The 72,089-nt window shown below is 39.5% G+C and overlaps 1 protein-coding gene across 1 annotated transcript; it reads left to right on the top strand.

Annotated features, from left to right (window-relative positions):
- Positions 1 to 42,335: 42,335 nt before the first annotated feature.
- LOC138919057 (elongation factor G, mitochondrial-like) lies at positions 42,336 to 68,152 on the top strand. The gene is given in 11 exon segments (XM_070243067.1): positions 42,336 to 42,777; positions 43,687 to 43,839; positions 44,716 to 44,848; positions 45,539 to 45,743; positions 48,294 to 48,410; positions 50,495 to 50,645; positions 54,618 to 54,775; positions 55,129 to 55,213; positions 63,373 to 63,510; positions 65,035 to 65,136; positions 65,670 to 68,152. Coding segments are annotated over 11 exon segments (1,614 nt in total). The 5' UTR covers positions 42,336 to 42,444; the 3' UTR covers positions 65,709 to 68,152.
- The last annotated feature ends 3,937 nt before the right edge of the window (positions 68,153 to 72,089 follow it).

The following is a 72,089-nucleotide window of genomic DNA, read 5'->3' as shown; positions in this document are numbered from 1 at the left end:
AAAAGTATATAAGTTTAAATTTTAGATTGCCATGCAAAGACTTTTATTGATTAACGCTTTTTGTAAGCGATGTCTTTAGTTTTCTACACTCTTGCTAGTGTTATGTTCAACATTACTGATTTTTCTTATTCAGTAGGTGAAAAAAGAAACCTGTGCCTTAATTTTTATTTCTCCAGTGGTAAATGATGTTAAATATCTAGTTTTTAAAATCCCCATTTTATTTCTTGGTTTTGAATCATCTGTTCATATTTTTATTCATTTATATATTATATCCTTTCACTTTTATTCATTTGTGGAAAACCTTTAGTACTGACCCACTAGAAGAAAGAAAGATTAGTATTCTCTGTGCTTCACATACTGGGTCTAGGCCATTGAAACTCATTCCTTCCACATAGTGTTTTATTGTTTTTAGTAGATTTACATAAAAAGTGTTATTAATATGTGACCTTTTCATCCTTATCACGTATCTGTAAAGTAATCAGAACTTATTGACACTATCATCTCAATTTTAGAGTTGAAGAAACGGAAGCCCTAGAATGGTCAATGACTTCATGAAGACCATGACAGAAATGAAACTCCTCTTCTGGCTTCTTGTGATTTTTTTCCAACTACACTCATCGTTATTTCTATTTCACTAACAAGAGTATTATTATATTCATTATCATGCACTAGAATTTTTTTCTATTAAGTTTTCTTTATGGAGTGCATCCTAATTAATGGAAAAACAGGGCAACTCCCTGGAAATTCTTGCCAAAATCTATTAAACTAGTTTAACATTTCAATATCCCCAGCATTGGCAATAGAATTTAATAAAAAATGAACCAGATGTTTCCCAGACTGCTTCAAGCTCGCTACCAAAGTCAATGTCCATATTATTTCAGCTTTCCGAAATGGCCCTAAATAATTTGTGCTAACTATTGCCAAATTATTATCCATCTTGTAAGTTTGGGTTCTTTCCTTCCTCGTCAATGAAAACTTTCATGGGCTTCTCATCAAACTAAGGTCAAAGTTGTTCTCATCCTCTGAGTTTCCATGAATTTTACAATATTCTTTTATAAGACAATGAGCTGATTTACTTAAATATCTGTCATAATCTTTCAAATAATATTCATAAAAATATACTCACTTCCTATTAATATACAGTTTGACAACAGAATGTAATGACATAAATTCATGCAGTTAGTTGGTGTTGCCCAACAGGTATCAATAATTATTAGCAAGCTGTGAGTTGAAGAAATTCAGGGGCACTCTTTATGTGCTAAAAAATAATGATTTAAAATTTAAAAATTGAAAGAAGAAGGGAGAAACAAATGGAAACAGAACAGACTATTGAAAATGTATCATCTAGACCAGGTTAAGATTTGGAACAGTCCAAAGCCAAATCTTTCCTAGTATTTCCAGATTTTTACTGTTTTGCCATTCACACAAGGCTCAAGATTTATTTCTTATCAGGGTGACAGAGAATGGTAGATCAGGAGGAAAAATCTATGGAAAGCCAAATAGTGAACTTGTTAATCAGCAAAGAAGACAGGTACTAGTACCAATTGAGGGAAGAGAACTCTCCATTGGCAGGAGCGCAAACAGCTATGAGAATCTAGGAGGTGGAAGTGAGTTTAAAAAAAAAAAGATGTGATGGAAGTAAAATGGAGACTAAAAAGGCGAAAAGAGAAGTAAGAGGCAAACAGTCAGGGGAAACATTAAACTAACCTGGGTACGGAGGTCAAGAGATTGTCAAAGGGTGCGTACAAAGAAATGAACTTTCAGCTGGACTAGACCAGCAGCGCACGGCATAACTTGTACCCCTATGTCTTTTTTGGGGCCATCAGGAAGGATCTCGGTCCCAGAATAACCTAGGGTTTGCATGAACTCTTCTGGTATTTTTCTTTCACTCTTCCACATCATAGGTTGTGTCTTATATACTTGGCTGATTTGTAATAAGTGCATTCGGTAAATCATTTTATTTGTAAATATCTCCATATCTATGTATGTATCAGTTTCTCAAATTACACTTTTCATGTAACGGTTTTTCTAAAGATTATTTCATTTCACTTACTTATTTGAGCCAGTTTTCCAAAATTAAAACAAATGCACACATTTTCATTTCTTCCTAAATTAAATAATATTGGGTTTTGCATGAACGTTTAACATATTCACAAATAAAAGATTGCTAGTGTTTCATATTGCTATTTAGAAGGTTATTAAAATATGACAGATAAACAGAAAATATTCTGCAGATATAATCACTTAATAATTCAACGATTGCTTCAATTATGCTATCAAGTGTAGAAATATTGCCAGTTAACTTTAACAGACTGAATAATAAAGAAAATGGATTTAAAACTGTTTCAAACTATTTTTATTTAATAAAAAATCTATGCCTTGGGTTCACCCTTTTTAATCCTATTACTTTCCAATTCTTATGGTCCTTAAAAAGAGTATTGTAAGTGACTGAACAGAAACATTATATCTGATTTTGTGCTAGAAAATTGAAACAGCGTGTGATCGTGGCTAAGCAAGAGCTTTATGGCAGAAGCAAATAGTTATGTGATTACTGAAGTATAGCTGTCACTGGAAATAGAAACCTGCAAGGATCCGATCATAAAAGTAGCAATTTCAGATTCACTAGTGTTTAAAATTAAAGTTTAGTAATTCACTGTGAATACATCTTCTTAATGGCTTTAGGAAAGTTTCTTTCTTTCATTTGGCATTTTCACTTTTTTTCTTAATGTCCTGCCTTTCAAAATGAAAACGTACTTACTGAAGATCAGTAAGACAATTATTATAAAGATATGTGAATAAAACACTAAAATTTTTGAATTATGCAACAATGGTTAGTCAATTGTTATTTATTGCTGACGCACTATTTTTAATTCACCAAGGGGTGAAACTTGTTATGTTAGGTGCACCAATTTAACCAACAGTTTTTCTTTTTCCTCTTCTGGAGTATAATTAGCTGATGGATGAGCCTAATTAGATATGTCACAAAACTTAAAGTAAAAGTGTTTGGTGAAGAAAATAATGGCTATTTAAATAGTTTTACATACATATATAACACATTATACGGTCTTACGAAATGGAGATGAGAAGAGGATTTAAGAAAGTGGACACTAGCTAAAGGGAAAATTTGGGGAAAAGAAGTCTTTGGTTTTTTTATGATTTTGTTTGTTTAGCATGAAATACATTTGGACTAATGTATCGGTTGTGATGTGTGTCAAATATTACAGGACAGTAAAGAATTAGTCTGGAAAAAACTTTAGAGGAGCTGATAAAAAGGACTAGAGTTTGAGACAAATTAGTCAAAACACGAAAGGTATTGAATGAAAACAGAAGTAAAGAATTCAGACTGAGAAGATTTAAGAGAGAAGATAGACACTTTGGGACCTACAGCTATTTTGCCCGCATGATATTTTAAGTACTGGGGGAATATGGTTCCACGATGCCTTTGAAGTGAAGCACTTTTCTAGGCAACACCGGATACAAAAGCATAAGCCTCACATAGTAAGAGCATTCTAATATTACATATTTTCAAAGTTAAAGTTCCAAAATAATGTTTTTAAAAGTTAAAGATTTTATTAACAAGGATAAGAAACCTTTTGCAATTGATCCAAAGGCATTGAAATTCATGTGATTTTAGAGATAATACTGAAAATATATAAAATACATAGCATGTTTCATATATATTAAGGAAATGGGATTACAAGATAGTGATATATGTGCATGTACATTGTGACTAGTACAGATAAAAATCTACATATAAAGAACAGACAGCATAATTTATCATTATTTATTGTAAAAAATTATTGTTCAAATCTAACTGAAAAGGAATATTTTATGACTAGAAAATAGCTCATTTTGCTTGTGAGAGCACTAATTATTTTTTTTGAGAATTAGTTCAATATGAGACAAAATCAAGGGAAAAGGAAAAGACCAAAACCAAAATCTTCTTGAAAGAAAAATATTGAAAGTGTGAAAAATGATATTTAAAGATCTACAAATATAGTCCCCATATAGCTTTTCTGTAACAAGGAATTTATAACTTTACTCTTCTGCAGTGTGCGTTCCTGCCCTAACCCACTCACTCTTTCTAGACACACTGTGGGCTTACACACCCCCAGCTTCTGTTTGTTTTGTTATTGCAGCACGGAGGGCTCTTCAAACACACTTCCCCATGCGTGTAAAAATCTTCACTGCTGGCCAAGACACCTTTTCCATTGCTAAGTATCCCACTATGTCTTTCTTGATTCTTTTATTTATGATTAATTAAACCTTATTTTTTTATTTCCATAGTTCTTTCCTTATTCTTCTAACAGAGCAAATTTTAAGACATTAATATATATTTGGTTGTTTACCTGTCATTCTTCTGAATTATATGTACCAAAAAGTTTGAAGAAAAAGTAGAAAGGAAAGCAAATCATTGAAATGAGATGGAAATATCAAGAAATCAAGTATCTTTTGGTAAGTACAATTCCACTCTTAGGATTTTATCCCAGACAAATAAATTATATATCTACAAAAAGACTCATATGTGAACACTCATAGCAGCTTTATTCAGATAGCTAAAAAAAACGGAAATGATCCAAATGTCCATCTACAGTAGTATGGACAATCAAATTGTGTTATTTCCATACAAGGGAAACACCACTCAACAACAAAAGGGAGCAAACTTCTTACTCATACAAAAATTTGGATGAATATCACAGACATGACACCGAGTGAAAAAATCACAAAAGAAATGTGCATATGATATTAATCCTTTTGTGTGAAATTCTAAGACACAAATAACCTGTGGTAAAAATATTCCAAAAAAAGGTAGAGATAGATGACTAAGAATGGGTATGAGAGAACTTTCTGGAGTGATGGACATGTTCTATATATTGATAGTGTGTGGAGTGCAAAGGTGTATGTCCTCATCAGAACTTATTGAATTATACAGTTAAGATGGATTTAGTAAGAATGCATAAATATTCCTTTACAAAAAACTAAAATTATTGAATTTTATTTAGTATCTTTTTTTTCTGTAGTACAGGTTGGAAAATCTGAAAGTATTTTATGTCTATTCAGGGCATTAGATAATAAGTAAATACATACAAAATAATAGGAACCAGAAAAGAGTTACAAATATGCAAAAAGATAAGACTGGAGTGTCTTCTGTCGTCTGGAATTAGAGCTTTCGGTAGAAACTTGTTCCACACCTATGCCTACACACACACACACACACACACATGTGGTGAGAGACAATTCTCCATGTGTTTTTGCCCATTTTCTGAGAAGAAGTATTGAAAGCATTTACTTGTCCCAGATAGCTTTCCAATAATATTTTTATAGAATTCAGTCTTGGGGGATAAACATAGTGTCTCCCTGGCTCCCTCCGAGGCAGAGGGCAGATGTGCTTCCTACTCCCCTTTACTCAGGGGAGTAAAGTCTCACTCCATGGCAAAGTTGGGGCAGATTTGCTAACAATTCCCTTATAATACTGGATGTTTCCTTAGGTCACATTTCCTCAGTTGTAACACAAAACGTACTGTGTGGATAGCATCTACCTCGACCCACCTCCAAAGCATCTCTGCTGGGCTTGAGGGCAAGAGGAACCATGGGGACATGAAGCTCCTGATGTCTGAAATGCCATGACCTGGAAGTCTTGTTTCTTCTGCCTGCATCTACAAACCCATGCAGGCTAGCTTCTCACTTTGCACATAAAGTAAAATTTCAGAACTCAGTTCTTGATAATACCCAATTGTTTTCTGGATTTTTTCTGAGGAGAGGGCTTAAAATTAAGGAAATAAGATATCCCTGACCATACTTAGCATGGAAATCTTGGTCTGTGAATATCACTCAACCCTAAGAGGAAACAAGGCTTCTTTAAGAATATAGTGCTGATGCAAGTGCAGCAAAACTAAGGAGATGCTAAAGAATTATGGTGGCAAATCTTAACCAAGTGATCACACTTATCATCGACTTCAGGACAAATCAATATCACTTGCCTCCTGATATAATGCACTGAGAAAGCCATATCACTTTAGCACTATTCTAGCCTAAACTGTACAACCTGAATCTAACCATGAGAAAATATCAATGAGGAATATCTTCTGATATAAATGATCTGTGCTCTTCAGAAATATAATGGTCACAAAAGACAAAGAAACTCTGATCAATCATTCCAGTTTATAAGAGACTAAAGAGACCTCACAAATAACTGTGAAATGTGACCTTTGTAGATAGAATATTTAACCATGAGACACCAAATGGCTATGTATCAGAATTACCCATTATGCGTTGGGAAGTCACAACTTGCCAAGTCATAATGTCTAGTGAGCCAGCAGCAGATGGAAATGATAGAACTGAGATTAAGCATGCATAGGACCAGAGGGTGTGAGTAAGCTGTATGAGCTGGTCGTCAAGACCTCCACACAACTGCACCCAGGGCTTGAACCTATTGCCATCTGGGGTGTTCCATTAGACAAAGAAGAAAAGCCTGAGCTGGGTTATAGATGCATCAGCTTGGTATGTGGGAGCAAGCTGAAACAGACAGCTCCTGCATCACAGCCACATTCAGGTATGGCTCACAACGACACTGGGGAGGGAAAATCTTCCCAATGGACGGAGCCAAGAGCAGTGCACCTGGTCATCCACTTTTTGTGGAAGAAGTGACCTGGGGTGAGAATTTATACACGTTCCTGGACTGTGGCAAATGGCCTAGCCTGGTCAAGGGGCTGGAAAGTAAAAGCCTGGAACGTTGGAGGAAAGAAGGTCTGGGATAGATCACGAGTATGAACACATATGAATGGGTACAAAGTATGAAAATTTTTGTATCACATGCTAATATCCAAAAAGTATTCACCACCACGGAAGTGCTAGACAACCAAGTAGACTAGAAGTTAGCAAATGTTTTTTGTAATGGGCCAGAGAATAAATATCTTAGGCTTTGAGAACCACATATGGTCACTGTCAGATGTTCTTATTTGTTTTTTTTCTGTTGTTTGTTTATTTACAGTCCTATGAAAACGTCAAAACCATCCCCTGCTCCAGTCTTTGCAAAAACAGGCTCAGCAGTAAATTTCGCCTGCGGGCAATAATCTTCTGACTCCTGTGGTAGACAAAATGACTCAGCTGAAATTAACTAACCTTTGTCATGAGCCATCCTAGAATGAGCACCAGGGGCAGATAAGTAGAGTAGCCACGGTGGCAGAAAGGGAGGCCATGCATAGCAGTGGCAGAGAAGGCCATCTCTCACGAGATACGGAAGAATGATTTTGGAAAGATCATATAAATGAAACTTAGTGGCCTTTACATTGGGTTGCTTAGGAGAAATCCTAATGGTCAAAGTATAATATATATTCTGTGTCTTAAAAATTGAATATCATTGTCTTTAACATGCAGTAGGTGGAAATTCTAATGTATTCTTTTAAATTTTAGCAACAATCGGATGTGCCTTTTTCTGCATATTTACCATAGTCACATTTCCTGCTTACTCATTGGCTTCCTGCAGCCTTCCAGGACCTTCTCTTAGATCGCATGCATCTGATCTTGGAGCATCTCCAGTCCATCACCTAAGGTTTGTGGTTCCCAAATCTTAGTGGTCACAGATGTGCTTATATGAAACTTATTTGACCTATTCATTTCCAGGCATTTATGAGTTAAGTGCAAAGGAGCTGCATCATTAACAAGATCTCTAGTGACTCAATGGATCAGATTTTCCTCCATGTTTTAAAGACACTAATACTGAAATTTTAGTGTTTCACTGTGCCCACTGTGATAAAGAACCTGTAACAACAGATTTGTTTAGATCGGATACCATCAATAGATGTTAACAGGATGATTACTTGGTTGCTGTCACTACAAGCTATTTTTAGTAGATTACCAGACTGATTTCTTTCTTTTTTTTTTTTTTGTGAGGAAGATTAGCCCTGAGCTAACTGCTGCCAATCCTCTTCTTTTTGCTGAGGAAGACTGGCCCTGAACTAATATCCGTGCCCATCCTCCTCTACTTTATATGTGGGACGCCTACCACAGCATGGTGTGCCAAGTGGTGCTCTTCTGCAGCCGGGATCTGAACTGGCGAACCCCGGGCCGACGAAGTGGAATGTGCAAACTTAACGGCTGTACCACCGGGCCAGCCCCCAGACTGCTTACTTTAATTCTGATTTCCAGTCCTCTTGGACATGGTAATTTATCTCGTCATGAGGTTGCTTTATAGTGGTGAATGAATGAATAGTGAATTAATGAATGTAAATACTTTATTTTTAGTTTATTTATATATAGGTTATCAGTGACAGTTAATCCAATGTAATTTAGTGATATTAGAAGTCAGATATTTTTTATAGCAGCCGTGACTTAGAATTAAAAGAATAGGTTAAAAAAATGAAAATATACTGATTCTTGCATGCATGTTTATTCACATATTTTCTATTATTAACAATTTGAAAACATATATAGAAAAGCTTATATTTGGATCATTCCAGAACATTCAAGATACTGGCATCTATATGTTCTGTCTTCCTGGTTAGATATTTGAGAGTGAATGCAGTTAGAGAGAAATGCCTGAATCTCAAAGACACATTCAACTCAGGATGATCCAGCCATAGGAATATATAGCAAAAGTCATGCTTATGCTGAAGGAGTGAGTGTGTATTTATCTATGTGTATACACGTATATATGTGTATACACACGCATGCATTCACATATGCAGAGTTTGCCTAGCTATTTGCAAAACTAACTAGCTTTAAAAATCTCATGGTGTGTACAGTGTTTCAGAAGTAAATAACTCCTTGATTTGATGCTGAGTGGGACTCAGGATGAGGATGAAGGGTGGATACGTGCAGACCACAAGAACACTGCCCTGAGTCTCTCATTTGAGAGAGTCTTACATATCACAACACCGAAAACTTCTAAAAAGTCTGATGACAGACATGGCAAATGAGAATTAAGGGAGCAGGGCTCCTTAACAATGTCAGTGCCTGGGGCAAGAGTATAAAGGAGGGCTCATACCAGATGTTTCAATATGCAAAAGATATAAACTGAATTTACAAACTGCTAAATACAATATGTTCTATTCACCAATTTTGACAATTGTACCTTTATATTGACCGGAAAGTACACGTTGAATGTACAATTCTTGGACTCACTGGCATACCAAACTGAACATAATGGAACTCTAAGAGCTGTCCTCCACCCCTCAGCCCCCACTCTGGTCCATCCCACACCTTGAGAGGCCTTCCATACATGTGTGTGGGCACCCAAGCCTACACATCCATGCTCCATCCACACCCCTAAAAACAGTCATGATTTGGCCACCATATATCCCTGAGGATGTGGACTGGGATTGCATGATGCAATTCCTAGTAGCGGGACTTAGGCCTTAGATCAGAGCTTGGAGCACTTTGGGCAGGAGCCAGATGCCAGGTGTCTAGAACACGGACTAGAAGTGGCGGTGAAAGCTTGGGGTACTCGCCCCATGGAAGGTGTGTAGCTATAGCTATAACCGGGCTAGAGTGGAGTTCTCTTAAGCACAGGACTTAGGTCAGGGATCCTCTTGCTCAGGGCCACAGTGCTAATGTGTCCATAAACTTAAGCCTGTCACCTTGATGGACTTAACATTCCCCTCAGCTTGACTAGACGTCAGACAGGCTTCTTCCTGGCTAGGCCTCAGCCCCTTCTTTTCTTAGAGCATTTGCTTTAGAAAACTTGTAATTGCAAATTCTTTCTGTGCTCCTCTGAAATGTAAAAGTTCTCTCAGCCTCTTGTTTTATAACCCAAGAATGTGTTTCCTAAGGACCTGAGAGTCATCCCTTTGAAATGCAATCATCCAAGGAGATAGAGCCCCTCCCTCCCAGTCTCTGTGGGAGCCTAACTTCAATAAGTGACCATTAGCAAACACAGGTGGCATAATCACACTAATCAACCTGCCCCCTAACATGGTCAGTGCTTTTCCCTTAGCTCACCCCAGCGTTTAAAATTTCCTCTGCCTGTTGTTTCAGGGGAGTTGAGTTCCCTTATTGGAAGAGTGTTGAATATAGTTTTCTTTGCCTGTTTAACTCCATCTGGTGCAACTTTTATTTGGCACCCACCACTTGAGTGTGCAAGAGAAGGAGACAATCACAAGCATTGCACGGGGAAGCTGAAGAGGAGGGATGGCTTTCACTTACAATAGACCACTCAAGTCACCCAAAGGAGACGGCTAGACCAGCCAGTTGTCCTACCTTCCTGTGCTCCCTCCCTCCTCTCACCTCGGTTGTTTGAAACTAGCAGAAGAGTAGAAGTAGCTGAGGGGAATCCGCCGCCCCTCCTATAAGGGAAGCCTGACCAGGTCACCCTCCTCATTCGGAAGAGTCCAGTCACTGCCCAGGTGTCTTGTGCCCCAGGGCTCAGCTTCCACCCTCAAGGTCTCTGTCCCCTCCGTCTCTGCTGCCTCTTAGGCTCTCAGGCTGCTGAAGGAAGTTCTGCTCTTTGGGCTCTCATCTGAGAAGGTGGTGCCCGAGTGTGGGGAGGAAGAAGAAGAGGAGGAAGCCCTGAGTAGAAAAAAAGGCTAGCAGTGGGCGTAACTCCATATATAACATGTAAATATTATGATGTGCGATATGGGCTTCAGACCCTGCAAATTGAGGGCCAGGCCAATACATTCCAGTTATGCTTGAAATAATAGGACCCAGATTAAATCATCTGTACTACTTATGTTTGTATCTGAAAGAAAGAACCATGGCTGACAACTTTCAAAAACAGTTAAGTCCTCGTCTACTAAATGCTGTTGCTGATTTCAAGAGAAAGTAGTTTGTCTCATGAACAATTATGACAACTTCTCACTCACCTTGATCCAAATTCCTTCATACATCATAACAACTACTCAACACATTTTGTTTGGATCCCAAGAAAAGTCTGCAATCTGCTTGATCCATCAGTGCTCCAACATGATCTGGAACTTCAGCCTAGAACTCATGAATATTTTTTTAAATCTCCCAGTGGTATTTAAGTAATTTTGAGCAGTTACAGATCATTCTGTTTTGAAATAATATTGGTATCTGTGTATGTAAAGTAGTTTGTCAATTAAATACTTTTATCGGCTCTTGCTATCGAGTCAACACTTCACCAAAAACTTTACTGAGGACCCACTCTCTAGCAGGAATATTCTATATACAGGCACCATGCTACATGCTGAGTTCAAAGCAGCGAGAAGCACGTAAATTTTTGTGAGAAATCTACCACCTAGGAGCACATGTCCTAAAAATGCAACACTGTATCCCTGAGCCACACTCTATCTTCTGATAAGTAGACTTAAACTATTAAATTCTATGTGGAACCTCAAAACTCACATATATGAAATATTTTTTTCTTTCCTGGGGAGTGCAATTTTATAAATGCAAACATATCAGTGAGAACGATCTTCTACTTTATAGCAAACACACAAAGAATCAAGACTCTGAGAAATTGACCTGTTACATTCCCAAAGCCCATGAGAAAATGTCTTTCTCCCCATAGACATTAATAATAAAATATCTTTAGAGACACATAATCAATGCTATTCCAGGAAAGAAAATAAAATCACCTCATGTAAAACCAAGTATAGTTTTACTGTGGTTTTGAGTTTTGGACAAGTTGACATTCGACCAGTGTGTGGGTAAATTAAACCGAATATTAACAGAATAATAACTTTCAAAATCTTGTTAAATGCAATATTGATCATTGTAGGGGCTTTGAGAAGGATTAATTTGAAAGATATAAAGGAGAGCATTTTTGACCCACTTATATTTATACATGAGCGTATTGTATTAAGATAATTGTCAACAATTAAGTTAAAGAAAGTTTTCACAGCAAACGTTTACGTATCAAGACTGTTGCCAAAATCATCATAAGGAAAAAAAAAGTCTTAGAAAAGAATGTTATAAAGGATTTCAGAAAATACCTTGAATAATGGTCTTTTAATGTTTTTGAAGTACATACCAAGTGTTAATTTCAGAACTGTCAGTCTTAATTGCTTAATTAATAAAGCATTTTAAGTGCCCTCAGGAGAAAGAGTTTGTAAACATTATAGATTTTCACAAGGGTGACACTTTATTATAGTCTAATTACTTTGGAGATGCTTATAGCTCCCATGAAACTGAGCCTCAGTGCAGTTGGGCAGGACCAGAAACTCTTTTATCACGATTCTTTTTGTCAACACAGAGATGAAATAAACGAGATCTAAGTGAGATCGGGCAGCTCCCAGAGACTTTTCCCAGGTGGCTCGGCTTTCCCGTGGCACAGAATCTTTGCATTTCCAATTACAGTAGCATCTTCCAACCCCTCCCCCACCACTGCCTTCCAATTAAAACAACATGTTTTAGAAATGGGAAGTTTCAAGGTTAAGACTTTATTTCTAACACAACATCTCTTACAAAGTACTTACATTTTTCACTGAAAATTTATTGCAAACACCTGGGAGCAGAGACTGGGAATTTTTTTAGGAAAAAGGGATGTCTGTTGTCCCAGAAATAATATTATGTGAATGCCTGACCCTGTAAGTATACTTGCTTTAATCTGCTCTTGTTTTTGAAGGGGATCAGATGAAAGGCCTAACTCTCCTTATCTGACCTGTGGTACTCAGCTCTGTTGAGGAGGAGAAGTCTACCCTGCATCCTCCTGCTTCTCACCATCCTATTGGTTTCCTTCCTGCTGTTCCTGAACAAAGCCCTTTGCCAGTATCTTCCTCAAGTACCAGAGCCTGGGGATACAGTGCTTCCTCTCACAGTGCTCTGGAGCAGGGAGCAGACAATGCTAATGGCACTCTCAGATATGATGCTGGCTTAGGACAGAACTGATAGAACAGAATCCCCTGGGAGGATCACAGGGCATCAGGTCTTAGAATAAGTCTTGTGAATAAAAAGTAAATAAAATAAATTTTATCCAGCATCATAAGTTGCTAAAAAACTTCAAATGATATTTAATTTTAAATGAGCAATTATCTTGATGTTATTCAAATTATTCAGAATGTTCTTCAATACCAAAATAACTTTAAGAAAAGTTAGTGTAATCAACTTTGGCAATATCTACAAGTGTCACTTTCTGTTGGTAGACTATTATACATATTTTTGCTAAAGTATAGGTAGTTTGGTTTAACCTATAAATAAGTGACTACTGACATTTACTTTGACAATTTTGATGAATGATTTTATGCATTTTGTATTTGAAATTATGCAAATAAATTTCTTATAGAATGTGCAAAAGCGAAAAATCTGTGTAAGGCAAGTGAACAAACTTGTGTAATAAATGTGCATTTAAAATATACAGAAAAATTATACTTTGATGCGTTTGTTGAGAAATGAATTTCTTTAACTAACATTGTGTATTTTAGAATGGCTAAGTCAGGAAAGAGTTGTCTAATCCTTGTTACTCTATGAGGAAATAACCTCTGAACATCCCCAGGATGAATTTAGTTAACAACATCAAACGAGCAAGAGGCAACTAGTGACAATCAGGAAGTCATGGGTGAAATGTTGATGAAGGCAAATCTGTAGTGAAGATATATGTTGATTGGAAGAATACACAGCAAAGGTATAAGTAACATGCATGGGAAGCAGAAAAAATAGGAATCTTCACGGAGAAACAACATTAAATGTAATAAATCATAAATTGATTATTTAATGTCAAGAAAGGCATTGCTAAATATTTCACATATATTATTTCATTAAATTCTCACATCAAACTTATGATTAAAATAAAGTAAAGAAAGTACCAGGGAGGTTTAAGTAAAATATCTGGGTTCCCAGAATAGTTTTGAAGCTAGGATTCACTCTAGATGTATTTCACTACCCAGTAATGTGCTCATATCTGTGATATTCTACTCCTTCCATCTGCACCATCTCCTGTTGTAGGAATTAATTCCCTAATATTGTATATTCCATGTGTCTTGAAAGAGCAAGCCAGAATAACTATACTCCCAGCTATTTATCTATATGTTTTCTACAGTTTGGGAAAATGAATTTGTACTAACAACTTAAATGCAACTCAACATATTTTTTCCTATTTTTTTCTGCCAAAAAATGTGGTTTAATCCAATCCTGCCTACTCATCACATGAATTCCAGCCACTGAAAGTGGCCAGAGGGATCAACACAAGACCACGCTGAGTGGCCACCCTTTGAACTTGTTGTCTCAAACTCAAGTTGATGCTGCCTGGCCATTATGGCATTTTCCTAGTCCATTCCTGTCCTACTCTCTAATGGAATTTTATACTTCCCCCTTTCATTTTTTGACTTCTTCAAACTTCCATCATCTCTTTTTTCATCCTGTTGCTCAGATATTTTGGCTTCTTATTCCACAGCATAAAAAAATAGGAGTTAGAAGGGAGTTTTCTCAAAGACTTGCTACCTCATCTAATAATTTACTTCTATATACATTCATACTTAAGTTCTCATTTGTTTCTATGGATGAATTGTCTCAGTTTCTATCTAAAGCAACTTTTCAGTTTCTGCCCAAGATGCTATGTTCTTGTTTTGATATTTCTATCCCCCAAATTTTCCTCTCTCTCCTGCATCATGAATTTTCTCCTTGCTTCCTGGACCAAATGATCAGCATACAGACGTGCTTTGATCTCCTTTCTTATAAAGCCTACCTCCAACGCTACCCCATTATTCCATTCCCTACTCATCCCTTCTTGAAAGATCAAGTGTTTGTCCCTCTTGTTCCAGAGAAACTGATCTCCACTTTGCTATGTCTATTGGTCGGTTCTCCATCCACATCTAACTTGATTTAGCAGCACTTGGGATAGTAGTTCAATCCCTCCTTCTTGAAGCTCTTTTCTTAACCTACAAAATAGTACACTCTCCTGGCTTACCTGCTAATTCACTGGGACTTCTCTTTCTCATTTGTTGGTTTCTCAACACTGATGTGTTCTAGGATCAGTCCTCAGACCTCTACATTTTCCTTGTTCTACATTATGGCTGGAGGAAGGTCAAATATAAAATAAAAGCAAAATTATTCATGATCAATAGTGGAAATATATAGACTTTAAAAACCCTTAGTATCAGTGGAAAGAAAAACAAACTAACTAAGAACCGTAGTGAATCATTAATCGATTATCAACTATATTATTTTAAAGGGCTTTAATGATTTTTCTGGCATTAAAAGTTAGAGGTAAACACTTAAAATTGATATTGCTTCTTTAACATATCTAATTGGAGACTACTTTGTGGTTTCTGAGATTCTATCTAAACATATCCATGGTGTACAATCCAGAGACTATAAAAACATTTACATAAATATCTACATCAATATATATTTATATTACTTCAAAGTCCATATAATTTTTATGCTAAAATTGAGTTAAATGAAATAGTTTGAAAAACATATTTGAGGAGTGTTTAAGTATGATTTCAACACCTCACCTAGCATAGAGTAAGTTAAATGAAAACATTTGTTAATGTAATAAAACACCCTCAATGTAATTTCCATTGTATTTTAGCTATGATGTGGGTTGGCTTGTATTTGAGTTTATCTTATTAGGCATTACATATAAGTAAAGGTGAGATAATTTAAAAAATATTTGGAAAAAGTAAACTTGATTTTCCCTAGAAGTATCTCTCAAAAGTATTACATACTTATTAAAGAGGACAATTATGAAGGCTAAAGAACGTGACAGATAGCCTCAGATTGAATGCCATGTGGAAAACAGATTGTACGCAGACTTTTCAATAATATATGTAAATAACATAGGCATCATATATCGATTAAGAAAAGCTAACATTGAGTTAGCTTTATAATGCACTTACGTTAATGTTGCTTACTTGACTTCAATTTTATTAAATTTCCACTGATGTCTTTCACATGGGTTTCTAATAAGTCATTTCTCCCCCATACTCAATCTATATGACTAGGGTTTTGTAAATTAAATTCATAAACTTTATCCCATTAAGATTAAACTTTGTTCTTATTACTTTACTCTCTTAAAGAACCTTAAACATAAATCTACTAATCTAATAACTTCTCTTTACTCTATCATAATCACATATTTGATAATCTTACCTTTTATACTATCATCTGTAATAATAGTAAAGCAATTTAATAGGAAAATGTAAAAGAAAGGCCACCAGGGAATATCACAAGCGAAGTTTATTCAGATTAGAGTTGTAATCAGATCTGTTCAAAGACTAGAATCTGGTTAATTATACAATCTTCCAGGGTGGGGTTCTCCTTTCTATATGTAAGCTACTCTATAATTAATAACCCTGTCTAAAATGGAATACAGATTAGTGTGGCATAACTTGTTTTTTAATGACCTAATAGTGGCATATCTATAGTTTTTTTAGGTACTCATATACTATTTGTATATTTACTCAGTTATTTATTCACTCAACAAAATATATTTACCACCTAGTATGTGTGAAACTCTGCTCAGGTACAGATAAGCTTCTACTATCATGTACCTTATCTTCTAAAGTGCAGGTGGTAGATAGAAATATTTTCATCCTAGAATTCACACTCATAATTGTTTTTATAAGGAAGCTTAATGTTCATTTGGTCAAATTCATTGGTTTACAGGCCCTTTTTTCTGGCACTTTATGTAATAAACACTTCCATTTTGTACATTAGTCTCAACTCTTGACTATCTGTATTAATTTCCCATTTCTCCAACCAAGAAAGCCATGAACTTTTTTCATAAAAATAAGATACACTATGATAAGTCCCTAGGTCTTTAATAAAAAATATTTATATATTGTAGTCTTTTTGTTTTGTGATCTTTTGGTGAGGAAGATTGTTGCTGAGCTAACATCTGTGCCAATTTCCTCTATTTTGTATGTGGGATGCTGCCACAGCACCGCTTAATGAGCTGTGTGTAGGGCTGTACCCAGGATCCGAATCTGTGAACCCCAGGCCACTGAAGTGGAGCTCTCAAACTTAATCATTGTGTCATTGGGCTGGCCCTTATATGTTGTAGTGGTTTTTTGTGAAGAAGATTAGCACTGAACTAACATCTGCTGCCAATCCTCCTCCCTTTGCTGAGGAAGATTGGCCCTGAGCTAACATCCATGCCCATCTTCTTCTACTTTAGGTGTGGGATGCTGCCACAGCATGGCTTGATAAGAGGTGCATAGGTCTGCACCTGGGATCTCAACCAGTGAACCCTGGGCTGCTGAAGCATAATGTGTGAACTTATCCACTGTGCCACGGACCGACCCCTATATAATGTAGTTTTTAATGAATTATTGTTCATTGTGACATACTGAAACATACACTAGCGATGACTGATGAAAGAATAGATAAGGAATAAAGCATGAGCATCCTCTCTCTCTGCCTTTCATACGGTTTTTGGAGTGTAAAATTTGCATTAAGGGAGAAAAATAACAACTTCATGTCTTTCTCTATATTCCATATAGATTTTTGAGGATCAGTGGGCTGTTTAACAAAATGTAGCTGGTCGACTGATGTTTATTACAATTATTTTTATTATGGTTTTTGTTGAACACGAAAGGCTTCAATACTCACTCTGTTCATTAGACTGATCACCTGTATGACCTCCTTCACAACCATCAACTAAGGATAGGAGTTTTAGACAGATATGGGACTCATCTCTTTAGCTGAACATACTCCAAAAGTGAAGGCTGGGACCACCTGCATTCCTAAAGAGATTTCCCAGTGCACTGAAGTTTAACTGCAGTCGCTGGATGCCTCTAAATGGGGTTGTCCCTGACTGAGGACTAGAGAATGATCTTTAAAATAGTTCTACTAAAATTATCCCCAAACTCCAGGGGTACAGTTTCTAAAGGAATTGGATTGTATTTCAATCCAAAAGAAATTATTTTCCTTCATTTTTTGAGACCACCTGCTACTGTAGCTCGGTTTGTTTATTTGCCTTTATTTTTTTCCTTCCGAAAAGAAGATCCCATTCATTGACATTGTAGGGGAGCAAGTACATATTTAACACTTAATTGTGCTGTTTTGTTAATTTTTTTGATGATGCTTGCTTGGTTTTGCTTATTGTTGCAAAGTAATTCGGTGAAGCACACCCTCTACTGAAATTAATACATAGCATAACGTGAAACTCTGGAGGCTGCCAGTGAGCGTGTGAACTCAGATGTAAGTCGTGGAGAAGCTGGAAAAGAGGCAGCAGCTGGTGTGATAGAACAGAGCAATGACACGGCTGTCAGAAAAGCCAAACCTTGCGGGAAGAGCCAAGGGTGAACGGGAGAGAACTATCCAGAATATTTGCTGTAAGAAAGAAAAGAATATGCAATTTCATGAGAAGAAGGGTTATAAAAGAATGAAATAGGCTATATTATGAGGAGTATGGCATTGCTAAAGAATGGAAATATCTATTGTCTAAAGTTTTATAGCAGGCATAATCGGTGAGAGCTTTTCTGCTGTCATGAAATTAGAAGCACCTGCTGTTATGGGTAATAACAACTCCTGACCCTAGTATGTCAAATAGATTTTCCAGGCACTGAAAATTACTGTTGTCATGGAGAAGTGCAACAGTCCAGGAATGAAAAGAACTTCTTTGTAGGATTAAGAACAGTTTGAATCATTGTGTTTTGGTGCGTTACCTTTGCCAGAGACAGTTGCTTATGTCTGGATGATAAAGTTTGCTTAGCAATCTAACAATTTTTACTATATGGGAAAAAATCTTCTTGTCAATAATCTCAGCTTGGGTCATTGTTTTTCACTGAGCCATTGTTTTCTATGTTTCAAGCTAGGATGAGCTTCTATCAATCACGTAAACTGGTGTATCCACTGTTATTATGACACTAAACAAATGTAGAATTAGGTAGTTTATCAAGTGAAATTGCTTTGATGAGTTAGATATAAATAGTATTTTTTAAAAAACCCAAAATGATACTGAAGTTAAAGAGATAACATTTAGATAGATAGGATAAAATAGTTAAATTATATATGTTTAAATTTAGCAGAATCCTCCATTAACGTTGATATTGATTGTTCCTTCTTGCAAAATATATTTCCTATAACACAATCAAATGAAAATTCAAGTAGAAGGATATTTAACAAGAATTTATTTCTTTATTATTATAAGGAATATAGTAAGAAATTTGAAAGGCTACAAACAGCAGTAGTGAATAAACAGTTATCCAGGTAAGTAATTTACTCCTAGTTCATCTATTCGTTCATCTAAATGTATTGACCGCCTAGCACATGTCACTGACAGATAAGGCATTGGCCAAATCTGACAGAAATCTCTGCCCTCGGAGATCTTACATAACATTGTCATTACATATTAATTACTTTTTAATTAGTTATTACATTACATTACATTACATCCTATTACATTTACTATCAATAGTGCGACTTCTTTAGTAGATATCTATTTGGCTTTAGATCATAAGATCTATGAAAATTACTGTTAGAACTTTTCCATCACACTAAAATATTCTACATCTTGATTGTGGTGGTGATTATATGCGTGTATATACTCGTCAAAAGGCATCAAAATGTACAATTAAAACTTACAATTAAACTGGACAATTCAAACCATAAAATTAAATTTATTGTATGTAAATTACATTTCAATAAAGTAGAATTTAAATGCTTGATGAAATACTTTTATTTGCATACTATAGTAATTACCTGCATGAGCATACTTAAATTTCAAAACTCTGTATGTTTTTGGTATGGAAATACAAAGAGACATGGAGAGAAAGACTGTGAAAAGGAGGTGTGGTTTGATAAATTTTGGGAACTCTAGCTTGAGGATTAGTATATTTCTTATATTTTAGAAATATCATTTTTGTTTAAAATGAGGCTATTCCTTCTCTGTATGCCCTTCAGATCTCCAGGGTGACATTATTGATGTCACTAACAGATGGCATAGAGAAGACCTCCTATGATCTTTGGAAGATTTATATAAAAATAAAATTCTATTGTCTTGCTGTAGTAACATTTACCTCTCTGAGGGAGCTTTCACTTTTAGGAATATTTTATAAAGTCAAATTTTTTTGCCAAGAAATGAAGAAAAATGAAAATTAGTTTTTCTTCTGCTTATCTGACACTCATTAAGTTCTCGGTTACACTATTTAAAAGAATCAAAAAAGCACATATCTTCCCTGTGATTAATGACAGAATTGGTTCAAAAGAGAATTTACAGCTGAAGCTTCTGAGAGTAGCCATCAACGTCTGTCCCACAAGTGCTAAGTGGTTGTGAATAAGGGAGCACGAGGGAAGAAGAGACTTGTTGACCTGCCTCCTTTGACTGACTCAAACAGATGATATTGGCCCGAAACACAATTATCAGCATTAACCTGAGATGGGACTGGTTGAAATGTCACCCTGCTGACAAATAAAATAAGAAAGAAAATACGTTTCTGCTATTTGTTTAAGATTGTTTTAAATAGTAAAATGAAGCCTTTATGTCACAATTACATAAAAGTGAAGGCTGTACTATATGTGTCATGATAGAAAATAGAGAGGAACATCAATATGAGTCAATTAAAACAAACTTGCCAAAATAGGAATAATTATGATTTCTAATAAGATCAATCGCTTATCAGGGCTCCATTTCTATAGACTTGCTGCTTTCCCTTTTTGGATCCCTTTATTCCTACCTTTCCCTCCTTCTTCCTTAGCCTGTGAACATGGACTTAGACTCAGAATTTGGCTCCTATCTTGTCTCATTCAGGAAGACTTCCTCGCTTCAGTCTCTGGCTCTGGGCCAGAGCCTCCTCTTGTCCTGTGTGCTCATGACACACTGTGCATGCTTCTGGCCCAGATAGTTACCATGTAGTATTGGAGTTGCCTATTTACTGATTTATGTCCATCGCTAGCAGAGAGCTCCTTCATAAAGGAATTGTCCCAAAAGGAACTTCTAGAAAGCCTTCCCTCTTACTCCCTGTAATAACATCTTCTTTCGGCCATTTTTACGCACATTCTCATGTGCTATTTATGAATTTCCTTTCACTCATTTACATGGTAGACTGCTCTCCATGACTCTGGAGGCCTGCCCATCTTGTTTGCTCTCTTGCTGGTGCTTCACATCGTGCCTGGACCATAGTACCCGCTCAAATATTACTGAATGATGAACAAGTGAATAAATACATCAGGACATTTTGATCATCATATGTCCAGTAGACACCATCTTATCTAATACATAATATATTTGTTAATGGAAGACGTGAAATATTAGAAAGTGGAAAAAGTGGACACGATTGTTAATGTGAAATTCACCAATTTTGATATGAAAATCAGTGGACCGCCTAACAATACAGGCAGAGAATGTCTTGTATTTAAATTCTGGATTGTATTCTATACTTTTCTCTAACTTTTATTCACCAATTTGCATCTCAATGCCTGATTTTTCCATTACAAAATAAACCCAGTTTAACAGATGACTTCTGCCAAAATCATACAGAACTACAATTATGTAAAATATTAGCATACTTTAGAAAATATTTATTCCAATTTTATTACATTAAAAATGAGCCAATTAGGCTCACCGATGTGATAGGCTTTTTCCAAAGTTAAAACTTAGTTAACAGCGAACCAAAGCAATAGCGTGTATTTTAAAAATATTGCTATTAAGAAATTTTATACACACATGCAATTGTAAGCATAAATATATTTCACATGTTGTGTGTCCTGATTTATGAAGAAGGGCGTATTTCCTTAGTCTGCGGACACGCTAATAGAATTTATGAGGAAGACAAGAGCGGATAGATCGGAGCAAAACTTAGTTAGTGGCTTAGATTTGCATGATACATTTAACAGTTCTCACGTACACCCCCAGATGGTTGGTTACAAAAGACAGAAAAGGAAGGGAAAAGGTGGGGAAGGAAGTGAGAATAAGAGAAAATGAAGGGCACAAAGGAGAGAGGATAAAAAAAGAACGGGCTTTAGAAAATGTGACGAAGATAGAAAATTGATAATATGAGAACAGGAGAACAGTCCCTACAAGACAATATTAAATCAACTGGCAAAGTTCTGGCCCCTTGTCTACATTCAGTATATTTAACTTCCCTGCCCTGTGTTCCAGAGATTATTTCTGCCTGAGCTCAGTAAAGCTACAGCGATAGCTCCAACTAATATTTACAGAGTATATCCTAGTTGGCAAATACATTTTTTTAGAATCTCCCAGCAGTGGATTTCATGTCCTCTTAGAGAGAAACCAAATGACTTAACCAAAATATCATAGATAAGTAAATAGTTGCTATTTTTTTGTTATTTAAGTATATTTGAGATTGGTATTTCTGCACAAACATCTCTGATAGTTTCCCAAATTTTTTAAAGAAATTAAATTAATTTTTTAGAAATTAAATGTATGAATATAAACCCTTTGAAATTGTTTACAATCCTATTTACTCTTTCTAGATTAATCTATATGATGTTGGTTGAGAATCATAAGAAATCATTAATGTAACATGGTCTTTATGGTAAAGCATCTTCTGTTTATATACTTTTACATAAATGCAATATTGTTTTACATTTTCATTGAATCAAACATATTTGCATGGTAAATTTGATATATGGTATGAGATTTTCCCCGCTTTTTCAGGTCTCCTAGCCTAAATTAGTTATACTGATAACTTAATGGGAACCAAAGAAACAATATATTCTAAGTACCTGATAAAGAACACATAAATAAGATTGTAGAAGTCCTTTTAAAATGTGCAAGAATGAATATGCATGTGCATACTTTTAAAATGCTGTATAGTTTTGTACTTTTTAGATAATTTTAATTTTATATAATATTTTATTTAATAATTACTTTTACGGGCATCATTTCTAATGGCTTCTTAATTCTTTCACAAGAATGCATCATAAGTCAGATAATGATTTTTATGTTGCAAGACTAAAAATAGAAAAGAAGATATGCACCAAATCGTAACAGTAGCTTTCAGTGAGTTATGGGATTTTGTTGGTTTGCTCATTTCATTTTATGCTTTTCTGTGTTTAAACCACTAAAAGACATAGTCAAAATAATTTTAAATATACTTCATTGATATTTTCATGTGAAACCAATTTAGATTAAAATATGGCTGAGTTTTAGAAGAGAAGCAGAAGAAGTCAAGGCCCATCTTTGAGATTAATGTAGCTGAATTTTAATAGGGAAACTTTTTTTTAAAGTATGTGACACAAAGCTCTTGAATGAGCATGACTGACTCTGTGGATGGGTGAAACCGAGCATAGAATAAATCTTCTCAAACAAAACACCAGCACGCCAGAGGATTACTTCCATGCTCTATTTCCTTCAGTTTCTTGCTCTGGTCTATCACTGTAATGCAGATACAGTCAGTAGTTAGTCCCAAGTGAATTGGATAAAACGTGTCTAACTGAAAAAAAGTATGTTAAATTTGAGTAATTTCTGGCTTATTTTTAACATTAAATGCTCAAAATTTCACAATTCAAATATACTGGAGGAGGATGAAAAATATATTTAAATATGCTAATCACTTACATGGTTTAATCGATTAAAATGTTTAAACTGACCAAACATTTTATATGGCTGGAAGAAATCCACAATGTTTGACTAACAATAAACATATAGTATCACCTTTATATATATCTATGGCGTATAACTACATGCACATAGAATTGGCATCTTGAGGAATGGATCATTTTAGGAAAAAATTATGCGGGATGAAACGGTCAAGATGCTAAAAACGTGATAGTAAATGCTTTACTTCCTCTTCGTTTTCTAGCTGTTCTCTTCAAAAATTATCAAAAAGAAAACTTACATTCATTTTATTTTATTGTGTAAATGCTCATCCTTTATAAAATACCATCTCATTTTCTCCAGTGACAACTCTGCATTTCCCCCTCAATTATGACGTTTTCTGCCATATTCAATGACAGCCAGACCGATCTCCCAAATGGAGAGTTGTCTCCACATTATTTGAAGAGCACAGTGATATTGATCTGTCCAGACGCTTGAATCCAATTCTACCTATTAGTAGGTTTTTACCTTGACAAATTACAATTTTAGGTACAGAGTCTTTCAGAGAATAACTACCCATATATGCAAATTTATAAGCCACTGATCTATTACAGACATTACAGTGCACTTCATATAATCCACACTTATTATTTCAGAGATGCAGTCTCAGAGCACGAATGCCCTTATTTGCTGAAATGCAAAGCAATAGCCTCATGGGTCCCCCTAACATTGTTAAAACATTTAAAAATTCTTTGTGACCAGTAACCATGGAGACTGTTACCTCCACAGAAACGATGCTCTCAAATTAGATGTGAAAAGAGGTCAAGTAGAGGATATAATTTCCTTCTTGTTCTAGCTTTCTAGATTGCAGACACAAAAACAAGACAAATTATCTCCTGACAGTGAACGATAATATTAATTGAACGGAAGCAAAATTTTGTTGCCCTAAAAGGTGGACCTTCAATTAAAATTTTGGGGAAAACTTCTACAACGTTTGTATATTCCAGCTGAACTGCTGTGCATTTCAGTTGGGTGTGATTCATGTTGTTAATCCTCATGCACTTGGAAGTCAAGAAAATATGAGGCCAATTCTGTGTTAAATAGATACATGAAGATAGAAAATAATATTTACCAAAAATCAAAGCTTAAAGTGCTGTAATTAAAATGATCTCAAATTCTTTGCCCCAGAATATCTACTTATCTAATGATTGAAATATTTTCTAATTCTAGAATACCGTTTAACACTATGATTTTTAACTTAAGATATAAATATTAATAAGTAGTTTTGAGTCATTGAACATAACCTAATTTTAAAATTCCTCTTAAAATATTATAAAGGTTCTCTCCTGAAATCTAGCTATGAATACTGAATTCAAATAAACTACAAAAGGATCAAATCATCCCAGATCCCAGTATAAGCAGATATTGGTTAAAAATGCCAGATCTGTGCAAGATTAAATCTTAAAACCATATGCTTTATTAACAACAAATGTGACATTTAACAACTGTGCCTTAATTAGCTTCAAAACACACACTAATTCCCCTTTCAAACCACCATATCCATTAACATCCAGATGAACTAGCGCCCAAGGTCTCTTCTATTTTCCAAATAGTTGTTTTGAAATGCTGATGACCCTCCTTGCTCTAAACATCTTCATTCTTCCCTCCCCCAAACATGGTAGAATTTAACTTTATTCTTCTTTAGACTTCCGGTGACCAGGGTTGAATTTGTTTGGAATACCAAGACAGAAGAATATCCAATTTGTATCATGAAAGACTTCTTAGGAATTCATTCACTCAAGAAAATATTGAGCTGTAATAATTTTTTAAAATACAGAGTCTAATAGGCAAAATACTAAAATGGCAATAGCCATAGCTTTAGAAGATATGTGTACGTGTGTGTGCTAAAAGAGTCAATATTAAAATGATATGTGATCGTATACAGCCAAATCACTAAAATACAATATACTTCTAGAACAATATCATTACAACAATCTAGCTGCTTTTAATAAAGTAGTACTTGATCCAAACATATAAAAACGCAACATGCACAGACACGCACACATAGTCAAAAAGGTGAGTCAAAAAGAAGCAACAAATATGTTACAGGAAGATGAATCAATTAGATCCCAGAATAGGGAAGTGAACTAAAGTGTGGCTTAGATTCAAGGTGAATTTTCTATTGAAAGTGAGGGAAAGTTTAATATGAAACACTCAAGAAGTGAACATTTATAAGAATGCCAGATAGAATTTCATTTATTCCTCAAACTAAATTTTCAGATCAATTTACTGCTTTATAAAATAAAATTGTACCTATGTCTATAAATGTATATGCAGTGTTCCTCGTAAGTGGAAATACAATTTCAAGTGGGATGCAGATTCTATCCGAAGAGTTCTTAAGATTAATTTAATTTCAAATAATAATAAACAGCAAGAGAAAACAGATGACCTAGGTTTAAGTGATAGCTCTGAAACTAACCCATTATATAACCACATATAAGAGAGTCACTAAATCTACCCGAATTTCAATTTCTTCAACTATAATATGGGGTTAACTATAATGATTGTAATGTTTCAAGTGTTGTGGAAGAATCAAAAGATCTAATGTTTATATGATTTATTAATCTATCATAGTCTGAATAAACAATGTTTATTTTAACATCTTGTATGCAGTATAAAGTGTATTTGAGTGTACACAGAATAAAGTGTATTTGGGTGCTGAGCAACAAGACATTAATTCCAGTAGAAGTGGTACATGAAAATTGCAATGCTCTTCCACAAATAAAAGTTAAAAATGAGACAAAATTCTCAAAAACAGCCATTTCAGGGTATTGGAAATTGACCACTAGCAGACAACAAATGGAGAAGAATTCACTCTTGAAAACCTTCTAGATTTGGTAATTCATGCAGCAATCTGTGCCTTCTTACTTGGAGCTACTGTTATCCACATGGCCACTCTGCAGCTCTGTTGGTGAGAACTGTAGCTTCACGAACCTGGTGCAGGCCGTGAGAAATAGTAGCTTCAATTCTGGAGATGGTGATGTTGATTCAGGGCAAGGGGTGAGACAAAAAATAGGGTTTTGAATAATAAAAATTGGGAATGGACATGACAAAATAATAATTTACTAGACTAAGTTTTCAATCTTGTTTTATGGCAAATGGTAGATCATTATCAGAAAAAACCCTGAAATTGAAAGGCTAATGGAAGGCTTGATATAAGGTCGCCACACATCACTGGATGGCAATGAAACTATGCAGATTCCCCGAGACTAAAGAGAGTCCAAAACAGATGTGGAAGGTGGAAAAAACTTGAGAACTGATTGCAAACTTTAATTTATTCCCCAACCCACACACTGATCAATCAGCAGAGGTTGGGAGCCTTACACAGTTGGAGTATTTGAGCACAACTTCTACTGAAATCATTGGTTGGCCATTAAGCTATGTCTACACAAGAAAAGCCCTAAAAAACTAGGCTAGAAGATAAGTAGAAACAAAATAGAAGAAGAAGATAAATTGGGCAGAGATATCAATATAATAGCTACACTTAGTGAAGGATGAAGATTGAACAGTGTAATTCTGGGTTACTAAAACAAACAAACAACCAATAAAAAAACTTAGGAAAACAAAATATAATCACATTTGCTATGATACATTATCTAAAATATCCAATATTCAACCTAAATTACCTAGACATGCATAGAAAGAAGAAATTGTGACCCATGCTAAAAAAAAAGGATATTAGAAATTAACCCTTAATGGGTCCAGATTTCAAAGAGAAAAACTTCAAACACACTATTATAAGTATGTTAAAAGACTAGTAGATAATGTATTCAAAGAATTAAAGAGGAATATGATGACAAAAATTCAATCAATCAAAAATATCAACTGAAAAATAGAAATGATAAAAAAGAACTAAATGAATATTATAGAAGTGAAAAGGACAAAACAGAAATAAAAGACTCATTGACAAGTTAAACAGTATATTTGAAGTAAGAGAAGTATTAGTTTACTTAAAGATAGATGAATACTAATTACTCAACCCAGATAAAGAGAGAAAAATACACTGAATATAAAAATTAAAGCCCCAATGAGATACTACCACACATGTATAAGAATCATCAAACAAAAAAATACTTACTGGCAACATCAAGTACCGGTGAGGATGTGGAACAATCAGATCTCAAACTCACTGGTAGGAATACACAAAGGTACAGCTATTCCAGAAAATTGTCTGGCATTTTCTTAAAAAGTTAAACAGGGGCCAGCCCAGTGGCTTAGCAGTTAAGGTCAGCAGGTTCTGCTCCAGCAGCCTTGGTTCAGTTCCTATACCACTCATCGGCGGCCATGCTGTGGTGGTGACCCACATACAAAATACAGGAAGACTGGCACAGATGTTAGCTCAGGGTGAATCTTCCTCAAGCAAAAAGAGAACGATTGGCAACAGACGTTAGCTCAGGGCGAATATTCCTCAGAAAAAAAAAAGTTAAACATACTTCCCATACAACCTAATTGTATTCTAGCATACATATAGAGAAATGAAAATCAATGTTCACAAAAACCTATATACACAAAAACAGTTTTACTTGCAAGAGCCAATAACTAAAAGCAACAGGAATGTCTTTTGATGAGAATGTGGATGAACAAACTCATGTATTCGTATAATGGAATACTGCTCAGCAATAAAAACGAGTGAACTACTACTACCTGTAACAATGTACACAGGTCTTAACAGCATTATGCTGAGTGAAAAAGGACAATCTCCAAAGATCACATACTGAGTGATTCCATTAACACTCTCAAAACAAGAGAATTATGGTAGTTAGCACTGGGTGCAGGAAATAACTCCACAGTGGTAACTTGGGCCGGGGTCTTGGTGGTAAAGGAAGCTCTATATTCTGACCGTTGTGATGGTCACACAGGCGTGTGTGCATGATAAAATTTCATCGAAGTATATTTAAAAAAAGGAAAGCAAGAGTGAATGTAAAACTGTTGAAATCTGTATGAGATCTACTTTATTTAATTATATTGTGTCAACGTAAATGTCTTTGTTTGGACAATGTTAGCAAAATTATATAAGATGTTCACATTGGAGGAAGTTGGATGGATAGTATGTAGAAACTCTCTGTACTGCTTTTGCAACTTTTGTTACTCTAAAATCTTTATTAAAATAAAAAGCTAAAAAAAACCCCTTAGATTTCAGCTTGAACATTTAAAGAGGTTGGAATTTATTACTTATGTCTGTTAAAATTTTTTTTTAATACACAAACCAAAAATCAGTGCCTTTTCCTGATCCCATCAAAGAACTCAGATTGCAGAGCAAATTGCCACCCAGAAATCTAGAGAGACAAATGCATCCAGAGAGATACAGCTGAGATCTACTTACCTGGAACAGAAACTTCTGGAGTCATTAACCAAGTAATTTTGAAATATTGCTGGAGATTCAGTGCTTAGCATAAGAGTAAGACAATCCTGGAGCCATATTTTTAGAAAAGCCCACATATATTTGTGGTTTTAACCTCCAGGAACGCCACTGCATCCTCAGAGGGAAGTTGCAAGAAGGATCCCTTCATGGCTCTGACAGTGGAAGGGAAAGAGAAATTATTGTGAAATATGCCCAGAGCCTTCTCCATAAAAAGACCAAGTCTTCAGCAGAAAAAACTTTGCTATAGACTTCTCCAAGTTGGGAGAAGGGCATTGTCTCATTTTAGATCCACCTAGTCTTCCTGTTTCACCCAATGGGGAAAAATATTTCACAAGAGTCATGGCTTCAAGGAGATATATTTGCATCACCGAAGACAAGGAAGGGAGTAGGAGACCAGGGACAAAAAAGCTACACCACTTGAGAAATGCTTGTGAACGTCACAAACTTGAGACACAGGCCACCAAAATACCAAGATTTAATAGGAGGATTATAGAATGTCTTCTTCCCCGCACCGTACTAGCACACCAACTAGCCTACGGTATAGTAACAGTGAGTTAGAGTTAAAACCCACAAATACAGGAAGCTTAGAGAACACCGAGCATGAAAAACAGCAAAGAAATTAAGTAATTCAATATATTTATTGCAACCACTTTAGTTTAACATTTTCACAGTTTTGAAGTGAACTGTCCAAAAGGCAGTCACGAAAATTTTCATATTTTTCTAGAGGCAAATCATAGCACATAGTACAATTCATCTTTTAACTTACAGATGTCTACGAAATTACTTGGATCTCATACAAGTGGATCCAAGAGAATTTGAGGAGGAGAGCTGGCCAACTCCGCAGAGTTCGGAACATGAGTTATACATTCATTTTTCTACGACAGAAAGTCAGCATAGATATACTGTTCTCACATTTAAAAGAATAAACAGATTTATTGAGAGGACTAAACAATAGCAGGAATGTGCTGTTATTGTGGCAAGTTTAGCATTGGTCATAGATGAAAAACAACCATAATAACTGTTCATTAATCACCTACTGTATCTTGGACCCAGCAGGTTCTCCACTGCGTGGACTTATCGGTGCCTATTAGAGGTCACTTTCTACAGTCCCTGGGCCAGGCTATCCCAAGGTTAAGGCTTTATTACCCCATAGTAATGGTTGAGACCAGGCAACTACATTTATCAAAAATTTGTTCATAACTTATGAAGGAAAGTGGATCTATAAGTAGGAGAAAGTTAAGGCCTCACATAGAAGAGATTATTCTCATAGATCAGGAGACCAAAGTCCTCCACAAGGATCCCTAAATGCATGGACCTTTCCTCGGCCTCTACTCTTTCATGACATTGCAAGATGTGTTTACCTCCCCAAAGAAAGAGTTCGTTGAGCACAACTCCTTTACCTCACTACCGTGTCTCCAACTTCCCTGATAAAGAAATAACCAAAGACAGAAACCCCGAATACCTGTCACCCTAGTACATGTTTTCCATTCCAAGAGCTATTTCCTCCCTTAACAAATAACAGTGGAGATACACAATATCCCCTAGATAAATGCCACCCATAGCATATCACACTAACAATAACTTGCTGTTATCATGCAAGCCCATTGTAGTAAAGTTGAATAATGTCCTCCAAATATTCATGTCCACCTGGAACCTGTTAATGTGACTTCATTTGGAAATAGAGTCTTGTAAATGTAATCAAATCAAAATGAAGTCATACTGGATTAGGGTGGTCCTTAAATACAGTAACTGGTGTTCTTATAAGCATAAGGAGATTCAGACACAGAGACATGGAGGGAAGAAGGTCTTATGAAGACAGAGGCAGAGCTTGGAGTGATGCAGCCATAAGGCAAGGAGCACTAGGGATTGGTGGCAACCACTTGATGCTAAAAGAGGCAAGTAAGGATTATTCCCAGGACCGGTCCAGCGGCACAGCAGTTAAGTTCGCACGTTCCGCTTTGGCAGCCTGGGGTTCGCCGGTTCAGATCCTGGGTGCAGACGTGGCACCAGTTGGCACGCCATGCTGTGGTAGGCGTCCCATGTATAAAGTAGAGGAAGACGAACATGTATGTCAGCTCAGGGCCAGTCTTCCTCAGCAAAAAGGGGAGGGTTGGCATCAGTTAGTTCAGGGCTAATCTTCCTCAAAAAAAAAAAAAAAGGATTATTCCCTAACACCTTCTGAGCATGGCCCCACCAAAACACTGATTTTGGACTTAACCTATAGAACTGTGAGAAAATAAATTTTTGTTGTCTTAGGCCATTCAGTTTATGGAAATTTGTTACGGTAGCCCTAGAAAACTAATACATCCATCTACAATTGATACTGTAATATAAATATCATGCAATTGTAATATAATATAACAGAATATACATAACATAAGATAATGTATTTACAAAAATCTGGCATATTGAAAACTGAGATCAACAGTACAGTTTACATTGAGTATACCAAGTTCTTTTTGCTTATCTCATAGTTTTAGGTGACAATCATGTCAACACATCCTCTTAGTTATCTTCAGAATCAGTCCCTATTTCTCCTTTGTTCAACGATTTGAACACACATCCACACACACGTGCATATACACACATGCACACACATATAAAAATACCATCTCCCTAGAAGAAAAAATATTCAGTCTTTGGACCATCTAAATCAAAACACAGAAAAAAATAATTGTTATCAATTAAATATAACTTAAGAAAATACTGCTTTGTACACCACAAAGATAATTAATATTTTTACATAGCATAATCGAGCTCCTTAGAGCCACAGGTTCTCAAACTTTTCTTCTCTATGTGTAAGTTTCTGTCTACATTTAGTAAAATTACAAAAATTATCTCTTTGTTCTTAAGCAAATCTCCATTTGTCTGCAAGAGTAAGACCCTAACTTTTAAGAAAAGAAGATATCATAGTGATTTGAAACTTCCCTTTCTTCTCTTTTTTTCTGCATTCTACGTTCCAGTTCCAAATCAAAGATAACCTTGTGGACCTCGTCACATTTCTACTTTCATATTATTATCACACCCTTACTTTAACTATTAAAAAGTGAGGTTCAAAGTCACAAGTTAGGGAGATTCCCATAAGTGACACTTCCAGAATGGCAGAGTAAGGAGCTCAGTGGATTATCTCCCCAGCAAAACAACTCTTTGGTAAACAATACCTAAAATGCAATTGTTTAATGCCGCTAGAAAATTGTTCTAAGGCTACAATAACTGAAGAAACATTCAATCAAAGAAATCTATTAAATTTGGATATGAAGAGCAAGAGTCTGACATTGAGCATCACAGTCTTTCTTACCATTCTGTTATGGAAGCTCTATCCCACTCACTCTACTCTGGGAAGTGGCAGCCAAGAAGGTGGTGGCTACCTCTCCTCAAAGCTCCCAGTTTGTGCTACAGTTTTACGCCTAGAGGGACAGTCCCAGTGTTTTTCATTCACCTCCACAACTAGCCCATGTTGCAGAAGCCATCTTCCAAGTAAGTACAGCAGAGAGGATTGGGGCCCCTTTACCTTCCCAAGGTCCCACTTGTAGGACATAAGCTCTCCTATAGGCACAGCAGGCTAAGATGGACAGCCTGATAAGCCAGCCCCAGCCCCAGCTTGCTCATAGAGTGAAGTTTCCATGCATGAGGAGGCAGCTTAGAAGACTAGAGACTGCTCCCTGGTAGCAATTTATAGAATAGGCGTGTTATTCTAGGAGAAGAAGATTCCCACCCCAGGCCGTGTTGCAATGGGGCAGGGGTTCTGCCCAGAAGAAAGGCAGGACATTCCAAACAAGGTTGTATTTTGAGGCATTGGGGGTTAGGGCTTCAACATATGAATTTTTAAGTTTACATAATTCAACCCATAACAGGAAGCATCAAGAACTAAGATGCGGTAAGGTTGGGTGTGCCTTTCAGACTATTGATGCAAAAGCAATACAGAAACATCTTGAATGAGGTGCAGGGGAAGTGGTTTGTGTAAATACCACAGAGAGGTGACCAAAGCAAGGGTTGACATCATTGATTCATAAGGATGGATCACATATAATATATTCAGATAGTGAGAAATTGAATGTTTTTTATCCTTATATTATCTTTAAACATCTATTTATTTAACTTTGCTTTTAAAAATATATTCTCCAGTTTGGATTTATCAAGTATACCTATGTGTATTATTACATAAAACATGGCAAATATTTTGAGATAAAAACTACCTAAAATTACTTGGTTATGGTGACATTTGACGTGATCATTAAAAGTGAATTTTACTTACTGAAGAAAGAATTGTGTCTAATCATTTTCCTGGGGTTGGACATAGAAAAGAGCAATATAATTTTTGTAATATTCATACAATATATGTTTTCAGACAAGGAAAATAAAAATATGTGGAACAAATCATATTTTAGAAAGAAGCAAGTTAAGAGCATGGTTCATTTTAGAGAAATTGACCTTTGTTTTACCAGCAAAGGCAGTGTCAGTTCAGATTAAATGTGGGATGCATAAGCTATCGCAGTTATCCCAGATACTGTTTCCTTCTAAGTCATAAAACCTCACACACAACCGTTTTTAAAGGGATCTATGTTGGTTCTTACACCTTGAACTACCAAAAACATTCACTTTCCTTTAAATAAATAGTCAGTTTTGAAACAAACAGAGCAAAATCTCACACCTTGAGAAAAGCTGCTAAAACTTCCAAAGTGATACTAAGAGTAACTAAAAGAAGTGCTTTCTGTGTATACAAAACAAAGGCTGCACTCACTATCTGAACTGATACCTTGATGTTTTCCAATCTTTATTGTAATCCATTAATTTTGATATTAACTGAATCTATATTGAATGCATTTGGGGCAAAGTTTTCCTTTGAAAAGATAAATGAACATGTTGTTTGAAACTTAAGTGTATGATAAATATATGTCATAGAAAGTCCAGAATTCCGGGGGCCGGCCCAGTGGCATAGTGGTTAAGTTTGTACACTCCGCTTTGGTGACCCAGGGTTCACAGATTTGGATCGTGGGCGCAGACCTAGCACAGCTCATCAAACCATGCTGTGGCGGCATCCCACATAGAATAGAGGAAAATTGGCACAGATGTTAGCTCAGTGACATTCCTCCTCACAAAAAAGAAAAAGTCCAGAATTTCAGTGTTTGTAAATGAATAAACACTAATTTGTTATTATCAGAACTTCTCCTACAGATATGTTAAAGTTGTTGGTATAAACTTCTGTGGCTTTTTAATTTAACATAATTGCAAACATAGAGAGAAGGCTTAGGAATAACTCAATGACTGCTCATATGCCTTTTACTGAAATTCATCAACTGTTTATATTTGTTCCATTTCCTTCATCATTCTCTGTTTTGATATATTTACATATGTTAACACCTATATCACATGAATATCAAGACTTATATGAATAGATGGAGACAGACATACGTTTAACTTTTCTGAAATGTTTGAAAATAATTTAAGAAATCATGATCATTGTGTCGATGTTCTTTGGTATATATTTCCTAAAACCAATGATATTTTAGAAAATAAACTCTATTTTCAAAATTTAAAAAATTAGGAAATAAAATTTTGATGCACTAATATTACCTAATCAACAGTCTATATCCAAAGGTGTTAAATTGTTATAATAGGCAAAATAATTTTATTATTTTGAGTAGCTTAGACTACTCAACTCCATAGAAACCCGTGTTCTAAATAACACAGTTTTTGAAAGTGGACTTTTAAGGGATTGGGCCTAAGCAGACAAGTGTTTCGAAAATTCTGAATGATAGACTTCTTAGAGTTGGGGGCACAGCTGTCAAGGCATTTGGATGTCCCGGGATCAATGTCACCTCACTAGTGACCAAAATAGACAAATGAAATACTAAAATACTATAGTTCTGCTTTAGGTTAGATTTCTCATAAGGCACCCTTGAGACAAGAACCAATGTGCAACTAATTTATTACAGAAGTACTCACAGAAGTACCCAGTGAGGGAGGGGGAAGCAAGCCAGAGAAGGGTAAGAATAATTCCCAGCCCCAGCCTGACTTCATAGTGAACTGTGTAGCATAAATTACATCCCAGAGTTCTTCCAACTTCTAGAAAGGGAGTTGGGATTTCAGATTCCTTTCCCAGTAAGTCGTTTATAACTGAGTGGGTGTAAACTCTCAGGCACTTCCAGCTCTCTCCCGCTGAGGGAGAAGGGGTTCCAGGACCCACGGAAGAACTTATGAAGACGATGGTAGACACCACCCATTAGAAGTAAAGCCCCCAGGGTCTGCAGGAGCGATCTGAAGGGGTCTGGATGGGCAACGGCAGTGTCTGCTGCAATGTCCCCGTGAGACATAGAAAGGGAGACTAAATACAAACCCTGCCTGGATGTCACTAAAAGTAACATTTTGTACCTGAATACTGGGAAATAACTAGACTTTGAGGTAGAAGATTGGTAGTTTAATTACTATTTTTGAACTGAAGAGTAGGAATTAAATATGTTTTTGCAATGTTGGATGTATTGTATGAATTTTTACATTGTGTCATTCAATCATTTAAATATATGTCACTTCTGTTACATCTAAGTCCAAACACTTTTTGGCTAAAATAGTAATAGAATTGTTTTTGCACATTTCTATTCATGTTTTCCATGGATACGATGTTGAAAAAAATTAATTGTACGTCTCTCTAAACTATGGATAATAAGTGATTAGTAGTTTGAACATAAAGGAGGGTTGTTCAGGGAAACTCCGGGCCAAATGTTCCAGGATCAGTCACGTGGAAGGTCTGAAATTCTCACTCTGGGGCGTGTGTGTGTGTCTGTGTGTGTGTGTGAGTGCAATACAACCTTGAAAGGGGTAGAGCCTGTCACATCTAGGATGTAGGTATAAGCCATTGCTTGGGTGAAGAGAAAGAAGACTTTGTTTAGATGGTAACTGGATAACGCTGCAGGTAGAGATATATCTTGTAAGATGCTTCAGTAGCAACTGAGCTAAGACTTAACCTTAGTATCTGGTTCACCAGGTACTGATTAATTTAGCCCCCACAGAGGGTTCAAATATGTGTGACCCATGAGACGGAGCAGTCAATATGTTCTTATTGACAATTTGCAAACTGAATGCTCAGATGAGAACTAATCTTACAAACACTTAACTCTTGAAACCATTCTAATTGATTATAAATATCTGATATGAAGCTTTAAGTGCATGGTGATGATATGATGTTTAAGTCACAATGCCCCTTGGATGAGTTGTTTCAGCACTGTCACTGTGTTCTAGGACATTTTTGTTTTTGGAACTATTCCATCAAAATAAATAGGAACAGAAAAACCAGCAGCTGAGCTAAACACTCATTTCCAGTGAGGGGACTTGCCTTCCAGGGAACAGAAGTCTAATAGATAAGCAATCCAGACTGCTGAGTGTAATTATATAACAATGAACGATCAGTGATAAGTACTATGAAGAAAAATAAAGATAGGAATAAAGTTGCAGGGCTTCTGCAGATAGGGTGATCATAGAAAGCCTCTCGGAGGTGGTAAACATTTAATAAGAGACCAAAATAAAGTGAAATGAGTGATCTGACTATTTGGGGACCAGACAGACAGACCAGCAAGTGCAAAGATTCTGAAACAGAAGAATGCTTGCTTTGTTTGAGGACCAGAAAGGAGACTAGTATGATTAGAGCAGAGAACAGAGTTAGAGGAATATACAGGAGATCACAGAGATAGAGAATTGGTTTATGTGAAACTTACAGGGAGTGGTAAGGATTTTCTATTTCAATCTGAATGAGATAGAAACTAGCGGAGCAGAGACATGATCTGATATATGTTTTACAAGATCATAATGGCAGTGGTGTGGAGAGCAGAGAGCAGATGAAATCGAGGGCTGGTTTTATTAGATCAGCTGATTGTTTTTTGCAATGCCTTCAATATTCACTGGGATGTCAGCCTTGGGAAACTTCATAGAGCTCTTTGAAATTCAGATACACCATTTGAGAATTGGCCAAAATACGTATTTTATTGCTTTCCTCTGAGGTTAAATGACAAGGCAGGTTAAGATAACCTTCCAAACTGTGAAGCATCAAATCAGTGCTAGTTGCAGATAAATGTATGAAATTCAAGAGAGAGACCTCTGATTTTCACTGGGAACTCTATGGGGCTCAATATAGTTACTTGCATTGAATCTCTTCACATTTATTAATATTTTCTCACTTAATATAACATCACTTTGAACTGAGACATATGACACATATATTTAACAAAATGAGTCTCTTATTCAGCAACTCTCCTTTTGCTTGTTAGCAATTTATAAATTCGAGTACCTGAATGTTTGGATTGCCAATAACACAATAAGTTTAATTCTGGGAATGTTGACACATGAATTTACCAAGTTACTAATTTAATTTTTTTCAAAATGAAAAGTTTTTCAAAATTTTTTATAGTATCTCAGTTTATTTTAACTGTGTTTTAAATGAAAAGTTAGGCTACGTTTCACATTTCTACTTCAAAATTATTGCCAGTGACAGTTGCTGAAGGAATGTCTAATATTTGTGCAAATACTGCCTTTTTTACACCATAAATACTAATTCAATGTCTCCCAAATAATAAATCAAACCCATACATGTAATTATAAGCATGTTATGAAAGCAAACGATAAAAATGTGTCATAGTGTTCAGATGATAGCTGCCGCTGTGAGGAGTCCTTGCCTGATGTCTGCAGAGAGAGTGACAGCCTGACCAGGGGAGTACTGTTTAGTAAAGTGAGTCATGTCACCTACAGAGACAGGGTGCATTTGCCAAAGAATGTAGGAGGGTTTTCACCACTTCCTTCATTTTTCAATCAGTTTGAGAGCTATACTAAAAGCAGTAAAAAGTTCGTTGTCCTCTGACACAAAATCAGACAAAGGGAGATTGGCAGCAGATGTTGGTGCATCTTTCCCCGCAAAAAAAACCAACAAGAAACAAGAAAATGTTTCTATCAAGGAGAAAAAGAACAGAAAATCTGCTATCACTCTCTCATGCTACTGTCATCCTTTTGTAACTTTGGAAGTAGAACTATGTGATTGTGCTCATACTCTTCTAATTTTCTGTATCATCTCCTGTTAATTTTATTAGTGTTTCATGCCTTTAATTTGCCACTAAAATAAGATGTGTATGTGTCGATTCATTTTTATAATGGAAAGTAATTGAGCATGTATTACTTAAAGATGTTTTTATAAAAGTTAGTTTGAAGTTTATGAGAATATAAAATCATGCATATTTTAGCATACTAAATACTATAACATATTGGGAAGCTGTCATAAGGCATACATTTTAAATAACACTTTTGCATAAATTCACTTGATAGAGCAAATCTCAATAGACACTGTGATGATTCTCCTTTTCCCTAAATCATTAGGCTGATGGTATCTTGAATCATTATATTCAAATATGAAAACACACTTTAATAAATAATTGTACTTAGAACAATATAACATCTATACATCATATAGCAGAGAATTCATAGAAACTTCTTTCCTCCCAGTTTGTTTACCATAGAAATCAAATAAAAAGTGAATTAAGCATGTATTTCTTCTTATGCCACAGTGCTCCCTAGGTGCCACTTATAAAATAGGTGACATATAGAGATTCAATGTCAATTCTTTATGTCTACATGATGCTGAAAGTGACTTCAGAATTTATTTTTACCGTAATGCTAAAGTCAACCAATATAAAAAAGAAAGCTCTCTGTAGCTTGTAGTTCACATACTTTTTCTTTATGGATGACTGTTGTTGTTTCTGGAACCCTGGGTCTTTTGGGAATGCAAGGATATTAACAATTTGGTGAATGTGACCTTGATAATAAGGCCAAGTTGCATACTTGGGCTCCTTGCCACTTTAGTGATTTTCCCGGTACCTGGCAGTATCAGAGGTTTTCATTACTGTACCTTCATGGCTCCATTATCCTTTACTGTCACAGGGCAGTTGCAGGAGCACCTTGGAATCAGATGGTGCCCTGCATGTCACAAAGTGATGGTGTTAGAGGTGGGGCCTTTGGGATGCGATTAGGTCAGCAAGGTGAAGCCCTCATAAATAGGATTAGTGCCTTTATAAAAGAGACCCCAGAGGACTCCCTTGCCCTTTCTGCCATGTGGAGACACAGTGAGAAGTTGGCTGCCTATGAACCAGGGAGCGGGCCCTCATCAGACACCGAATCTTCCCGGCACCTTGATCTTCAACTTCCCAGCCTCCAGAACTATGTGAAATAAATTTCCACTGTTTATAAGCTAGCTGATCTGTGGTATTTTTGTTGCAGCAGCCTGAATGGACTAAGACAGTGGTCTTAGGCTGACGGAGCTAGGACAATTTGGAGTCTGCTGAGGTTTGACCTACACCCTCGCTGCAGTGAATTAGGACCTTCCGTTTGGCAGTAATGTACATATCTGAGGCCTCTTGAGGCCCCCTGTCCCTGATTACATGGATTTTGCAGTGCATCCGCATTCTGATGATCTCTTTGACCCCGATGTCATGCTTATTGTCTCCTGGGGTTTGGGGAATCTGATCAGACTTCGGAGTCCTCTGGTGAATTTGGCTTTAAGTCCCATCTCCTATCTTGTGCCTGCCCGCCCACCATCTTCTATTGTCGGTGAAAACTTTCCTCAGTCTTTGTGTATGAGAAGTCGGCTTGGGGAGAGACCTTCTGTCCACCCACGTTGCCTTCTAACCCCACGTTTCTCAGGTTAGCAGTCAGGCGGTCTAACGTTAGGGTTAAAGCCCGAGGCAGACATGGAGTGGTTTGCGTTTGATAGAGCATCAGGCGGCTTTCCATGGGGCTGTCAGCGGACGGACTTGTGCTACCTGCTGGCGCAGCTGCAGCCCGGAATCGTAGTGGCCGCTCTGGGGAACTTTGAAATGAACAGGACTTTCACTGGAGAGGCGCCTTAGAAGAACACACCAACAGAAAAACAGCAGACAAACCCTCAAGAGGAGAGCCTCTGTGTCCTTCGTCTAAAAGAGACCACTTTGTTTAGGTAGACCACTCACCTTTCATGTCATTCTTAAGGGCTTTTTCACTGTGTGGCTAACATTTCAACTTTCTCTTCTCCGTGAAGAGGAAGGCAATCAGCCTTTTCCAGGGGTACTTTCACGGTAGTAGTATCAAACTCAGTAACCGAGGAGGCCCATCAGACAGGGGCTTTAATGCCTTAGCAGCCTCTGTAGGCAAACCAAAGCCTAGGCCTGTAGCGCCCCGGGGCTGAGAGCTGCGACCGCAAACCCTCGGGCCCCAGCCACCCACCAGGCTTCCCAAAGAAGGCGCCCGCGGAAGCGCAGCCCGCCGAGTGATCGCTTTGCTTGGCCTCTGCCTCTTCTCTACAAAGTCTTCCCCTGGCTCCCGCTGGTGGGCTGTTCCTGACCACTTCCCATTTGGTGCTGCCAGATTTCAACCCATTTTTGCTCAAAGTCAAAAATTTTAATATGCCTCAATTTATCTTTTAATGGTATAAAGCTGGCTCTAGCTCACCTTTTTTCCTATTTCTCTTTTTCCTCTCACTTGAAAATTTTTAAAGATGAATTCAGAAAAAAATAATTTTGTCATATGTGCAATCTAGGACTATCTGGTGCAAATGAATATCCAAAATGGCTAAGAGAAAAAAGCCAATAAACTATTTGTGCTGCTTTTGCATAAAATGTGGACGAGCGAATTTAAATAATAGCCTTTGCTATTATGGTTATAAGCAGAAAGGTTTTAAGATAAAAGAGGAGCTTTTAAATATGATTTAATGATTATGAATATAAGGTTTATAAAGTATTTTTAAAAAAGGTTTATGAAATATTTCCGGTAAGTGGATGAATTGGAGCAAACGAATGAATATTTCTTTAAATCAACTATATGTCTTCTCCAGGTTTTATTATTTAAAATTAATGCTAATAAAATATTCTAGCTTATATAAAACTAAGGTTGAACTTCTCATGATTTAAATTTTCTAACTTTCCTATATTCATCTTATAGGTCAAATAAGTTATCACTGACTCACCAATTATGTAAGGTTACAAAATATAAAATGGTGTTTAAATAAAGCTGTAATACAGATATCCTTTAAAGGGGTTTTGACATTATGAAATTGTAATTCTATTAATTATAAGGACCAAATGTGTTAGCTAAAATTGTAATTATTCAAATCCTCAGGTAACTTCTCAAGACCTTAGAAAACGTGCAATTAGCCCTTAGATACTTGCATAATTTATAAGTGAATAATGGTACAAAGCTTTGGTCACTAAGGATAGTTTCAATGTATCTTTATTCTTATACATTTATAAAGTGACTGGATTAAAAGAATATGCAAATGTTTTGGATGATACCATATATGTGTATTTTGCCATTGTAAAACTTAACAGAGGTACCATATAATGTGTACACATAAGAATTTAGCTAGAGACTTCTTGGTTTTTTGTCTTTTAGTTTCCTCTGTGGAGAAAATAGTTGATCCCTTTGGTTAAAAGTGATTAATAAAAATAAGATATAATTTGTATAATAATTACGGAAAAATATGAAAATATACACACATAGAAGATAATGAGTATGAATTTTTCCTCAAGGAAACTGTTAAAGTGGTAATTTCAGTGTAATAGATGTACTGTTTTATATGTACTATTAAATAATTATATCTTAAAATTTTATTACCATTTACATAATTATGTGTTTATATATTTTAAACAAATACATATAAAGGCTTCTAAGACAATCTTCGAAAGTCTATAAATGAAAAAGTTTATTTAATGGTATATTCAGTGTTAACGGATTTACTCATCAAAGAAGCTTAATCTTTTTTTGTAAATTAATATATGGATGATATACAAAAAGTAAATTCGAAATTCATTACTGAGTCTCTGGTTTTACTTGTCCCTTGTAATTTACTCTGATTTCTATTTATTCGATCTCGTTCGTTCCACAAATATCATTGAGCACCTAGCCCACGCAGGGCGACACAGCGATCCACAGCCCAGTCACTGTTCTCACGGCATTGACCTCACTGGGAAAGGAGACAGCGCTCAGGTGTGTGAGACGTCTGGTCTGAGAAGCGCTCTGCAGAGCGAAGCCGCACGAGAAGAGCGACGGGGAGGAGCTCGCGGGCGCGGAAGAGCCGGGCCTGGAGCACCCCGTTGAGCGGCCGCCTGCACGGAGGGAAAGCGCGGGCAGGAGCGGCCGGGCGGGGCAGGGGGCAGGGGGCCGGGGGCCGGGGGCCGGGGCGGGAGAGGCGGGCTGGCGCGCGGCCCCGACCCCCGGCGAGGGGTTAAGGCACGCGCTGCCAGGAGACGGCGCGCTCACAGCGACTGAGTGCGGCACCGGCTGCGGTTTATGAGATGAAGACGACTGCAGAAGACGGTGCTGGGAGGGAGATCAGACGCTTCGTTTCGGACATAGTAAGTTCGCGATGCCTCCAAGTGGAATCGTCAAGGAGGCTGTCTTCCATATGAACTGGCCCTAAAACGCCTAACACCGAAGAACGACGGAACGTTCGAGATGAGAAAAAGCACTTGTAATTGATAGTTCAGTCATCATTTTTCCACATTCTTTTCAGGTCGTGTCCTGTAGATAAGTATTTTTTCATATCTGTGATGGTAGCATAGATGACAACTGCTCTTTTTGTCACTTAAATTCTGTTAAAAAACGTTTCTCCAGGTTGCTACAGTTGGCACCACATCCCAAAAGGCTGCAGCGCTCTGGGAGCGTGCAAGGCTGGATGAGCTCGGTGAAGCGACTGCAGCTCCTCTTCCTCGTCGGCAGAGGGCGCCCGGGCAGCGGAGGGCGCTGCTCGGCCCTGAGATCCGGGAGCTCCTCCCTCTTTCCCTTCGTCCCTCCGCGCTCGCGTCCTTCGCCCCGGAAGTGCTCTTCAGGCGCTGCTGGCCGGCGTGACTTTGAAGGTCTCGCGCCGCGGTGCCGGTTGCTGAGCATCCCGGAGCCGCGGGTCCTGCGCGCCCGTTCTGCGCCGGCCATGAGGCTGCTGGGGACGGCCGCGGCCCTGGGGCGCGGGCTCCCGCGGGTCCCCGCCGCGCTGGGCTGGCAGGGGAGGCAGGTAGAGTGCCCGGGGAGCGGGGCCGAGCCCGGACTGTCCCCTGGCCGCGTGGCCCTCGGAGCGGCCCGGGCCCCTCTCCCTGTCCGTGCCGGCCGCGGGGCGCGCCCGGGGGGCTGGCGTCGGGTGGCGGTGGCCCGCTGTGCCCGGGCCTGGCGCGCGCGGCTCGCAGGCTTCCCTGGGTTTACTCTGGAGGCGCCCGGCGCCAGGGTTCCCATTAGTTTTACCCGCCGCTTCCAAGTTGTGCTTCCCTCTGCCCACAAGTGACCGCAGTGCACTTGGATGTGCAGCCCTGTAGGCAGTGGTTTACATTGTGTCTTAATTCCATAAAATGCAGGATTCTGCCCTGTCCCCCCCGCCCCGCCCCGAGTAAAATAAAGTTTAAAAAAAAGGCGTTAACTTTGTGTAGAAGGAATTGGAAACCTTTTGTGGGCTGCGTTAGAGCTGTCGGTACCACCGCGTGAAGCACGGAAGTCCTCGGACGGCCTTGCCAGCTGTGAACGAGACTAAGGGGGAAGGGGAAACAGCAGAACTTAAGATGAAAACTCTAGTTCCTGGTAAAGTAGTTGTTAGGATCTATCTTTCTGATTTTATTATCCCCAGTGTATACTTTCAAACCTATAACATTTGATAAAAGTAGTTGTCCCCTTTTAATTAATTACATAATTAATGCGAGCATCTTTTTCTGATTGGTTGATTATGTATTTGTTTTCAGGCTGTGTCTTCTCTGCTCTCCCCTGCAGCCTTCCCTTTGGTTGCGGGAGTTGCGGTGGAGACGTGCCCTCTTTAGCCTTTCCAAGCTGTGTCGTATGGTGTTTTGTGTCCGTTGAGTTTCTCTGGAGGAACGATGTCCACTGAACCCATGCTCTCTCTTAGAAAAGGTGCACTGAATTGATCGCTCTTACTTTTCAGGTTAATTGGAAGGTCTGCCGATGGTGTTCGTCAGGGGTGATTCCCAACGAGAAAATACGAAATATTGGAATCTCAGCTCACACTGATTCTGGGAAAACCACATTGACAGCACGGGTGCTTTAGTACACCGGCAGGATTGCAAAGATGCATGAGGTGTGTGGTTGTGGTGGGCTCCAGAGTAGTTAGAGCTTGGTTTTACTTGTTTTGTAGTTAATGGTTTGATAAACTTCACAAAACTTGAAAGGTTAAAAGAATGGTAACCGTGGATCTCTAGTCAGTCATATCACACAGAGGATTGCTCAAGTTGGCCTGAAATGTTGCTCTCAGGAATCCGTCTAGTCCATCACTGTGGGTATCCTGAGTAGATTGTCTTTTAAGAATGTTGTCAATATGATGTACCCTTCAACAGCCATTAAAATAGTATATACATAATTTTTAATGTTATTTAGAGATGTTTATAATGTTAAGTGGAAAAAATGGTTTTAAATAATATATAGTATGAGCTTGAGTTAAATACATATAGCAGAAAAAAATTTTTTTAAATCTTGAAACTCTCTTGAAGAAATTATTATATCATTGAGTGACTTAACTTTCCATTTAAAAATATTTCTTCAGATAAAAGATCGTCTTGTTAAATCATACGCTTTAAAAGCTGAATCCTTCCCACCTGGGCCTCAGACTCTACATGCAGCAGAGCAGGGCAGAACCCGTTCTCTGAACATCTGCTCCTGGACTAACACGAGGCCGGAGGGCAGGAGCGGGGCAGAGGGAGCAACAGTGGCTCTCAGACCAGGTGATTGCTCTGTGGGAGCCCTTGCTGGGAGCAGCAGTGAAAAGAGGGTTAGACAGTTCACAGAGGGTAAAACCTATTACCAGTTTTCTATTTCAAGAGATGATCTGGTTTGGTGATTAGGCTTCTTTGGAAATTGCCCAGTTAACCATCTGTGTTCTAGTTCCACCTCAGTAAAGACTTCTTTCCTTCTTGGAATATAGGGACAGAGAAATCTGAATCACTGTGCTTGTGTTTAGGTGAAAGGTAAAGATGGCGTTGGTGCTGTCATGGATTCCATGGAACTAGAGAGACAAAGAGGAATCACTGTTCAGTCAGCGGCCACCTATACCGTGTGGAAGGATGTCAACATCAACATTATAGATACTCCTGGTAAGCTGAGTTCTTGGTTTTGTTGCAGCTTATTTTGGCAAAAGCCCATTTAGTTCTTTTCTATTCTATGACCCAGCTCATTGTTGAGTATCAAATAATACTCTAAAGTGTGACTGTGAATTTCCTGTTAGAGAAATCTGACTTGGGACCTAGAGCATTTCGTCCTTATGTAGTTTCCTTGAAAAATAGTGCAAATAATTTGTGAGTGGGAAGGTTCTCACGTTTTATGTGTTGTAGCTGATCCAAAGGTGCCCATGTCCTGGTATCTTTTTGAAGTGATTTGGGGCTCTGGACCTTATGCTGGGTGAATGGTATGAGTGATTTAAGAAATCCACATTCTAGGGGCCGGCCCCGTGGCCAAGTGGTTAAGTTCGCATGCTCCCCTTCAGCAGCCTGGGATTTTGCCGGTTTGAATCCTGGGCGTGGACATGGCACCGCTCATAGGGCCATGCCGAGGCGGCATCCCACATGCCACAACTAGAAGGACCCACAACTAGAATATATATACAACTATGTACTGGGGGGCGTTGGGGAGAAAGAGGAAAAATAGAATCTTTAAAAAAGAAAAAAGAAATCCACATTCTAATTAGAAGACTTATGTCGTGAAAGATAAAAAACTTTTAATTTTGCGTGTTATAAAAAAATCAGACTGCTCTTTAAGACTCTCCCACACTTCTTTGTCTCATTTAGGGCACGTGGACTTCACAATAGAAGTTGAAAGGGCCCTGAGAGTGTTGGATGGTGCAGTCCTTGTTCTCTGTGCTGTCGGAGGGGTGCAGTGCCAGACCATGACTGTTAATCGTCAGATGAAGCGCTACAATGTTCCATTCCTAACTTTCATTAACAAACTGGACCGCGTGGGCTCCAACCCAGCCAGGGCCCTACAGCAAATGAGGTACCGAGCCTGAGAAAGGACAGGGGTTGTGACCATCTGGATAACAAACCTTACCTCCAGAACTACGATTGACTCAGCGTCACTGGAAAAAGAAATTTATTTATGTGAGTGACTTATCTTAGTAAGTGGAACACTGAGGTCAGTAGTTTGATTTGTGTTGTGATCTCATCAACTGCCTTCTCTGTAAAATGGTGAAAATATGACTTAAATTGTAGGGTTGTTGAAGGTGAATTCAGAAGACAATCTGGCAATTACTGTTTTGCTATAGTTAGAAAAGTCATAATCTAGAGTAGATTTTAAAAGTTTGTTAGAGCTGTTGACATGATTCCGACTCCTAGTGACACAGCAGAGTGGTGTCTTTCTGCGCCGTCCTCTCACCTTATGGCGCTACGTCAGAAGTATTCCGCTGCTATTCACAGGGTTTTCATGGCCACTTTTTCTGGAACTGGGTGACCAGGCTCTTCTTCGCAGTCTGTCTAGTCTGGAAGCTCCACTGAAACCTGCCCACCATGGGTGACCCTGCTGGTGTTTGAATTCCTGGTGGCAGAGCTTTCAGCATCACGGCGACATGCAGCCACCACAGTATGACAACCGACAGAGGGCTGGTGTGGTTCCCTAATGGGGAAACGAACTCAGGCGGCATGGTGAGAGCGCCAGATCTTACCACTGACCACCAGGCCTGGCTAGATCCTAAAAGTACTTGCATTTACTGAGACAAACCTAAAAGATCATCTTCAACTAATTTTAATTAATGCCCTTAGGTAGTCTGCTCTCTTCCCTTGCTCTCATGTGGTAACATATTTGCTGAGACACAGTAGCACTTCTTTCTGTGCCAGATGTTAGCCAGTGGTATTTGTGGCATTTTACATTTTGCACAATACTGTGTGTGTCACATAGCCTTGAGAAGAGTCCACGTTTCGCTCTTCACCCTTTGTAACTGTGTAAATGGAGCTGTAGCGTTCCCACTCAGCTTTCCCATGGCAGAGCTGATTGATGGGTGTAGGCAGTCGGGTTCGTGGTAGTGGAGAGACTGAGTGATGTGTCCAGTGCCAGGAGGGATGGTGCTGAGGACCTTTGTATCGCTGTGTGCACTCAGATGGAAGTGAGCTATTTGGGAACATGAGAATGAAATTTTTCTTTATTGGATGTTTGTCATATTTTCTTGGTAAAATAGAACGTTTTCACTTTTTTGCCTTTATTACTTATATTTTACTTGTGCTTGGCAGTAGTGGACTCTTCCCAAGTCTTTTTCTGAATTCCAGGAAAATTTTCTGTTAGCGTTTATTTTTCTACTTTGGTTCTTTAGTCTACTCTCTTTTTTTTTTTTTTTTCTGAGGAAGATTATTCCTGAGCTCACATCTGCCGCCAGTCCTCCTCATTTTGCACAGGAAGACTGGCCCTGAGCTAACTCCCGTGCCCATCTTTCTCTACTTTGTGTGTGGGACACCTACCACAGCATGGCGTGCCAAGTGGTGCCATGGGTTCCGAACCGGTGAACCCCAGGCCGCCGAAGCGGAATGTGTGTGCTTAACTGCTGCACCCTGGGCTGACCCCTACTCTCTTTAATCTGTTTTCCCATTTTGTAACTCTCATTAAACAGATTTTGAAACTCCTGAATCTCGCCTTCTTAACTTTTCTGCCATACTTTCTGTCTCCTTCTCATTTTGCACTGGGTTACAAGAGAATTCTTGAGGTCAGTCTTCCAGCTTACTACTCTGATATTCATCTGCATCCCTTCTCTTGTTTAGCCTGTAGTTTTCTTTTTAATTTCAGCAATTATATAGTTAATTTCCATAAACTTTCTCTTTTACTGCAACATCTTTGTTAATAGAGGTAATTACTTCTCATCTTTACACTTTATTTTCTTATAGTAACTCTCTCTTTGGACGTTAGTTCTATTTCTTGAACTCATGCCTCTTTTTCAAGCTATTGGTTTCCTTCGAATATTTGGTGATTGTTAGTTATCTATCCATAGTTACAAATGGGGGCCTAAAGTCTAGACTGGATGTTGGTAGCTGGAGCCCATTCCTTCTTGAGGGAGAAGCCCTGCTGGTGAGTGTGGCTTCTGTTCAGTGGTTGGCCTGAGTCGGGATACGGGCTGGTGACGAGTGTCTGCCTTTAGCACCTACTCTGAGAGTCTTCCCCTAAGAACTTCCTCTTCAGATGGCAGTACTCGGCTTCACGAGAGTCGGCTGATCCGAGAATGAGGCGTGGGCACAGTTATCCCACCATCTTCAGATTTCCTGGCTGACTACCCATTGACCTGTTCCTCCCCCTTCGGTTTCTGATCCAGGCTATTCTGGGGATCTGATGGCAAAACACTTACTTTAGAGTTCTTTTTGTTGCCTAAATAGGGTTGTGGCTTCCTGAGCACGAAGAGTTTGGTTGTCAGTCTGTCCCTGACTGCCGTATGTCTTCCAGTCTGACCTGCTGGTGACACCCCTCACTGTCCCACCTCATCTGCCATAGATTTCTTTTTATATTTATTTTGTCATTTCAGAGACATTTGGGGTGAAGAAAGAGGTAAACGTATGTATTTTTATTTTTCAGGTCTAAGCTAAGTCATAATGCAGCGTTTGTGCAGATGCCCATTGGTTTGGAGAGCGATTTTAAAGGGATTATAGATCTTATTGAGGAGCGAGCCATCTATTTTGATGGAGACTTTGGGTAAGTATTAAAAATATATTAAAATCTTACATTTTAAAAAGTATGAAAGAGAAGGAAAAGAATGAGTTCTTTAAACGCAGAGTAAACATCTTTTTGAAATGAGGCTGGGAGAATATCCTTTAAGCTGATTCTGTTCCAATGCCTTTAATCCTGGTTTCTTCCTATTTTGCTTAGTATTCATTCCAAGGGAGCATAGGTTAAGTTTTCGCTAATGGATTTCTATCACATTGTGCCCTGCCTGGTGTGGTGGAAGGAGGCCTTCAGCTTGGGCTAGGAATGCAATCTCTCTTTTTCAACTGATTTATTTATTCGTTCATTCATTCTGCAAACTTTTTTGGAGCAGCTGCTATGTCTTGGGTCTTGTGACAAAAACTATGAAGAAAATAGGGATCATAAATATTTTCTCTGCCTATTTCATGAGATTACAAAGATAAAAAGATTAATATGTAAAGGCGGTTAAAAATTGCACAGGTGTGGTTTGGGCAATATAAGAAGCAAATTGGTAACTTTTTGACATGGAATTTGGTCCATCAGTCCACTTTTGAGTGGCCTTTGCATACAAAGCACTATAATTGCCCAGTGGTTATCAAACCACAGCATTCAGAAAAATCCCCTGGAGAGCTTGTTAACGCACATGTTCCTGGATCTTCCTTCGGAGATTCTGATTCAGTACATCTAGGGTGGGGCCTGGAATCTGCGTTTCTGGAAAGCCCCCAGGTGATGCTGATGTTGCAAGTCTGCAGACCGCACTTTGAGTGGCACTAATCTAGACAGTGTGGGGAGTGGTAAATGACCCTTTGTTCTGAGGAGTGGCCCCAAGGGCCTGGCACTTTCTCCAAAGGTACTTCTTGAGGGATTTCCTTCCTCTGCTATGGAACTGGGATTGCTGGTCCTGCAGGTGGGTGATAGGGCCTATGATCAATTAGCTGTAGAGTTTATCTCATCTTGTAGTCAGGGAAAAGATGGAGGCTGTCCAGCGGATGAGGCATTTCTCTCACTTTTCGTGTGACAGCAACAAAGTTTGTCTGTCCTTCCTTAGAATGTAAGGCCCAAGAGGACACGGATTTTTGTCAGGCTTATTCCTTCATGTCCCTAGCCCCAGAACAACCTGGTACGTAACAGGGACTCAAAACATGTTGGTAGGTAAAGGATTAAATCCACTTCCCCAGAATTACCAGGGCACACGTTTCTGTCTTCTAAAGTGAAGGCTTGTCAACTTTGTTGTGCATCAGAACCCCAGGTGGAACCTCTTAATATACCTACCCCTGCTCAGCGCTGGCCCGCCGGGCATGTGTATATTCTGATGTGAAACGCTAAGGGTCAGGGAGCTTGCGGGAAGGAAGGAATTAAGCTCTAAAAGCTGTGAAGAGCATTCTTTAGGATAATAATTATTTTCTGATCCTTTGCAATTGGCTTCTTTTACTTTTTTTGATTTAGAAATGTGTTTTCTGAAAAGCTTATTATTTTTTGACATTAAGTTCCATTTTTAAAGAAATACTTTGAAAACTGTCAGACTATTGTTTCTAAGTGTCAGGTGTATCCATTTCTTGGTTGTGTATGTTTTATTTGTGACTCTTAGCTATTCGGCCCCTAGAGGAATGAAGCATTGGGATTAAAGTTGAAGAGTCTGCGTATTTAGTAACCTTTTTTTTTTTTTTTTACTGCAAAATGGGTTAGTCTGTGTTAAAAATTATGTGATTGGTTTGTTATTAATGGAAAGCAATGGAGTCGGGTCTCTGAATCTGCTTGTTAGAGACCATGATGTTCTGATTCATTTGGGCAATAAATTTTCAGGTGCTCACATGGGCTTTGGGGTCAGACTGGTTTCGAATCCTGCCGCTTCCATTCACTAGCAGGACACCCTTGAGCGGTTTGCTCTGGCTGTGTCAGTGAAGTATTTTGCCCACTGTTTTGTCTGAACTTTAAAGCCGTATGTTAATCTTATTTGCCATTATACTGCAAATATATCAGAGCTCTTTCTCATCTGAAAAAATATTTTAGCCACTGGTTTATCTTTTTCATGGGTGCTTTATGTGTTTAATCGAATATCCTCAAAGTACCAAAATAAACGTTTCTTTTCTTAGTCAAGTTGTTCGATACGGAGAAATTCCGGCAGAATTCAGAGCAGCAGCAGCTGACCGCAGGCAGGAGCTGATTGAGTGTGTTGCTAATTCAGACGAGCGGCTTGGTGAGATGTTCCTGGAAGAAAAAATCCCCTCTGTTTCTGATTTAAAGGCAGGTGCTGTCGAACTGGGCCTTAAGTTGACAAAGCACGAGGTGGGGGGTCTGGTTTGCAGCGAGGAGATGTGATGCTTTCTGATGGGCTTATTCATGGAATGTGAGTAAACTTATTTAACATGATTGCTTTCTTCAAAAAGTACTCGAGGGCTAGCCGTGTGGCCTAGTGGTTAAGTTCATTGTGCTCTGCTTTGGCTTCCCGGGTTTGGATCCCAGGGCAGACCTACACCACTTGTCAGCCATGCAAGTGTGTAAAGTGGAGGAAGACTGGCTCAGGGCCAGTCTTCTCAAGCAGAAAAAAGAGGAGGGTTGGCAACAGATGTTAGCTCAGGGCGAATCTTCCTCAGGAAAAAAATAATACTTGAGATGGTCTCGTACTCGTTTTTTTTAAGTAATGAGTTATGTAATATTTTTAAATGGAAAAGGAGTCATAGTTTGTTCTAGAAAAAAAGATACTTAAATAGCTAACCTCTTGGGTATGTCCTTATTAGAAAGAAAGAAGATATGTAGAGAAATGTTACAGCAATAAGAGAGGTTAAGAGACAAGGCTGCTAAGTGTTTGCTGACTGCATGTTGGTACTTACACTGTTGTACTGTTTGGAAGGCTGTATAGAGTCTTTCACTTCATTGCTCAACTCTTTACAAATAAAGAGAAGATCCCTGCCTAAGACTGGTAGCCATTTTTTGATTATATGTTTCTGCATAGAAGATAACAAATGACCAATAAGCACATGAAAAGATTCTTAAGATTGTGAACCATGAGGGAAAGCAAATCAAAACCACAATGAGATACTGCTTCATCCATTAGGATGGCTATTATTTCAAAAAAACAAAAAAGCAGATAATAGGTGTTGGCAAGGATGTGGGGAAATTGGAACCCTTGTGCATTGCTGATGGGAATGTAAAATGATATAACTGCTGTAGAAAACAGTATGGCAGTTCCTCAAAAAACTAAACAGAACTACTGTATGATCCAGCAATTGCACTTGTGTATACCCAGAAGAGCTGAAAACAGGGACTCAAACGTACTTGTCCACCAGTTTTGATAGCAGCACTATCCACAGTAGCCAGGAGGGGGAAATGACCCAAATGTCCGCCAATGGATTAATGGATAAGCAAAATTGGTATACACATACAATGAAATATTATTGAGCCTTTAAAAAGGAATAAGATTGTGATACATACTATGTGAATGAACCTTGAAGACATTATGCTAAGTGAAATAAGCTAGACACAAAAGAACAAATATTTGATTCCACGTATATGAGGTACACAGAACAGTCAAATTCCTAGAGACAGAAAGTAGAATAGTGCTAATCAGGGGCTGGGGAGGGGCCGAAGGGGGAGTTTACTGGGGACAGAGTTCCAATTTGGGATAATGAAAAAGGTGTGGAAATGGATAGTGGTAATGGTAAGATAGCAATGTGAATGTACATAATGCCACTGAACCGTAAACTTAAAAATGGTTAAAATGGTAAATTTTATTTTATGGACATTTTATCATTATAAAAAAATGACTGATATTCATTTTGTCTAACCACTTCATGCACTTAGCAGAAATCACGTAAGTAATTATTGTGTGTAAAACATTGCACTCATGGAGTTTCCAGGTCAGATGCCCAAGGAAAGAACTGTTGAAGCTGAGGATGCTTACTAATATATCTCATAACTTAGTCCTTTACCGCTCACAAAGCTCACCACCTCAGTTCTCTGATGAGTAGGGAACACAGTGTAGGAAGGGATAGGTCTGGCCATAAATAAAGTCAAGTATTGTGTCCTGGGAACCACAATAGAGTTAGGTTTTTATCTATTGAACAGAATGTGGAAGATCCCCACGACCACGCCCAGGTTTGTTGACTAGGAGGACTCGCAGGACTCAGGACATAGTCACACTCAAGGCTGTGATTTCTTACAGAGAGAGGACATACAGCAGAATCAGCACAGGGAATAGGCACGTGAAGTGAAGTCCAGAAGAAACCGTGTGTAAGCTTCCACGAGTTCTCTCGCAGTGTAGTCACGTAGGCGTGCTTGACTCCTCCAGCAGCAAGTTGTGCCTGCGCCTGTGAAATATCTACCAGGGAAGCTTCTCAGAAACTCGGTGCCTAAGGTTTTATTGGGGGCTGGTCACATGACACCCTCTACCTGGCATGCACCAATTCCTGGACTCCCAGAGGGAAAGCAGGTGTTTAGCATATACCACATTGTACAAACAGTCTTGGCCCGGTGAACCAGTCTTAGCACTTCTGGGAATGCTGGGCACCCTCCTGAAATCCTGGTTCCCAGACACCAGCCAGGGGCCAACCTTGCAAGCAGGCCATTCTAAGGATAGCACTTCCAGTCCTGCTGTGTTTAGTTTTCTGCACAGGATGCGTGGGTAACTTTAGTTTCTGTATTGTTGGATATATTATTATTAGAGACAGTGGAAGTCAACAAAGTGTTTCTTAAGAAAACAAGGGAAAATTTTGGAAAAGTACAGCTTTTGTTAGGCTGGTATAGGAATAGTTTTTCTATTTATCTACCACTCTCATTTGTTTCTCTATCCAATGGATGTAAAGTAAGCATGGTAAGATTCTTATATGCCCCTACTTGCGTATAAGAGAGGGGTGGAAGGTCAAGGATGTGACCATGTGGCCTGGGTAGCCTCGGTGGTTAGTGACCTAGCCATTTTTGGTTCCTAGCAATGGCAAAATCAAGTTGCTAAGGTAGTTTCAAATAGTAATTGTTTTTTTGCCGTGCATGTTTTCCCCTGTTCTGCTCTGTTTTATCATGCTAGCTGTTATCTTACTTTTCATTTTCGTGATGTTTAAAAATTTTGGTTATAAATATTTTTCTTTAAGCTTTTTGAGGGTAGTTTTTTTTTTTTCATGAGGACTGACAAATAACTGTATGCTGGCTCCGTATTTCTGCAGAGGTAGGTTGTGGCCACAGCACTGCCCTTGGCCTCTTTCAGCTGCAAGAGCTGACGCTCCACTGCTGATGCTTGGAGACCTCCTGGGCCATTCGGGCACCTGGGGATGCAGCCTGAGGCCCACTGATAGGGCTTGCACTAAAGCCTGGCTCTCGTTATTGTAGAGCCTCTTACTCTCATTGCCCTTTATGATGAGTGATCCGTACCGCTGGACTTCCTGTATGTATGTTCTTTTAAAAAATAAATAAATAAACAATCAAGTGTTTTCTAAGGTATGCCTTTTTTTGGTAAGGAAGGTTGGCCCTGAGCTAACGTCTGTTGCCAATCTTTCTCTTTTTTTTCCTCCCCAAAACCCCAGTACATAGTAGTATATTCTAGTTGTAAGTCCTTCTAATTCTTCTATGTGGGATGCCACCACAGCATGGCTTGATGAGTGGTGTGTAGGTCCCTGCTGGGGATCCAAACTGGTGAACCCTGGGCTGCCAAAGTGGAGGGTGCGAACTTAACCACTGCCCCTCCAGGCCGGCCCCAAGTGTTTTTAATAGATGATACTTTCATATGGTTTAAAATTTTTTAAAGTATACAAAGATATACAGTAAAAAATCTCCCACCTGTCTCCCCTCTGCTCAGTTCTCTGCCCCTCCCTAAAGCAGGTTACTGGTAAATGGTTTCTGTTGTATCTTTCCAGAGATTTTTTTTTGCATATGTATAACTTTTCCCTCTGTTTTGTGCAATTGTTAGCATACTGTTCACACTCTTCTGTGTATGTGTCTATTTTCTATGTGTATGTATCTTTTTTTGCCAAATTGAAAATTAGTGACATTCCAAGAATGTTGAAAGCCGTTGTACAGTACGTAGCTTCCAAGCCCTGAAAAAGGAACTGATTTTGTTTCTTTTTCTTTGTATTTTGACCTTAAGTTATAGAGAACCTGATGCTAGTCTCCGCTAGAGCCAGTACTCCAGAGAGTATCAATGCATTTCATTCATTTGTTGGTTTATAATTGATCTGAAACAAAAAATGTAATTTTTAAGATTAATCATTAAATTTTTTTCTGTTGCAGCTTGCAATCCGAAGAGCTACTCTAAATAGGTCCTTTACTCCTGTCTTTTTGGGAAGTGCCTTGAAGAACAAAGGCGTCCAGCCTCTCTTAGATGCTGTTTTAGAGTATCTACCGAATCCATCTGAAGTCCCGAATTATGCTCCTCTTCATCAGGAGGAGTAAGTCTTGCAAACTGACTCCTAGTTTCTGCAGAAATACGTTAACACTTACGCAATATGAAAGCAATGGTTCCTTTAAGAAACAGACTTTTTTAAGCACGCATTGATTATTTTTCTTTCCTGTCTCTCCCAGATAATTTCTGTATTTTTTAGTCTGCTCTGGTCCTGTCACCATGTTGTAACTAAGCCCAAGGAAGTTATTCTTACTGATCTCTTTCAAAGAAATTTCATTTATGTGAGGTCAGAAACGTTTAACACACGTGCATTTTCTTAGCTAATACTCTGATGAAATAAATTGATATAAAAAGTATTAAATATTGCATCTCATAGATTTATGTTTCTTTTATTTTAAGTGATTCAAAAGAAAAAACCAAAATCTTAATGAACTCCAAAAGAGACAGTTCTCACCCATTCGTAGGCCTGGCTTTTAAACTGGAGGTAAGTTGCTTTCTAATGTATTTAACTGCTGTAGGTAGAGATTTTCTTTTCTTTTAGGTTTTTATTCCTATTATAAATTGACTCATAAAAGATTGGGTTACAGGGTTCTCTGCTATAAAGTTACTCTTTTTTCCCCCTTTTGATACTGACTCTTTAGAAGGAAGTTACTATGCACAGCCACAGTTAAGGGGTGGGGCATCAGCTCCCCCTCCTGGAAGGAGCAGCATCTACATTAACTTACTGGGGATTCTTCTATATGGGAGAGTTGTCTCTTCACCCCCGTTTATGTGTTTATTCAGTCATTAATTTATATCAGTATGGATTCATGGATATTTATTTGTAGTTTGAGTTGTAATCCAGTAGTATGTCACTTATTCTGTTGCCCAGCTTTGGCCAGTGGAGCTCTTTCCGTTGGCTCCTGTGTCTCTTTGACGTTCTTCAATGTTTTGCTTTTTTGAATACTTCCTTACTTTGTGGCATTACATGGCCCAAGCCCTAGAATCAGCCATTTCTCTAGGAGCCCTGATTCCTTTTAATCAAGAATAGTATTAGGAACCAAGATTTGAGCATGGAGTGTGCTTTTTGTTGGGATATTGTTGCTTCTGGTCCTAATATTTTAAGTGGGGAAAAATGATGGATAAGTTAGAAGTGTGAAGAGTGGTTATTTCTGGGATGGAATTTTATTTGGGGACTTTTTCCTAGTTTTTATTTTTAAATTTTTACAATCTACTTCTTATTACTTCTAAAATGAGAAAATAATTTTAAATTCAAAAGTAGAAATAACTGTGCAGTGACAATTTTATGCATAAAGCTTTTAAAAGTAGGTATTTAGGAATGCTTTCTTAGCATCCCAGAATAGTGATTATTCAGTTTAAAGTATGGAATGTTTTAATATTTAATGGTTTGTATTGCCAGATTGCTTTCATACTCTCAGAATTAATGTACTAGGTTATTTCAATGAGTCTTGTTCAAATTGAGTATTATTTATTAAAAATCAGTACTGATTTCATACATGAAAATGGCATTTTAATATTTCATCTTGCCTTAATTCCTAATGATAGAGAATATTTTTTCATATACTGTTTATGCAGTTGCATTTCCTTTTTTGTAATTGTTTCTTTATTTCTTTTGTCTTTCCTTTTTTAAAATTAGAGTCAAAGTGTTTTACTTATTGGTATGAGCTTTCCCTAATAAAGTTCTCTTTTAAAACAATTAGCGGTTTAAAATTTATATAATCAAATATATGTCTTTATCTTGAGTCATTCTCTCATTTTTAACTGCAGAAGCCCTGCTCTTTGAATATATTTTGTAAATATTTCTTTAGTTTCCTCTGCTTTGTTTATTGGTTGTTAAACCGGCTGGAATTTGTTTTGCTGTGTGCTGTGAGGTAGGGTCTAAGTGGATCTCCTCTGCCTCCAAAGAGAAGACCCATTGTCTCGTTACCAGGTTTTGAACAACGTTACACTTTTCCATTGATTGTCATGTTTTTTTAATCATTATTGACAAATGAATTAAACATTTTAGATTTTTTTTTTTTTAAAGATTTTATTTTTTCCTTTTTCTCCCCAAAGCCCCCCGGTACATAGTTGTATATTCTTCGTTGTGGGTCCTTGTAGTTGTGGTATGTGGGACGCTGCCTCAACGTGGTTTGATGAGCAGTGTCATGTCCGCGCCCAGGATTCGAACCAACGAAACACTGGGCCGCCTGCAGCGGAGCGCGCGAACTTAACCACTCGGCCACGGGGCCAGCCCCAAACATTTTAGATTTTTAACTATGCTCTATGGACTGTTCGGTCTAATTGGTGCTAGTTCCATACTTTTTAAGTTTTGGAGTATTTAATTTTTTTAAATATTAGTCAGGGTTAGTTTCTTCTCATTGCCATAGTTTTTAAAGTTTCTATTTTTAACCATTTTTCTAAGTAGATTTTAAATCACTTATCAAATGTTTATATATTCCTCTTGGGATTTTGGTTGCTATTGTGTTAAACCCATAAATTAATGTGGGAAAAATTGGTAACTTTTAAATATATATCTAATTGATTAGTGTTACTGTTCAGGAGGAATTGATTCTTGAGTACTCATTTTATATTCAGTCACTTCACAGAACTCTTACTTAGATAGCTTTCCAGGTGATTATCAAAGGGTTTTTTAGATGTATAGTACAATCTTACCATTTCTAATGATGTTTTTGTTGTCTTTCCAATAATTATACCTTATTTTTGTGTCTTATTTTATTAAACTGAACTTATGAAATAATATTAGAAGGCAAAAGCATACTTCCTAATTATATAAATAATTAAAATTTTCTTTTAATAACTTTTATTTTGGAGGAAACAGAAGTAGTATCTTGGATTGTGATACCAAAAAGAATAACAACAACCATTTAACTTATCTTATTCAAAGCTAGTATTAAGGTAGTTTATGACAAACCAAAACATGTATATAAGATGTACTACTAAGATTGATAGGAAATATTTGGAGGTAGTGTGAAGTTCTCCTAAGTTTGATTACTTTTATTATTATTTATTTGATTGAGGTCGCTTTGGTTTATAACATTGTATAAATTTCAGGTACACATCATTATATTTTAATTTCTATGTAGAGTGCATTGAGTTCACCACCAAAAGTGTAGTTTCTCTCTGTCGCCATACACGTGTGCCCCTTTACCCCTTTTGCCCCCCCAGCCCTCTACCACCTGCTGCTCTGGTAACCACCACTCTGTTCTCCTTATCTGTGTGTTTATCTTCCACATAGGAGTGAAGTCATATGGTAATTGTCTTTCTCTGTGTGACTTATTTTGCTTAGCATAATACTCTCAAGATCCATCAGTGTTGTCACAAATGGCACTATTTCATCTTTTTTTATGGCTGAGTAGTATTCCATTGTGTATATATACATATACCACATCTTCTTTATCTGTTTATCCATTGATGGGCACTTAGGGTGCTTCCAAATCTTGGCTATTGTGAGTAATGCTACAGTGAACATAGAGGTGCATATATCTTTTCAAATTAGTGTTTTCATGTTCTTTAGATAAATACCCAGAAGTGGAATAGCTAGATCATATGGTATTTTCTATTTATAATTTTCTGAGTAATCTCCATACTGTTTTCCGTAGTGGCTGCACCAATTTACATTCCCACCAGCAGTGTATGAGGATTCCTTTTCCTATACATCCTCTTCAACACTTATTTCTTGTCTTTTTAATAAAAGCCATTCTTACAGGTGTGAGGTGATATCTCATTGTAGTTTTGATTACCTTTCCCTAATAGTTAATGATGTTGAACATCTTTTCATGTGCCTGTTGGCCATCTGTTTATCTTCTTTGGAAAAATGTCTGTTCTTATCCTCTGCCCACATTTTGATTGGGTTGTTCATTTTTTTGATGTTGAGTTAAATGTTTTTGATGTATTTTGGATATTAACCCTTTATCAGATATATGATTTGCAAATATTTTCTCCCAGTTGGTGAGTTGTCTTCATTTTCTTGATGGTTTCCTTGCCATGCAGAAGCTTTTTGGTTTGAAGGACTCCCATTCATTTATTTTTTCTTTTGTTTCCCTTGCCTGAGTAGACATGATATTCAAAAAGATGCTGCTAAGACTTATGTCAAAGTGTACTACCTATGTTTCCTTCCAGGAGTTTTATGGTTTCAGGCCTTACATTTAAGTCTTTAATCCATTTTGAGTTAATTTTTGTGTATGGTGTAAGATAATGGTCTATTTTCATTCTTTTTCACGTGGCTGTCCAGTTTTCCCAACACCATCTGTTGAAGTGACTTCCCTTTCTGCATTGTATGTTCTTGGCTCCTTTGTCAGAGATCCGTTGTCCATAGATGTGTGAATTTATTTCTGGGCTCTCAATTGTGTTCCATTGATCTGTGTGTCTGCTTTTCTGCCAGTACCATGCTGTTTTGATTACTATAGCTTTGTAGTATATTTTGAAATCAGGGAGTGTGATACCTCCAGCTTTGTTCTTTTTATCAGGATTCCTTTGGCTGTTTGGGGTCTTTTGTTGTTCCACATATATTTTAGGATTCTTTGTTTTATTTCAGTGAAAAATGTCCTTGGGATTTTGATAAGGATTGCATTGAATCTGTAGATTGCTTTAGGTGATATAGACATTTCAACTATGTTAATTCTTCCAATCCGTGAGCACGGAATAGCTTTCCATTTCTGTATGTCTTTTTCAGTTTCTTTCAATAACGTCTTATGTTTTCAGTGTATAGGTCTTTCACCTCCTTGGTTAAATTTATTCCTAGGTATTTTCTTCTTTTTGTTTCAATTGTAAATGGAATTGTATTCTTAATTTCTCTTTCTGCTAGTTCATTGTTCGTGTATAGAAATGAGACTGATTTTTAAATGTTGATTTTGTACACTGCAAGTTTACTGTACTTGTTAATTATTTCTAATAGTTTTTTGGTGAATTCGTTAAGGTTTTCTATATATAGAATCATGTTATCTGCAAATAGTGGCAGTTTTACTTCTCCCTTTCCAATTTGGATCCCTCTTCTTTTTCTTGCTTAATTGCTCTGGCTAGCACTTCTAAGAGTATGTTGAGTAAGAGTGATGAAAATGGGCATCCTTTTTGGGTTCCTGTTCTTCGAGGGATGGCTTTCAGTTTTTCGCCATTGAGTATGGGTTGGCTGTGGGTTTATCATAAATGGATGTTGAATCTCGTCAAGTGCTTTTTCTGTATCTATTGAGATGATCATGTGATTTTTATTCCTCTTTTTGTTATTGTGGTGAATCACATTGATTGATTTGTGGATGCTGAGCCATCCATGTGCCTGGAATAAATCCCACTTGATCGTGGTGTATGAGCCTTTTAATGTATTGTTGTATTTGATTTGCTAATATTTTGTTGAGAATTTTTGCATCTATGTTCATCAGTAATATTGGCCTGTAATTTCCTTTTTTGTGTTGCCCTTGTCTGGTTTTGGTTTCAGGGTAATATTGGCCTTGTAAAATGAGTTAGGAAGCATCCCGTCCTCTTCATCTTTTTGGAAGTCTTTGAGAAGGATAGGTCTTAAGTCTTCTTTGAATGTTTAGTTGAATTCACCAGAGAAGCCCTGTGGTCCTGAAGTTTTGTTTTGTGGGAGGTTCTTCATTACTTCTTCAATCTCTTTATTTGTGATTGGTCTATTCAGATTCTCTATTTCTCCTTGATTCAGCTTTGGGAAGTTGTAAGAGTCTTAAGAATTTATCCATTTCTTATATGTTATCCAGTTTGTTAGTGTATATCATGTATAATGTATATCATGTATATCATGGTGCATAGCTTTTGATGGTATTCTTATAATCCTTTGTATTTCTTTGGTATCTGCTGTAATTTCTCCTCTTTCATTTAAATATATATTTAAATAAAATATTTAAAACTGATTTTATTTATTTGTGCCTTCTCTCTCTTTGTAATTTTTTTGTTGGGGAAATTGGCCCTGAGCTAACATCTGTGCCAATCTTCCTCTATTTTGTATGTTAGTTGCCACCACAGCATGGCTTCATGAGCAGTGTGTAGGTCTGTGCCCAGGTTCCAAACCTGCGAACCATGGGCCCCTAAAGCATAGCTCGTAAACTTAACCACTACACCACCAGGCCAGCCCATGAGCCTTCTCTCTTTTTTTCTTAGTCTGGCTAAGGGTTTGTCAATTTTGTTTATCTTTTCAAAGAATCAGCTCTCAGTGTCATTGATCCTTTCTATTGTCTTTTTAGTCTCTATTTCATTTATTTCCACTCTGATTTTTATTATTTCCCTCCTTCAACTGACTTTGGGTTTTGTTTGTTCTTCTTTTTCTAGTTCTTTTAGGTATAGTGTTAGATTGTTTATTTGAGATTTTTCTTGTTGCTTGAGGTAGGCCTGTATTGCTATTTAGTTCCCTCCTGGTACCACTTTTCTGCATCCCATAAGCTTTGCTATGTTGTGTTTTCATTTTCTTTTGTTTCCAGGTATTTTTTGACTTCTCCTTTTATTTGTTCATTGATCCAATAGTTGTTCAGTACATGTTTAGTCTACACATATTTGTGACTTTTTCAGCTTTCTTATTGTAGTTCATTTCTAGTTTCATAGCATTGTGATCAGAAAAGATGCCTGATATGATGTCAGGTGTCTTAAATTTATTGAGGCTTGTTTTGCTTCCCAATGTATGGTCCGTCTTTGAGAATGTTCTTTGTGCCCTTGAGAAGAATGTATATTCTGCTGCTTTGAGATGGAATGTTCTGTATACATCCATGAAGTCCATCTGGCCTAGCATTTTGTTTAAGGCTAGTGTTCCTTGTTGACCTTCTGTCTGGATGATCTGTCCATTGTGTAAGTGGGGTGTTGAAGTCCCCTACTATTATTGTCTTGCTGTCAGGACAGGGTATTCTTGGCTGACAGTTTTTATCTTTCAATATTTTGAATATATCATTCCACTCTGTCCTGGCCTGTAGAGTTTCTGCTGAGAAATCTGCTGATAGCCTGATGTGGGTTCCTTCGTATGCTATTTTCTCTGGCTGCTCTTAATATTCCTCCTTTGTTGTTGACTTTTGGCAGTTTTAATGTAAAGTGCCTTGAAGAAGGTCTTTTTGCATTGAGATAAGTAGGGGTTCTATTAGCTTTATGGACTTGTATATCCAGTTCGTTCCTCAGTTTTGGGAAGTTCTCAGCTGTTATTTCTTTGAATAAGCTCTCTGCTCCTTTCTCCCACTCTTCCCCTTCTGGGATACCCATTGTCCTTATGTTGCTTTTCCTGAGTTGGATATTTCTCCATTTTCTTCATTTTTAAAAAATCTTAGTTCTTTCTCCTCTTCCACCTGAATCATTTCTAGATCTGTCTTCAAGCTTGCGAATCCCTTCTTCCATATGGTCTGCTCTATTTCCAATGCTTTCTAGTTTTTTTCATCTCATTAATTGTGTTCTTTATCTCCAGAATTTCTGGGGGGTTTTTAGTTTCAGTCTCTTTGGTGGAGTGCTCCTTCTGTTGATTTTATTCCTGAGCTCATTGAACTGTGTTTCTGAGTTTTCTTGTAACTCAGTGAGTTTCTTCATGACAGCTATTTTGAACTCTGTCAGTTAGATCACAATCTTCCGTGACTTCCAGTTTGGTCTCTGGAGGGTTGTTGTTTTCCTTCTGTTCTGTGTGTTGCTGTGCTTCCTCATGGTGGGTGATGAGTTCATCCCCTGCCAGCGCATTCATGGTGGTACCCACCTTTCTTATTTGGGCACGGCTTTGGTTACTTTGATTCTGAGGTGCTTCTGGTTGCATTTCAGAGCCTGCACTTTCCACCCTCCACTGCCTCTGCCAGAGGCATCGTCAGTGCCCTCTTGTGCTGCTTGTGCCTGCGAGGTTGCTGCTTATGATGTCCCCACAGTCGTGGGTGTTGCCACTGGGGTCACCAGGCTGCAAGCACCTCTGCTGGGTCTCGTGTTCCTCCACTAGCTCTCTGTGGGCTCTCCACAGGCTCGGGTGCTGCTGCCCCGTGCACCACCTGTGCTGCTGCTCCCAGGTTATCTGGGGATGCTGGCAGTACTACTACCAGAGGCACTCAGTTCACAGGTGTTACTGCCAGTGACTGAGGTCTGGGGTCTCGTGTGCAGCCCCTGCTGCTGGTAGGGCTGGTGTCAGGAGTGCTGCCACTAGAGGATGGGTGACAGGTACTGCTGTGACTCCTGGAGCCTCAGGTTGCAGGTGCCACCCGCCACTGCAGGGGAAAGGAGAGGGGTTAAGTCACAAGTGCCACTGCTGGGAGAGGGGCAGGGGCTGAGCCAAAACTGCTGTTGCTGCTCGTGCAGCCTCTGGTCTCCAGTGCCACTGTGCTTTTTGAAACTTCAGGTCAGGACACCACCACAAGGGGTATCTGCATTTTAGATGCACCCTTGCTGCTGGGAGGGCTGGTGTTGGAGTTGCCAATACTAGAGGAGGACACCGGGGCTGCTTCCCTAGTTCCACTGCCTCCCAGAGGTCCAGTCCACCCACCTTCAGGTGTTTATATGTCTGGATCTCTCAGGGTTTCTGGTGTGCTGTGCACCTTTTGTTTGTCATTCGATCTCCTACTGGCTGTAACTTAGAGGGGAGACACAATGGGAACAGCTCACTCTGCCATGATACTGACATCACTCCTAATTTTGATTTTTTTGTTTCTTTTTCATTTCTTTCTACCCTTACCCAATCTTGACTTCTAGGCAGGTCGTTTTGGACAGTTAACTTATGTTCGCAATTATCAAGGAGAGTTGAAGAAGGGTGACACCATCTATAACACCAGGACAGGAAAGAAAGTGCGAGTGCAGAGGCTCGTTCGCATGCATGCCGACATGATGGAGGCAAGTACAGTCATTGCTGTGAGGTCCAAAATTTCTCTGATGTCCGTGAAATACATCTACCTTCTTGGTATCCTGAACCCCATGGGGAAATCACTTCTATTGAACATGTTTTCCTGGCTTCTTTCTTTTTAATTAGCTGTGCTACAGGTCTGATGGAGCACTTTGGTAAAGGTTAAATCAGCAGATGATAAGAACACATTCCACACCACTATTTGTGAGTTAGCTGTATTTCCTCAATGGCCGAGGTTAAGGAGAAGGGACAGTTTGGTCCCTGAGACTCAGAACACAAGATTCAGCCCTTAAGAGCTATCATTACAAAGAGTATAATAGGTTTTTAGGACAGTGGAACTGTGGTTCTCAAAGGTAAGTGAGAGTAATAAATTCACACATAATTTCCCACATTGTTTAGTGGATTTACTTTCTGAAATATGGTGGATGTGAAAGTTCTTTTTAACCCTAGAGTTTTGTATTCGTAGAACCAGCCCCTTGACAGGTCCCATTGGTGCTGGAATCTCTCTGAAGATTGAAAGCCTTTTGAGATCTGGTCTGGAAGATGAACTTCGGCTTAGGGCTTGAATGCTTGAATTGGCTCTGAGTCTGTCCTGGCCTTCTCTTGTCCACGGGGTTAGGCCTTGGCAGGAGTACCAAGTGTGTGTGATTGTCTTCTACTCTCAGCCTTTCCCAGTTCAGCTCTGTATTCCTGGAGAAATTTAGTTGTCTAAGCAAAATCTTGACGTTCAGAAATTTTTGGTGGCCATAACTTTTGTGTCTCCTGGGGCATAAATAGGCAGTCTCGATCTTGGGCAGCATTGCTGTTTTCTGAGATGGGCAACAGGGGCAGGCTGGAGGGGTTAGTGCTGGCACTGCTGTTTCATGGGCCAGAAGCTAGGCGATCTGTACAGCTGTGTAACCGTTACAGACAGACACACACACTTGCTCCTTCACAGTCAGTCGCAGCTCATTCACAGCTGTTCAGAATGAACTGTTAGTATAAAAGGACAAAAAGCAGAAAGCTTAGAGGCACCAATGCTTTGTTCTTAGAGTTCCTGTGTTTTCTTAACTGCTTACACCTGTGAGAAATTGATTATTTTAAGTACAATGGGCTCCATTCTCCTTGTTTTCAAAACTTCCTTTGCAGGTTTTCCGTGTAAGCCTTTGCCATACACATCTCATTGGACTATGGCAGCACATATAGTACATGCTTTTTAATTCAATAGAAATCGCTTTAGAACTGTGAGGCTCTGTGTTCTGTCAGTGCTGCAGATCCTCCAAGTCATGAGGCCATATCTCTGAGTTTCTTGTCGACTGAGATGTGGTTTAAAGAGGGGCCCTGTTTAAGGTGTTTTGCTGTGGTTGATTGGCGGTGTTGCAGTGGTTGTAGCTAATTCATTCTTTGTAGAATTCATGGTGAGATTCTGCCCTGTTTATTTATGAACAATGTATTTATTCTGCAGTTACTTTTTAGTTACCATGCCCTGATTTGTATTACTTGCGAGTATCATTTTGTGTTCTTTCTTTATTTAGGATGTTGAGGAAGTGTTTGCTGGAGGCATCTGTGCATTATTTGGCATTGACTGTGCTAGTGGAGACACATTCACAAACAAAGACAATAGTGGTCTTTCTGTGGTGAGTCATTTAATTTTAAAGCTGTTTATCACTTGAGTTTCAAAAGTCTGTGTTTCTATGTAGTACCTTTAGTACCTCAGAAAAACAGCCACTGAGGTTTTCATTGAGTGCCATAGGCATCACGTATAGTTTGGCTGTGGCTCTTTAAATGTCCCCTAGACACAGCTGGACCTGTAGCTCTGACTCCTCTGCCTCCCCATTTTGGGTGCCTCTCTAATTGCCGTCACCAGCATCAGGCTAGTCCCAGTGGAGTGCCAGCTCTTTATTAACTCAGCAACCAGAGGGCGGGCCCTCAAACCCCAGGAGAACTGCTGGACCAGACTGTAACGTTTAGGCTAGACCTGGGGAGAACAGAACAGGACAGAACCATGGTCTGAAGGCAAGATGCAGCTAGACAGCATGACTGACTGCAGCCTGCCCTGTGGCACTCACACAGGTGCCTTTTCAGCATCAGCGACCCAGAAGGGAAGAACGTGCTCGGCAGCCGCTGCCTTTGAATCCCCTTCACTGACTCCCCTTTTTTGCCTCTACAGGAGAGCAGCCTCTCCTACAGTATGACCACTTGTTCGTGAGGCTGGTTCCTCTCCTGAATTCAGTAAAGAAAGAATATGAGTACTTAGGGGACAGGTAATTTGCAGTGAAGGAATTTACAGTGGGTCGTTTATGTAAGAACTGGTCCAACGCTAACAAGTGAGCACTATAATAGCTCCTGTATACAATGATGAACTCATAATTTTGTAATTTAATTTTTTTGTATAAAATATTCTCTAATGTCTATGGTTTTACAAATGATTTAAGATACTACAAAAATCACACAGGAGGGCACTGATAGCTCTTCAGTGCTGGGAGCTTATTCCACAGACCACCCCGGCGGTGGTTTCGAAGGTCTGTGCCTGTGGAGAGAAGGGGCCTGGAATGCCCTACTATCCAGTAATTTTACTCCCAGGTGTATATACTAGAGAAACTCTTGCAGGCATGCACCAAGAGAGAATACAAAATTAATTTATGAAATCATTGACCATAATAGCAAAAAACTACAAACTCAAACATCCACAGAAAGAAGATGAATACATAAATTATAGAACAGTCACCGAGTGGAATGTTAGATAGAAGTGATAGAAATGATAGAAAATGATAGAACTATGTGTAACCACATGGAAGGATCTAGAAACATAATATTGAGTGAAAATATACGGACCAGAGAACTATCTACAGTAAGACACCATTTTTATAAGCTCAAAATGAAGCAAAACTGAAAAACATACTAGTTAGGGATACAGAGATATGTGATGAAGTTATTTTTAAAAAGACAAGGGGAGGGGATGATAAAACACAAAATTCGGGATAGTGGTACCTGTGGTGGACAGGCAGGGAGGTGGGATAGGGCAAGAGCTCCTGGGCCGGGACAAGGATCTTGGTCACAGTGCAGTTTCTAGGTCAGGTGGCGGTTGGTGGGTGCAGCACTCACGGTCGCTGCGCTTCCCAACACTTCCATGTGCTCTTCTGTATGTAGAGTTTCAAAGGTTTACATACATAAGCGTATACTGAGAGAATATTAGTACGAGTCCTACTCGATACTCAACGCATATTTACGTGCAGATAGCAGGAACAATATAAGAACACTAACCACACTGATAATTGGGAGATTGAAAAATGTGCAGAGAATTTCTGTATGTATGAAAGGTTCATTTAAAATTTAATTCAGGGGATTTTTATTACATTCAGAGGCTCAGACGATAAGGCACCTTACATTTGAGTTTTATAACTTTGTAATAAGTGGCAAAAACAAAAAGAAAGGAGGACATCATGGGACAACATCATACTGGAAAATAGATTTATTTTTTATTAAACTGTGTCTTAAAGATTTCTTAAACCTAAGAGCTACAACTCTGAAAGTTTTTCTGAGAATATATTACTTCTAAAAGCTATATTTTATGTTCTTTGTATACTTGGAAGGCTAACATAAGTTGCGTAATTGAAAATGATAATTACCTGGTGACTCTTTTGTCCTTATTATTATATCTCATGAAAACTTAGGATTGCAATTAGCTCTTTATTCATTACCACGTCGCTTGTAATGGTAAAATGTGTGCATAATGTACATCCCATGGCACTTCTTTCTTCCCTGTGAAATTCAGACAGTATTTTACTCTAGCAACAGATCTTTTAGGCTTTACATAGAGACGGAGCTTACCTACACTTGTCTTCTGCCCCACAAGAGTTTTTAGTGGATGCGGTCAATATTTATAGAGCAGTGCTGGTCCCAAAGGCTGACGCCAGAATTGTGGAATAGGACCCCGTGTATTCTTTCTGAGATTTCTGTAACAGAGATCTACTGAAATGTTATTAGAGAAATACAAAAATTAGACTAATCATCTCAGCATCCCCGGGCAATCAGTGGATGTTAGAGTACTGAATCGGTGGTCAGAACTGAGCTTGAGTTTCCAACTTCTTATTTGCTGAATTGTGATATTCATTTAACATCTTTGTGCCTCATTTTCTTCATATTAATAAAGTGATAAAAGCTCCTTTATTCTCCTCATAGGATTGTTAGGAGGCTGGAAGTCAATACACATGAAAAGACTTTACAACCTCAAGGAATATGCAAATATTAGTTTGTCACTAGAGGAAGGTGTTTTTTATTAAACAAACATAGTAAGATTCAGAGTAAAATATTAAAAAAAGCATATTTAGGCCTTTTAAAAATTACTATGTAAAGTACATGAATTTCTCAGCAGAAAGAAGATGCCTATAGGGTCTGCTTGAAAAATCATTTTATTGATTTTCACACAAACGAACTACAGATCTTCCCTGACTTACAGTGGGGTTACATCCCGATAAACGCATTGAAAGTTGAAAATATCGTAAGTCGAAAATGCATTTAATACATCTAACCTACTGAACATCTTAGCTTAGCCTAGCCTACCTTAAATGTGCTCAGAACACCTACGTTAGCCTACACTTGGGCAAAACATCTTACACGAAGCCTATTTTACAATAAAGTGTTGATATCTCATGTAGTTTATTTATTTATTTGTTTGTTTTTGAGGAAGGTTAGCCCTGAGCTAACATCTGCCGCCAATCCTCCTCTTTTTGCTGAGGAAGACTGGCCGCGCCGGCCACGCTGGGAGGCTCCCTGTCCCTCCGGGGAACGGCAGCGCCCAGGGGAGCCTCCGTGCCGGAGTCCCCTGCTCGCGGGTGGCAGCTCGCAGAGGCAGCCCCTCGTCGCCCTCCGGGGGCGAGAATCTTAGCGACCTCCAGGCGCCCCAGTCCTCACTTGCTGTCCTCCTCCAGAGGGTCTTGGCCCGTCGCGAGGAGGCTGCGAGGCCCCGATCCTCCTCGCCTCGGGGGATCCGGGCAGGCCCCCGCCACCGAACCCCAGCGGCCGGCCCGCTCCGCCCCGCTTTCCGAGGCGGCAGACGTGCGTCCCTTCTCACTTGCCTTATGCGGGCGACGCGGGGACGGCGCTACCGCGCGGCCTGCCGGAGGGGGGCGCTCACGGCCGGGCCTCTGCTTTCCAGCCGGCGGCCGCGGCTCCCGGGCAAGGAGCGTGACGACGACCAGGGTCAGTGTCGTGTTGTCCCGGGAGCCCGCGCGGGAGGAGGAACCAGCGTCCGCTCGAGCTGGGTCGTGGACGCGCCCCTCGCCTCGCCCTCGCTTCGCTGGGCCGCCCGGGGCTGCGTGTGCGCCAGCCCCCGCCGAGGCTCCCTGGCCTCTGACAGCTCGCCCGGAGCCCCGGGGCCTCGAGTCCCGGCTCCCGGGGCGGGGCGATCGCGCGGGGGGCGTGGCGAGCGCGCGGGGCGTGGCGAGCGCGGGGGCGGGGCGAGCGCGAGCCGGGCCGAGGAGCGGGCGCGCGGGCGACGCCGAGCCGAGTCAAGCCGAGCGGAGCGCGAGCTGCCGGGAAAAGCACGCAGAGCCGCCGGCCGCCTGCGGCTCCGCGTCCATCGTGCTGCGTCGCCGGGCTCCGCGGACCCCGCCTCTGCCCAGGCTCCCGCAAAACTTTTTTTCTCGGGGGACCGGCGTCTGAAGGGGTCGGCGGGCTCGCGGCTCTGCGCTCCCTTACAGCGGCGGCCGAGGGGACTCGCCTCGCTCCCCGCCGGCTCTCGCGCCCCGCGCCGCCTCACCTGCTGACCGCTCCGCGAGCGGCGAGGGGCCCGCGGAGGGGCCGCGCGCGCGCCGGCGCCCCTGGACTCTCCCGCCCGCCGCGGCCGAGCCGCCCGGCGCAACTTTCGCTTGACTGCCGCCGCCCAGCCCGGGCGCCGCTGCCGCTGCCACTGCCGCTTCACAAAGGGGCGCAGGAAGGGGAGGCGGCGCGTGCGGCGGCCGCGGGCGCCGGTGCGCAGGGCGCGGGCCTCGGGCCGCGAGGCCGGGAGACAAAATGGAGGCTGCATCTGCTCTCCCGGCCGCGCCGAGCCGCCGGCGTCCGCCCCCCGCCCGGCTCCGCAGCCTCCTGCTGCCCCTCCCGCGGGCCGTCCCCCCGCGCTCCGGACCGGCGAGCCTTCGGGGCGCGCGCGTGCTGGTGGTCGGGCTCTAGCGAGGATACAATGACTTTGCTGTCTCTGCTGGGTCGCCTCATGCGCTACTTCTTGCTGAGACCCGAGACGCTCTTCCTGCTGTGCATCAGCTTGGCGCTGTGGAGTTACTTCTTCCACACGGACGAAGTGAAGACCATCGTCAAGTCCAGCCGGGACGCCGTGAAGATGGTCAAGGGCAAGGTGGCCGAGATGGTGCAGAACGAGCGGCTCGGGGGCCTCGACGTGCTGGAGGCGGAGTTCTCCAAGACCTGGCAGTTCAAGAGCCACAACGTGGCGGGGTATTCCATCCAGGGCCGGAGAGACCACATGGAGGACCGCTTCGAAGTTCTCACGGACCTGGCCAACAAGTCGCACCCGTCCATCTTCGGGATCTTCGACGGGCACGGGGGCGAGGTAGGAGTTCTCCGGGGCTTTGTTTGACAGGGTGTGCTTGTGTGAGTGTGTGTGTGTACACCAGGACGTTGCCTGCGCCGCGGGGTAGGACCTGGGTGCGAGGGGCGTGGTGATGACCTGGTGCCGGCTGGACAAGGCCGCTCGTTCAAATGCGGGTCAAGTTGCCCAAAACACGGCTGGATCCCGTTTGGGGGAGGGAGGGCCGTCCACAGCCGGGTTCGTGCCTCGTGACTTGTGAGGTTCCCCAGGGCCGGAGCCCAGCAGTGTCCGTGCGGGCTTCGCGGGAAGAGTGAGTGGTTTCTGGGGTGGCCTTTGGCCCGGGGCCTCAGAGCTTCAGTTCTGAGGTTTGGGCTGAGCTGGACACAAAGACGGAAGAAAGTGTCTGTGATGCTTCGTTGGGGAAAGGGACAGAATCTTCAGAGGCGAGTCAGGGTGGGTGAAGGAGCTGGGACTCCGTGCCGTGCCTGCGCCCCGAGGAGGCGCCCGAGAGGCGTCTCTGCGCTGCTTCCCGACTCCATTAACTTGGCGGGTGCAGTGCGGCCAGGTGACAGCCGGCCGCCCGCGTTGGCTGGATCGGGGAGCGGGACCGAGCTGCCTCTGGCCTTTGCAGCGGTGGCGGCGCTCGGATCTCACCCCCACGCCCTGGCCGGCGTGAGCGCGAAGAGGTGTCCTTGCTGCTAAACCCCTTTATTTGGGGTTGTCTCAGAGCCAGAGGCGAAGGTAGAGGCCGAGTCAGGTCTCTCTCCCGCATTTCTGTGGCGCCTTGGTTGTGCGCGGGGCTCGGATTTCCTGGAGGTGGAGGCGGGGCTTGGCTCTGGTCCTCGGGCATGGGCTCAGGCGGGGTGAGTGGCACAGGTGGCCTCAGCGCCGCGCTCCACAGAGCCCCAGGCCGGCCCCATCTCTCTCAGTTTGACAGTTTGTGACAGTTTATTGCTGAATACTTTTTTTTTTGTTTTTTTGCAGCATAATTTCTTACTCATGCTCGCCCTCCTTCGCCATTTCCCCTTCCCCCACACCCCCATGCTCCCATCCACCTTTTACCCCACCTCTCTTCTTTGCCCTTCTGGCGTCTGGATGGGAGGTAGGGCATGTCACTCCTTTTCAAGGGCTTGCTTGTTCTTCAGTCTTTGTTTTGGGTGGACGTTGAGAAAGCTTTCAATTGGTTAGCTTATCTGCATCTTCGATGCAAAATCACTTCACCCATTGCTCTGCTCCTCTTTCCAGGACAGTGTGTTTTCCTGCCTTGTAGAACCAACTTTGCCAGGAGTGACAAACTTAGTTGGAAAGTGTATTTGGTAGAGCTGAAGTCAGTTTCTCCTGTTTCCGCCCGCCCCAGCCCTTTCTGTATTCTGGCTTTGCTACTCAGGGTTTCTCGCTGGTTGTGATTCGCAGCCTCTGGTGTAGTGTGGGCTTCCTTTCCCCTCACAGGAGGAGGAGGATGTGAACTTGATTGACAGACATGCTGTGTACTTGAGGAAGACACACCTTAATGATGAGGTCGCCAGTATAATGACTGATTTGTTTCCTTGGTTTGAGTTAGAATGTGCGTATTTTCATTTTATGTGCCTGGCCTGTTGTAAACCATTCGGCAAAACTTATATTTATTATATACTTTTTACATTAAAATTGTTGGCAGATGATAGTCTGCTTCTGGCCTTAGCACAGTTTTGTGTTTAATTGAAAGGTCTGGATATACTATTGATGTTGTGGAACTTTGGGTTGTACTTGTTTGGCTGTGCTATATTGACATATTTTGAGCCCGCACGTGTAAGTGAATGGGTATTTTAAGTTTTCTATTAAGTTGATATTCTAAAACCTGAAAGTTTCAGACCCAAGCAGATTTCAGGTTGAAAAATTTCCAGTACTATTCTCCAGTAAATATACCATCCAGAAAAGGGACATGATAAATGCTCTTATTTAACCAGGAGTATTTTACATGTACAGGGCTTTTCATTAAGTTCTTAAATGCTAAACAAGAAGATGATCATTGTTAGCCAAACTATGAAATGCTTTCCGTTGTGCCTT

Source organism: Equus caballus, chromosome 19, assembly GCF_041296265.1.
Source record: "Equus caballus isolate H_3958 breed thoroughbred chromosome 19, TB-T2T, whole genome shotgun sequence".
NCBI classification, from domain to species: Eukaryota; Metazoa; Chordata; class Mammalia; order Perissodactyla; family Equidae; genus Equus; species Equus caballus.
Note: the sequence above shows the minus strand (reverse complement) of the source record. Positions and strands in the feature narration are given on the sequence as shown.